This window comes from Pseudorca crassidens, chromosome 3 (assembly GCF_039906515.1).
Source record: "Pseudorca crassidens isolate mPseCra1 chromosome 3, mPseCra1.hap1, whole genome shotgun sequence".
NCBI lineage: Eukaryota > Metazoa > Chordata > Mammalia > Artiodactyla > Delphinidae > Pseudorca > Pseudorca crassidens.
The window spans coordinates 141357625-141429713 of record NC_090298.1 but is presented as its reverse complement, the minus strand read 5'-3'; the positions used below and the strand labels follow the sequence as shown (position 1 = coordinate 141429713).

The following is a 72089-nucleotide window of genomic DNA, read 5'->3' as shown; positions in this document are numbered from 1 at the left end:
TTTATCACATTTCAAAAGAACTGGGATATATGGAAACTAGCTCTAACTTATTCCAATACACCTGTTAGAACTTGTGTTGCTCCTCCATATACACTTTTGTGTGGTTCTATTAACATTGGTAATTCTTCCAAAGGAGGATATAATATTAGCTGTGTTAATTGTACTTTTAGCAGTTGTATGTTCCCTTCTGCAGGAACGCAATCTGTGCTTATACTAAAGCAACCCATATATGTTATGGTGCCTGTACATCTGAGAGAACCTTGGTATGAAGATACTGGAGTACAGGCATGGGTGGAACTCTCTAAAGCCTTGCAGAGAAGGAGACGCTTTCTTGGGTGGCTAATAGTAAGTTTACTTGCCTCGGCTGCTCTGTCTGCTACCGTGGCTACTGCCGGTCTTGTTCTTTCACGGAGTATTCATCATGCTCACTTTGCTAATCAGTTATCTCAACATACCAGTCTTGCTTTATCTTTACAAAGTCACATAGATTTACAGATTAATAACAAGTTAGATGAATTTAAAAATGCAATTTTGGGGATGGGAGATCAGACGGCAGCATTAAAATTGAGGATGCGTTTAGCTTGTCATGCAAAGTATACATGGATGTGTGTTACTCCTTAAAAGTACAATGACTTTATTTGGGAATGGGAAAAAGTAAAAATGCATCTGCTGAGTGTTTGGTCAGATAAATATTAGTCTTGATCTTAAGAAATTAAATGCTGAAATTCAGGATATACAAAATGCACATCTTGATGATAGTTCGCCAGAAGATGTAATTCAGACTTCACTGGATCATTTAAAGTGGTTAAACCCTCAGTCTTGGATTACCGGAAGGTTGTCAGGATTTATTACCCTGGCCATAATTTGCCTATTATTGATATTAATCTTCTCATGTCTGTTTCGTATCCTCATGCAACAGTACACTACTCTCGGCACTAAACTTCATGGAATTATTTTGCAGCAAAAGTTAAAAAATAAAAAAGGGGGACCTGTGGGAAGCAGTCAGCCTTGAGAGCAGGCTACAGACATGCCAGCCATGCCGCCACTGCTCGAAAGGACTGTCCCTACTTGTTCCCCTCCTTGTTCCATTCCATGGGAGATAAATCACCAGGGCCCAGAGATCAGAAAGAATGTAAAATGAGACAAGCAAAGCTGTCTCCCCCCTGCACATGCAGGTTATTTTTGATGCTTCTGGGTTTATGGGTTTCCTCCCAGGGAAGTTAACCTTGAGCCGAGACAGTCTGTAGATAATGTAAACCACCATCTGGCAACCTTCCGATTTCTAGTCTATATAATCTGCAACTGTAGCGCAATAAAATTTGCCTTGCAACCATCAGTTGTCTTGGTCCTTCTGACCCCATTCGTCGGTGCTACTTTCAGTTCCTTACCCCTTCCCTTGTGACCCTGGGCGGTGAAATCCTCTTTCTCCGGCTGGTCCCCAGCACACATGAATATATGTTTTTGTCTTGCTGTACTGCACCTGTGCTGTCTAGTAACAGATATTTTGTCTGCTAGTAGTGTTCTAGATTATGTCTTTCCAAAGCGCTGAGGCAGTGCACTTATTCTGTAGTTGCAGCTGATGCCTGAATGTATCCTAGCTGACAAATTATTGATTAATAAGAACTTGAATTTCTCAAAGATTTGTACTGTTAACCAAAATCTGAGCAAGGAGTCTCAAATGTAATTCTTAGCCAGAATTACATGTTAATGAACCATTTAACAGTGTAAATCAAGGAACATCAGTGTAAGGATTTCTTTTAATTTATTTTTTACCTGCTTGAGATATCAGTTAAAGTTTGCCAGCTTGGTTGCAGATGAACGGACGTTGGAAGTTCACCAAACTACTTAATGTGGGATAGGATAATAGACTTCCAGCGCCCTCAAGGCTGTGACCTTGCAGCCATTTTACATAGCACATCCTCCTCCTATAGGGATGAACCTTTCCCTGGCCTGAAAAGTAGCAGCTCTGTTGAAGCTTTGCTTATTGTAACAGGCTTCTGTTTCCAGGTTATATGTCTGTGGAAGACTTAATTCTGAATAGAGATATAGATATTACTGGAAACTAATTGTTTTTTCTATTATACTCTGCTTTATCAAAAAAGTAAAACATTTAAATTGTGCTACAGAAATTCAGATGTTGTCTTGCAATCTTTAAACAATAAATGAATGAATTGCCCTTAAAAAAAAAAAAGAAAAGAATTAAGCAGTTAAGCTGTTGGTCCCACATCAGACAAATTATCCTTATACCTCCTGTCAATATTGTTAACAGAGACTGTTATTTTATTAATCCTTATGATCCCGTGAATCTTCCTTTCATGTGTCAGGGCACAGCAGGTGAGAGAGTGGATTTGTTAAGCTGGGTGGGTTTATCCTTCTTTTATACGTTCATTCAATTTTATGTTCATTTACTTATTGTACACACATGGCAATAGAAGCTGCTAAAGCAATCATTGCTATTCTGCAAAACAACAAGGCACAGAAGCAGATGTCTTATTTCTGAGATTTCTCCCCCCAGGATTGTTATGATTAAAGATCCTTTCCCCCCACTCCCTGGAGAGGACAAGGGGCTACTCTCTGGAGGTTTTTTAATGACTTGGGGAAAGGCTCAAATATCCCCCCACTATGGTAATCCACCCCAGGGGCAAACCACACAAGAATATAGAAAAATGCAAACACATGTCTAAGGATAGAAAGCATATCAGTGAAGGGGTGGAATGTGTGGATAAAAAGGGGCTTTATGAATGAGGCATAAAAACACTTGCAAGTGATGGATATGTTCCTTTTCTTGATTGTGTTGGCAGTTCCATGGGTATATGCATATTTCAGAACTTAAATTGTCTTTAAGTTTGTGCAGTGTACTGTGTCCATTCTATTTAACAGAGCCATTAAAAAAAGGCTAAGAACAGACGTGTGTCTCAACAAATAAATGTAGCAAAGAACAGAAAAGTCAAGTACAGTATGATCTCTGTCAGTTGAATTTTCCTATATTTTATTTCCCTCAAAAAATATATCCCAGTTCTTAAAAGAGATGGGACTCTTAATAAAAGGTTAAAAAAAAAAAGGATTCACTGGTATTTCAGCAATAGTTTTTGATATCCCTCTAGCAACATGTTGTAGGAAAGGAGAAAATAAAACTTACCTTACATCTACCCAGAACCTCTATGGCTTCATTGTGCTTGAGGATCCCAGCCCCACTGTAACCCATCAGAGGCTCTAGTACATGTCTCTGGTTGCACTGATACCCAATGGCAACAGTGGTATCTGGTGATAAGTGGTTTGCCTGTGGCTGCTGTTGACTCTGGTGAGATACCTTCTCAACGCTTCATGCACAGTGAGACTGTGCAAACATAGCAAGAGCAGGAGGGAAAGAAAATTGGAAGTTCTCTGTGGAGATTGAAAGATTTTGTTGGTGTCACTATGGTAAACATGACATATACAGAAATCATCTTTTTTCAAAGATAAATGCAGTTCTAATGATTGTAGCATCTCTTAAATGCTTAAAAGACCCCTAAACTATTGCTACCAAATTTCTTGGGCTTAGGAAACCTCTCTGGATTGAATAAAGAAGAATTGTTAACCATTGGCAGAAGGTCATCATTTATATAATATGATCTCATATCCCAAGGGAGATTCTCTTAATTTATTATGTTTAATTGATATTTCCAGTGATTCCAAAAAGAGAGATACATAAAAGTGCCCTCATTCTCAAGTAATTAGGAGATTAGGCAACTATACTAGTAATCCTAAACCTCATATTTGAAATGCTTCCAGATTTAAGCCTTTTGAAGTGCTGTGTTTTCTCTACTTTAAAAAAAAATCAGTATTTAATTTTCTTTGAATCACAACTGTCCTACAGGGGATGAATATGCTAGAACAGATAAGTATCTATTTTCAAAGGGCTTTCTACTTCAAGTTTAATCGTCTCCCAAAGTTTATATAAGAGAGTCCCAAGCTGTTGCAAAGGTTTGACAAGCACGTTTCTCCACAGTTCTGGGATTTATGTTAGGTAGCTTTTCGTTCAGATAAAGAAAATTTACTGAGTTCCTAAATAACCAGTGATTCAGGTTCTTATTAATATTCTTAGTGGTAGTAAACACTCTTTCTTGCTGTTCTGCCTTAGAATTCTTCATTCATTTTCTTCTTCAGGGACTACTTGGCCATTTTAAAGGCACATCAAGTTCGTTCTTTATCATTTGAATTTGTATTATCACTTTTCTCGTTTTTTGTCTCCTCTATACCGCCTGATTCACTTTGGCATATTTACAGTTTGTTCATTTGGTAACATCAGGCTGCATCTGAAGGAAGGGCATGTAAATAAACCAAAGATAATTGTGTGTGCAGTAAGCTCAGGCTGTTTGCACACTTGTATCCAGCCATTTTATGTATTTTTATTGGTCACGCTTCAAAGATTTGCTAACATGGTTGAACTTTTACTGAGTAGAAACCTCTGGCTGCCTAAATCATTCACCTGATACTCCTGATTCTCAGAGGTAGAGAGAAGGTTTTTACAGGTCCAGCACCAGGTTGACCTCCCTCACCCCACCCCTCCACCCCCCCCTCCCCCGCAGGGCCTCTGAGCTCTACTGCATGAAGCCAGTGCTGAGCAGGCACCTAGAAATGGACAGTCTCCCAGCAGGGAGAGTTATGGCTGGAAAGTACCCCCTTCCTCATGACTGACATCAATTATCCTGACCCTCCACACTACATTATTCCTCATTCATGTGCTTACTATGAAGTGATTTTCCTGTGTATGGGCCCCAAATACTCCAGAACTCTGCTTCCATAAAATAGTCATAGGTTGCAGTGCTCCTCTCATAAAAAATAGTATTTTAGATGGGAACAGCCAAAGAGTTCACATAATCTCTGCAGCTAAGGCTATAAAACACAGGCAAGCAGGATACATCTTTAGGGATTATGTTTTTAAACAGTTTCAAGACATCTGGCCTTTACTTCTCCAAATATGAATTATTTTCAGGCAAATTTCAAATTGTATGACATCTTATGGATTCCATTTTGTAATTACCTACACTTTACCCCATGGATTGACACATTTTACTGAAACCCAGAATTCTTGTTTAGTTTCTAATAAACCTCATGCAACAATAGCTACCTTCAAACTCCTCCTGCCAGGAGAGTTCTGGGGATGTGTTGTTCTTGGTTTCTTTTTCGATTATTAGTGTTGTTACTTTATGTCTCACCAGTCCATGAGGAGGAGCCTAGACCTGTACTTAGAGACCCTGATTCTTGGGCTTCTTAGTTGGGTGAATTGCTTTAATATCTCTGGAATTTAGTTTCCTCATCTACAAAATGGGAATCAGAACACCAGGCCTGCCTAACATATAGGATTATTTTGAAGGTCAAGGGAAACAATGCACTTACAGAGGTTTTGAAGATGGTCGTGTGCCGTAGGAGCACACACTATCATTACTACTACTTTATTATATTATTCTTCCTCCTGTTTCTACCACACTGCTAATAATAACACTGGGTGAGGTGCTGTCCGGAAAATATGCTCATCATCTTGAGTGAGTCTGACCTGCTTTGCACAAGATGATATGACATTTTATATGTCTTCGTTTTTGTTGAGGAATTAGTTTCCACTTGAATTTTTATGTATCAATACCTATAAATGACTGTGGAATGAAGCCTGATTAGAGAACAAAAAGGAAAATGGTATTTAAATTCAAGGAGCAAAGAGAATCAAAATCAAGAAATGTATAAAGTGTTCAAACCTGCTAGAAGAATTCTATATTTTTATTGTCTATTTATATCAGACAATGGTCCTAGATGAGATTAGTCATCTGATATATTTATTGTGATTTCAACACTCAAAGGGATCCACTCAGCCTCTGTTTATCAGTGGAAGAGAAAGTGCACACTGGGCGGAACCCTTTGTGAGGCTCCATCCGTGAAAATCATAACATTGCTCAAACACCATGTACACTCCAAATCTTCGTAACACCTTTTGTTCGATGTAAACAGTTTCCTGGCAATGCTTGCCTGAAATTTATGAGCAGCTTGACACTCCAGTTTAGCCCTGGAGGACATCATTAATCACTCTATTATAAAAAAAAAAAGCAGAGATAATATGTGTGTCTATACAGTATGCATGCTGTGTAATAACCAAGGGCACAGGGTAGTTTACAGGCTGGTGATGGGGAAGCTCTGCTTGCACACAGCTCCGCATCAGCCCCACATGTGGGCTCTTTGATGACCTGCCACCACAACATCATATATGTGGCCTCACACGGGAAACTCTGCCTTCACATTTAGCACCTGTTTCCCCAGCCACAGATTATGAAAGAGAGAGCTAAGCCTCAGCGGGTGGGTTTCATCGAGACAGACACGAAGCTGATGATCAAATAAGTCTGCAACACCTGAGCTTAACAGGACAGGTTACCTGAGGAGCAGGCAGTGGGAAGAGGTAACCAGCTCAGGGTTAACCTGCTGTCGGGGGCTCGAGACAAGTGAGACCACAGGGAGGCCTGATGGAAGCCGCTGCTCAGCCATGACAAGGAATGAGGACCTTCCTTTAAGAACTGATTAGTGGTTTGTCCCTGTGAGGACCTGTAAGTGATTCGGAGCTCTGGCCACAATTGTTCACCTGGGATCGGTGACCAGTGTAGTGTATGCAACTCCATGGACCATTTCCTTTCCCATTGTTGGGCAATAACATGACCTGAGGAGGATCTGTTGTTTTTCTCGCAGAATTTAAAAAAATATTTCATAAAAAGGATTTGGCTTTACAAAAAGTGAAGGAAGTATTGCTTACTCTATATCGTGACTTGCTTGAGAATCGAGGAATAAGAATGTTTGCCGTATGAGAAGCTGACATCTGCAAACAGCCTCCCCACTTCCACCCCCCTCCCCAAATCTACCAGCTTCTGGCCAGTCCAGAATTCCACTGGTGCTCTCGTACAGGCCCTTTTTCATTGCCGAATCCCAGACACCCGTTCAATTATTAAAGAATGGCCTGTTATATTTAGTACAGAGGTGGCTGATATTGCTGCCAGTTGTCGAATTTCGGTTTCCTGTGGTTGATTTTCATGCATGAGGAACACACAGATGCTGGGCAGGTGCCAGGGCTCCATCAATCTCCCCAGGCTGCCTCGACCTCAGGATATGTAAGAGTAGCAGATAAATTGGAAGATCAATGACTTGTCCCTCCTGCCTCACGAGCTGCTATTGAGAAATTAATATGAGGATCACTATAAATAAAAGATAAAAGATGATACGGCTTACCATGTAAAATATTAAGGCTGGACACAATGTGCCAGAGGAATCTAAACCAAAAGCAAAGTAAATTAGCCCAGTAAGGGCCTTCCACCGCCTTGCTGGAAATCCAGTCTGAGAAAGAGAGATGGTGCTGGAGTGTGGCAAGGATCTCTTACTAGAGAAAGACTTAACAAAATAGTTTTCCTTCTCTTTTCTGTGTCAGAGTGTCTCAGGGCTAGAAGAAATGGCAGAAATTATTCATCCCTAGACACCTTATTTTACATGAGGAAACTGAGGACCAGAGAGTTAAGTGGTTTGCTCAAATATTTGCAGCTAGCCAGTGACGGAGCTGCTAATGGACCCGAGTTCCAATGCTCAATCCTTTTTATCAAGCTATCTCCTATCACAAAGTCTCTTCATAAAGCTATCATTTTTGTGCTCTCTAGGCCTTCCCTTAGAAGAGCACTAATTTGTAATCATGCCAGAAACAGTGAAAGATGAGGGTATTTCTTAATATGCACTCAAGACCAAAGATCTACGTGCAGCGTGATAATAACTTTAGACAGATATTTGCAGAGCACCTTTGATTCTGAAGCATAACAGAGGTCATTACCCACCTTTCTCCTGGGGAAGAGGAAACGGAACAGATGATCAGACTCAAAAAGATATGTGGAGCCCAAGAAGGACTTTGGGAAAGAAAAGAAAAATGCCACTTGTATTAGGAGAACACTGGCTGAGGAGAAAATAAGGCCTTAAGGGGAGCAACTTGACCTCGAAATGGGAGCTGAAGTTGAAGAGTCATGGCTTAATTTCGTTTGAATCTAAAAGCCTAAATTCAACTGCTGGCTCTGGTGCACGATGGGTGTGCATTAATCTGCATGGCTCAACCCCAAAGTGACTGAGTCCTGGGATGTCCAGCTGTAAATTGGACTCCACCCCTACTGACAGCGTGAGATAGGGGACACGGGGCTGCTGTGGTGGCCGCACCGCACAGCTGAGTTACGTCTCCACCTTGACTTGCGGTTCCTTCTGGCTGCTTCTCAGGACAACTAGATGGGATTTAGAGTCCTTAAAATGCAATTATGCATCTATTGGCCTTGACTCTAGGTTCTACCCACGAACTCATTTGTCATTGGAAAAGAGCATTTCTCATCTCCTACGTCATTTAAGCCTCTCTTTAGATCCGTCCTCATTCTCACCTGTTAATAGTCAGAAGTCAGCTACATGAAACATTCAAGTCAGGCTCCATCTCTTGAAGACAAATGCACTTAAAAAAATAGTGGGATGCAGATTTTATTTAAAGCCAAGTCACCTACTGGGTGACAAAGGCTGATTGTCTCTTCAGGAGGTTAAAAAGAAATCAGCAATCTCAAACTCTTGCTTTTCCTTAAAAAAAAACAAAAAACAAACTTCTATCAGAGCTATTTCTTAAGACCCAAAAAGTATACATTACAACGAGAGAGAAAAAAAAAGATTAGAGATCAATGCAAGCTCACCCTGAAATGCGTGCCTCAGTTGAGAAATGAATATGAAGATCACTATAAATAAAAGATGCTATGCCTTTTGGAGTAAAATATGAGGGCAGTCACAATGTGATGGATCAAGTTTAACCCAATTAACCCCCTGGGATAAACAGGGGCTTGGAGTTTGCTGCATTTGAAAACTGAACTGATATTAAAAAACAAACTTCTATATGAAAAGAGTCATCCAGAGGCTCAAACAGGAGAATTCAGTTTCTTTCCTTTTAGGTAGTCTCTCTCAGACACCTGCACAAGATTTAGAAAATGCTTTCCCCTGGACAACAGAAAGCAGCATTCTGTGAAGGTGCACCAACTTATCTTATTGGTTGATGCGCCAGCTGGAAGCTCTGTTTAGGGGATGGATTCTTTTTTGGCTATTCCAGTCCACAAGCTTTGCTCAGAAAATATGCTTTCCATTAGGATGAACACAATTCACTTTTGTAACATACCATTCATTAGATTGTTAGTATTAGAGCTTTGTAGAGCACATATGTGTCATGGGCATCTTTCCAGAAATGCATTATGTAACACATGGATTTCCAGTTCATAATTGCAAAGGTTTCAAAACCTGAGCTTCAGAGGAGACTTTAGAAACAGGCTAGCTGCAATGAATTGTTCACTCCCTTGCCTAACTAGTCTTCCCAAATTGTGTGCCTTTTCCAGGAAATGAGATCAAAATAAAAATGAAATCTTGGTACAGTCGAAGTGATTATTTTAATCTGTTGAGAGTTTTTCAGAGTTTTTCTCTATGTCTGTTGCATGTCGACTCCTTTTTCTTCATGTTTTGACCTCTCTAACCCTGAAAGAATATAGATGGGTTGGGTGACTCACAGTCACTTCTGGAGTAGTGAGCTGAATTATTTAGCATGGGCAATGGGGGAAAGTGGAGGAGTAAGCAGGGAGAAATCTTTAGCTGGAGGAAAATTGGCCTACTCACATAAGAGTAAATATGGCATATGCCATGATTCAAATACTCAAAGATGTCTGTTTTAGCAATAAACACCAGATATGGACACAGTCCCTGGCAGAGTCAAACATACACCTGCACGTTCACTTATCATAAGAATCACAGAAGTGTGTTGACATACTGTTGGAAGTGTGTTCAGTGAGAGATATACAACTCCAGATGAAGGGACAGGAACTCAGGTCTTTAAATGCTGGACTGCTGGCAAAGCTGTCAGCAGGGTGAGCTCCAGCCAATTTTCAATTTCGAGACACTAGATGCACTGTGCAGACATGCTAGGATGTTTGTGCTTCCTGCACAATATTTTAGAACGGATATTAAACACCCCCATTAAATGCCTGCAAGTGATGGCCAGAGTGAAGCTGTGGAGAATGATGGCTGTGACCTTTAAGATGGTGGTGCCGTTGTCAAGAGTCTCACTCAGAATTTCCAGGGTAATTTTCGAGTGAACTTTTTTTGTTTTTTGGATGATATATACATCTAACTCACCTCAAGAATATATCCACGTAGTCTTGAAGTTAGGGACCAGCTGGTGTAAATTTGTGTGGTTATCTCCTGACCTAACCTTTTAGCTTCTTTTTGTTCCTTGATTGTAGTTAAGCTTCATCTTGCCTCAGAGCCTTTGTATTGGCTGTTCCCATGTTTTGAAAATATTATTTCCAGAAAAGTTTTCCGTAAATGATTCCTTTCTATTCTTTGGCACTCATCTCTTAAAGATATTTTTTCCTTGATTGTCCTACTAGCCTAACTTAGTCCCAATTTATCAGATTACCTTACTTCTTTCACAGGGTAATAATAAAAACAAATATTATCTTTTGTGTCTATTTGTATTTAGATGAAATTCTTCCCAAAGAACTCAAGCCCCACAGTGACAGAGGTTGTTACCTTTCTTATCCCTTATTCTGTGTCTTAGAACTGTGTCTGACATGTAGTAATCACTCGAGGTCTGTTGACCGTGTAAAGAATATGTGAGTAGATGAACAGATTTGGAGTTATCTGAGGTCGCGCTTAATGACGGCTGGTGTTGGTGATTAAAATTGTAGGTTTTAGAGTTGGAAGTGATCTTGCTGAGTCTCACAGCTATGGCAAAACTCTCCCTACTGTAGCATCCCTGACAGATGATCAAGTCTGAGCTTAAATAACTGTATATGGAAGACCCTAACCAGGGCACCCTCCTAGCTCTCTTCAAGCAGATCACAACCTTCCATGGGAGTTTGCTCCCAATTATTCAGCTGTAATTAGGAGAAAACGGTTTGATTTACCCACAATCATCTTCCCTCAGTCTCCTTGTTCTAGTTCCTAGAGAATAGACAGGACAGAGTTTCCTCTAAATTACATTCTTTGAATTTGCATTCCTGCTTGTACCAAAATAAACACCCTGCTATGGCAAAATTCCCCTTGATTGCCACTTATTGCTACATTGTTTGTTAGTGTTTAGAAATAATTTGTCTTAATGTTCCACATTATAACTTATGGAGTACAGAAGTAAAAGAGATCCAGGGGTTATGTCAGAAGCAATCATACAGATATTTTAACTTACTCTTTTAATGTATTTAATGCTGACGCTGTATAGAATTGAGCAATATAGTCACCGCATTATTGCCATTGATGAAAAAATGTATTTATGGTGAAATTTATGGTAACTTTGAAAGCTTTACCTCATGCAGAAATTGTCAGCTACATCTTAGAGCTCTGGGCATTTCTCAAAAAGCTGTGATACGAAACACCTCTGCCTTTTCTTGTATTTCTGTTATGTTCAACTACTTCACAAAAAGCATTCTTCATATTCCTGAAATAATGATGGGCTTAGTTGAGATTCTTTTGGGTCCTAAGGGACCAACATGTGTGCATAATAGTGTAGAGTTACACAGAACCTGGATGTTTGGCTCCAGACTGAAAGCCCCATGGAGTCGCTTTTTCACATCTGTTCACCAATGTGTATGAATGGGAGAAAACCAAAGTTCTGGTTCGTTTAATCAAGGTGAGCCAAACTCCTTTTACTTTTGCTGTGACAAACAGGTAAAGAGGTGTAAAATATCTGAAACCAGCCTCTTAGGGTTTGGTAGAAAGCTTAAGTGGGATGTAGAGAATATACAACAAAAAGAAAAGCAAGTGAGTACTGCTGGCAAACGTTTGCAAGGACAGCTAACGAAATAATAATAGTAACAACAATAATAAGGTTGATTTTCAAAGACTTAAGTGTGGCATAGATTCCTAACCACTCTACATGTATTAACTCCATGCCACAGCTTTGTAAAATGGGTGAGGTTATTAACCCCTTGGTTTTTAAAAGGGAAGTGAAACACAAAGAAGAAACACTCCTGAAGTCCCACCACTAATAAGTGGTAGAGCTGGGGAAAAAAGATCCAGGCAAATTAATTTCAGAGTTAGTGCTCTTAACCAGTAGGTTATGTCCCACAGGTAATATTTGCACGTTTTGAAATCACTTTACAAATACTATTTCTACACCTAAAGTACACAGAGAATACCCAGGGAAATTGGCATTATAATTATTGTTATTTCTTTGCCAATAATCTGTTAACTTCTGGCAGTTCAATATCCTTCCCCAACTTCTTAAAAATTCAGCCTACAATCCAAAAAAATAAGGGCTAGTGAAAATAAATGTCTTCTAAATCCAGTTCAAGAGAGCAACTACAAACTGAGGCCCCCAAGGATGTAAAAGAGAAAGCAAAAGAAAAGAAGAGACAAGAAGCCCAAACCCTATGATTAAGCTCCACGTTGTTAGGTAAAGGGGCACTTAATTAATGCTTCTTTAATACCTTGTGCACAGAGGCATGGATCTACAGAAGCCAAGGAGTCTCCCTTTCATCACTGATTCATGGTATGCTTCTGGCAGGGTCACTTCCTTCTTTGAGCCTCAAAGGTTTTCATCAATACAATGAGGGAATTGGAACAAGGTTAGCTCTCACAACCCAGGTCTCACGTTCTCTCATGGTACCTGTGAGTCTAGGTAAGTGCTGAATGTCATTAACATGACAGGTTATATTTTTCTTAACCATTTATCTTCTCCTGATTTTTATGTAATTTCTAATACATAGTAGAGTACTAGAAAAGAAAAAATACCAAACTGAAAAGTAAATGATACACTAACTTTCCATTCTCATTTCACTGCCAATTCAGCCAAACGCCTTCTGTAGAATTCTGATGCAGACCATGAAAACACACTGTAAGTGTTCCAAAGTCTTTGCCATATTTGGTAGTCCTGTGATTTCCATTGGCAGAACTATCTTGGACTGTCATCTGCAAATCTATCAAAAAGAAATTAAGTAACAGGAATTCATATCAATGGTATTGGAGAAAGAAATCCTTGAACTTATTATCCTTGTGTGAACATTCATCCATGTACAAAATCGACAAGAAAGGTTAAGCTTTAAAGGCAACATATTCCCATGAATAGAAGGGAGAACATAACACAAGCAATATATAATGCTGAAATTATGTACATACACATATATACAAGTGGTCTTGAAATATATTCCAGGATATTAATTGGATTAAAGTTAGGGGCACTAAAGCATTTTTTCTCATAGAGAACATTATTCTTTAAGACACATACAGACACACATATCTGGCCTGCTGGCCTCTCACAGTTTCAGTTGATTCCAATCATTTCCCCATATATTTATTCTCAGATTAGTGATTTTTGAACAGGTGTTCATCTCTTTAGAAATACCTGTGCCATGACCGCAGAGTACTCAGATTTTTTTTTTTTTTTGGCATTTGGTGGCATATGATGGGGAAACTGACGAGTTGTCAGACAGGAGAGGTACAAGGTGAACCTTAGAGTAAGTAAGACTTTATGCATAGTTCTTAATCCCAAAAGGAAAAGAGAAGGATAGCAGCAAAAGTCATTGGAATAAAGGACCTCTCAGATGAATCAGCATTAGGATAATTCATTGGTTACTGGCTGTCCAGTCGGTTTAGGTTATAAAGTATTCCTGAGTGACTGCATCACTTTATGAAAGGATCTACCTAACTATAGCTTTGTCTTGCTGGAATTAGTTTATATGGCAATAATATGCATAGAGAATGGCAATTCTGAATTCATGTCTTCCCAAAATTGAAGACACTCGTTAAGGTACAAGTTTACCCAAGACCGAAAATGATTTATCCATACTATACTAACTGAGACTGTGTCTTACCATTCTTGTTTGTTAAAGAAGATAACAAGGCTAACTTTGAGTAGAGTAATAGCAGGATACTTAGAAAATGCTTTCAGGTTAAGTTTTGTAAACAAAGTTCAGTGTTCACCCACCAAAACCAAATCAGCTCATTTAGTATTGCAGGAAATGCCTTCATACTTTTTCACTGCCACTAAAGGAATTTAAAACACCTGTTGGATATATTCCCTCCTAGAATGCCATTTGTACACTTATTCCTAATAGGACCTGTTATTTTAAAAACAAACTCCTATTATACGGTGCAGAATAGATACTCAGTATTTTTAGTGATCACATGGTTTAGGGTTCTCAGATTTGGGCTCAGACTTGGATTTCAAGCATTGCAATCTGGGCTTGTTAAATGATCTCCTTGCAACCAGGAAAAATTGTTTATCTGAATCTAAAGGCCAATTAAGTAAATGTGATAGTGGTGATAGTGGTTGATGAAGCAGACTAGCATAGCAGCTAGGGCAATTATGGACAAGTTACATTCAACCTCTCTGTGCCTCAGTGTCTTCCTCTGAAACTGAGTTTCTTCATCAATGGGGATAAATACTGGTACCAATCTGACAGTTATTGTAAGAAATGAAGGAGTTCACAAATTTCCTAAAGGCTAATGTTTGGCTTGTCGTTACTAAATGCTGGTAATTATTAGTAAAACAATATCCCTCTATTATTTATTATATCAAAATAATAATGATAAGAGCCTGTTATTTTAGTAGTTCGATTTTTTGGTCATATAGTTTAGACTAACTCATATTGTTTAAATGTGAAACCAAGAAGAAAAACAGTTTTGTTTTGTTTTTTTTAACCTGGTCAAGGATCCCAAATCACCTAATTCAGAAATGTTTCTAACTTGGCATCTGCTTTGAATCTGTCACAACCAGAGAAAGTTTATTGTCTCAGAAAGTGACAGCCTTGTATTTGTGTAGCATAAAAAAGAAGATACATGCTAGATAAGATACATACCCCTTATCATAGTCATGCCACATATAGTGCGGCACTATTCCTGCTGGGTTCAAACATTGTGATCCAGAGCCTGCCATTGCCTATTATCAGGAGTAGGAAAGCGTAAAAACCGTATGTGTTTGCCCTTAAGTTGGTCTACAACACAGAGACTGTCAATCAGCCTCTGATAGTACCCTCCCCGTGGACAACCTTCTGTGCTTTTTTTTTTTTGCAGTACGCAGGCCTCTCACTGTTGTGGCCTCTCCCGTTGCAGAGCACAGGCTCCGGACGCGCAGGCTCAGCGGCCATGGCTCACGGGCGCAGCCGCTCCGCGGCATGTGGGATCTTCCCGGACCGGGATACGAACCCATGTCCCCTGCATCGACAGGCGGACTCTCAACCACGGCGCCACCAGGGAAGCCCTTCTGTGTTCTTTTGAGCATGCTTAGATGGAGTCTACCATCAGTGTGGTGGGACTTCACTTAGCTTCAAGTGTGTCCAAGTTGAAGGGTGAAATTAACAAACACTAAGCAAATTTGTGGCTGTCCAAACTAGGAAAATAATTAAAGAATCAGGACATGAAGAATCAGGCAAATACTCATTTGGCATCAACCCAATAAAAAAGCTTCTTGGTGAGAAAAAAGTTGCCAAAGATGAAAGCCCAGAAGAGTGCTACTTTAGCCTAACCACAGTGTCAAAGCAAATGACACACATACACACAAACGCAAAAGGAGGCCCTCTTCACACTGATGCCCCAAAGTCCTTTATGGGTCTTCAAATTTAGCAGGTTAGGTAGGTTGATGGTTGTCCTTTACGGACTGGATCCACCTAACAAGACTGGTTACTAACAGAATACCTCTGTTTTGTCATTTAATCGACATCCCAAACTTAATATACCTTGCAATCAAATACACACATAGTCACTCATGCTTTTCCTGTAGACTCTCCAAAACAGAAAAGCGCAGCTCCATTCTTCCTGGTGCTCAGTTACAGAATGTGATTCATCTTTGACGTTTTTCTTTCTCTCTCCTTTCACATCCAATACACAAGCAAAATGTGTCAGCCCTATCTTTGAGATAGAACCAGAATTTGACAGTTTCTCGATTTTTCCACTGTTACCACTCAGGATTAAGATTTCGTTGTCTGTCATCTTAATTATTATCCCTCTGAACTGTGTCCTTAACACAGTGGCCGGAGAACCCTTTGAGAATCTAAGTCAGAAGAATTATGTGATTTCAGTGTCTTCCCCTTCATTATAGTTGAAGCTGAAGTTCTTAAAATGCTGGAAAGTTGCTACATGATTACCCTCCACATTACATATTTGATCTCATCTCCTCCACCTCTACTCCTTGCTCACTCTTTTCCAAACACCTTATACTCTTCAGTCCTTGATGTTCAACAAGTATAGTAGGAAGACATTTTCACTGGCTGTTCCCTTTACCTGAATTGCTGTTGTCTTTACTATCTACAGTACTCATCCACTCACTTTTTTAGGTCTTTTCTCAAATATCACCATCTCCATTATGAGACCTTGCTTGGATTCCCTGTAATAACCTGCAGCCCCACTAATACACCCTACCTCCTTAGAAGCCTCCCTTCTGCTGTACAATCTGTTGAATGAATGAATGGAGTTATGTCTAATTTCCAAAAAAATAAACATCAACTGTAAATAATTGTTGAGAGACAGGTTCAGGGTATAAAGAATAAAAGAAGTGTAAATTCAGGCCTTACCACTCACCATCCATTCCCTCAGGGTTCTGCTATGGTGTATCTTTGAATAAAAAGCACAATTTGATAAGACTAATTAATAGCTTAAATTCATTAGAATCCCAAACATTTTATAGTAGAAATGTGATAAAAAGTGTGTCAGAGATTCTCAACAAAATGTTAGCAAATTGAAGCCAAAAAAGTATAAAAACAATTATATACCATGACCAAACGGGATTTGTGTCAGGTATGTAAGGCTGGTTCAACATTTGAAAATTAATTAATATAATCCAACCAAGACAAAAAAAAGGAAAAAAACGTATAAATACATGCAGAATAAGCATTTGACAAAATCCAGCATGCACTCATGAGAAAATCTCTCAGTAAACTAGGAATAGAGAGGGACTTTCTTAACTTGATAAATACAATCTACAAAAAAACCAGTAGCTAACATCATACTTACTGGAGAGAAACTCAATGCTTTCCCACTAAGATTAAGCACAAGGCAAGGATGTCCTCTTTTATTATAACTTTTCAATATTGTGCTGCAAGTCCTTGCTAATGCAATAAGGCAAGGAAAGGTAATAAAAGGTGTACAGATTGAGAACGAAGACATAAACCTGTCTTTGTCCACAGGTGACATGATCATCTATGTAGAAAATCTTAAAGAGTTGACCCAAAACTCCTGTAACTAATAAGTGATTATAGCAAGGTTGCAGGATCCAAGGTTAATATACAAAAGGAAATTGCTTTCCTATATACCAAAAATGAACAAGTGGAATAGGTTTAAAAAAAACCGACACTATTTACATTAGCATTGCCCAAAATGTAATACTTCTGTATAGCTCTAATAAAATATGTACAACCTCTATAGGAGGAAAACTACAAAACCATGATGAATGGAGTCAAAGAATAACTAAATAAATGGAGGGATATCGCATGTTCATGAATAGGAAGACTCGGTATTATCAAAATGTCAGTTCTTTCCATCTTAATCTATAGAAATTCAGTGCAATCCCAATCAAAATCCCAGCAAGTTATTTTATGGATATTGGCAAACTGATTCTAAAGTCCATATGAAGAGGCAAGAGACCCAGAATAGCTATCACCTCATTGAAGGACAAAGTTGAAGGAATGACACTACCCAGCTTGAAGACTTATTATGAAGGTGCAGTAATCAAGACAGGGTGATACTGGTGAAAGAACAACTAGATCAATGGAACAGAATAAAGAGCCCCAAAATAGACCCACATAAGTACAATCAACTGATCTTTGGCAGAAGAACAAAGACAATACAATGGAGGAAAGATAGTCTTTTCATCAAATACTGCTGAAACAACTGGATGTCCCCAGTAAAAAAAAAAAAAAAAATCGAGACACACACTTTATATCCTTCATAAAAATTAACTCAAAATGAACCACAAACCTAAATGTAAAACACAAAACTGTAAAACTCCCAGAAGATAACATAGGAGAAAACCTAGATGACCTTGGGTATGGCAATGACTTTTAAAATATAACACCAAGGGCACGCTCCATGAAAGAAAGAATTGATAAGCTAGACTTCATTAAAATAGAAAATGTCTGCTCTGTGAAAATCACTATCAATATAATGAAAAGACAAGCCACAGAGTGGGAGAAAACATTTGTAAAAGACGCATCTTGCTAGGGTAAAGTGGCAACTTGCAAGCTTCTTACATGTGCAACTGGTGTAATTTATTTTGGTATTAGTGTGAGGTACAGACTTTAGTTTTAAATGGGTGTGTAGTTTTCTAGGCATCAATTTTAAAGATTATACCTTGACTTTGTCACAATCAAACTTCCCAGACATACTTAGAACTATTTGTGGATATTCTTTTCTGTTTAATTTGTATATGTGCTCATTCATGTAGTAATGCTACAATGTTTGAATTGTAGTGGCTTTACAGTTAAGTTATATAGCTGCCTGCTAATTAACAGATACTCAACTTCTAATAAAGTTTATTACTTGTACCTGAATGCCTCCAGATTATGTTCTTCATTCAGACTCTTTACTATTCACTCAATATAAATTCAGAGCTGATATACATTACAACCTGAACTGAAGTGGCTAACATTTTTTAGTTTTCATCTGTATTCCTAGATTCAAAATATGAGAAAGTAATACAATGCAACTTTTTTTTTTTTTTTTTTTTTTTTTTTGCGGTATACGGGCCTCTCACTGTTGTGGCCTCTCCCGTTGCGGAACACAGGCTCCAGACGCGCAGGCTCAGCGGCCATGGCTCATGGGCCCAGCCACTACGCGGCACTTGGGATCTTCCCAGACCGGGGCACGAACCCGCGTCCTTTGCATCGGCAGGCGGACTCTCAACCACTGCGCCACCAGGGAAGCCCACAATACCACATTTTTTAAAACCTCTAATGACTCACATTTTCTATCTCTAATTAAAACAGAACACCCTGTGGAATATCTTTGCATCATTTACCCGGTTGCATTAATTCTGGCTGCTGCAGTTAATTTAAATTCACTCTGGTAAAATGAGAGCTCAGTATAAGCTTTTATCATACTCAGTGAGACTTACAAATAGTCATCTGCTAGGTGGTAAACAGTAAACAGTCTTGTTTATTGCAAATAATCTTAGGCAATAAATGTTATTTATGCTCCATTTAAGAATAAAGATGTTAATCTGAGATCACAGAACGATCTTTTTGTTAAAGCTAAAAGCAATGCTGCTTTGATTAGTTTCACGTGCAAATATTACCCAACTTCTTTCTCCTTCTTTGATAGTTGTATAGAAATAAAACTAAATATAAGAATGTAAGCCAAACCCACTACAAATGAAACTGCACTACAGACCCACTATCTTCAGTGATTTCTACATGATTTCTATGCTCAAGCCTTCATTCTATCCTCTCTTCCTAAACAGAATTGTTTTGTTTTGTTTTTTTGGTTTTCAGTAACTTTTATTACACAAGAGATTCATATTCTTTATAGAGAAATCATGTAATCAAATAATCCAAAAATAGATTAAAAAGCAGCCATAATTCCACCTCTCAGATATATTATCACTGTATCTGTTTTATAATATAGCTTTCATATATATTGTTTTAACATCTTTATTGGAGTATAATTGCATTACAATGTTGTGTTAGTCTCTGCTGTATAACAGTGCATCAGCTATACGTATGTATATATCCCCATATCCCCTCCTTTTTGTGTCTCCTTCCCACCCTCCCTATCCCAGCCCTCTAGGTGGTCACAAAGCCCCGAGCTGATCTCCCTGTGCTATTTGACTGCTTCCCACTAGCTAGCTATTTTACATTTGGTAGTGTATATATGTCCATGCCACTCTCTCACTTCGTCCCAGCTTACCCTTCCCCCTCCCCATGTCCCTAAACAGAATTTTAAGTAGTTCGCCAAGATAAAATGAGAAACTGATTTAGACTTAGGTCCCAAATTTACAGTTTCAATGATTTAGGAAAATCCCTTGACAGCTATACTGAGCCTCAGTTTTCACATTTGTAAAAGGGTGAGGATTAAAAAAACTGACACTTCTGGAAATGCCTGTCATTCTGATTGGATATTTTTAAAATGTTAACTGAAATTTAAATGTATAAATTATAAAAAGAAGATGACAGAAAGGCCTATTATCATTTTATTACCCAGATAAACCATGGTGGCCCACTGATAGGAGAAGGGTCTTCTCTAAGCAGTTTTCTTCATCCTGATTTCTGGACACTCCCTTCTTTAATCTGCTTTTGGAGGCAGCGGGTGACATTTTGGCAAGTTTTATTCAATTTCTTTATGCCTTGATTTTAGGAAAGAAGGATAGTAGCTGTGCTGAGCTCTGCCAGGTCAGATAGAATTTTGGAGTATTCTCTTTCTCTCTCTTGTAGACAGCCACTGTCATTTGGTAAGCCATAAGCCTTCCTTTGCTTTGACTGTGGTGAGTGTGTTTGCTGGATTTCTAAAATATATTTTTAGTGTTTACCTATTTAAATTGAAAAGATTGGGCTATATTTTTAAAAGTTTATCCCTCCATTTTGGAAGGCCTTTTAAGTTGTGATATTACATGCAAGAGAGCTAACGGAATTCTGGACTCCATATTTTCGTTTTTACCTTTTTTTTTTTTTTTTTCTCAGACTTTGAACAAACAATGGCTAAGAATGAAAGGAACTCAGACCCGAATATTTTTTCCCTTGTCAAGCACAGAGAATATGGGAAAAAATGAAATTGGGAAATTGTTTTGCTCGTCTTCCTTTCCTCCTTTTTGGTCAGTTACCTTAGTCGTCCACCTCACTTTGTATTTCTAGCCTGGCTTCAGAAAGACCTGAATTTGATTAACTACACACTGTTGGAGTAGTAGATTGCTAGAAGGAACCAAGATCCAGATGACCTTAAATGGCAGCTTCATGGAATTATATTCAAGAAGGATGGTCCAGCCAATTTCCTCACTTCCATTGTGAAAGGAGTTCCCCATTCCTAAGAAAATGGACCTATGTCCGACTGACACAGAAGATGGAGATTTATCCCAGTGCATTTGTATATGTATAGATATTAAAATTATGTACATCTATATGTTTATATATACATAATGCCTAATGGAAATATCTCAGATGTTCTATTTTGTGTTTTTTCTTTAATTTTACTTATAAAAATTGTGACCATTTTTTAACTCAAAAGAGGAGAACCTTAAAAATTAATTAAAAACACATTCTCAGTAGTCTAAGGTTCAGAGTGACTTGGCAGAGAAAATTGCTGAATGAAAAAAAAAATTGCTGAATGGTTAGATAACAGTGCTGGTAGGCTTGGCTATTGTAACACTTTACATTTTTACATTTGAGTTTCTCTTCCTTGAAATTACAAGAACTATATGACTCAAGAGAAAGATTGATAATTAGGAATATTCTGCTTGCTTTTTATATAGCCCATTGCAGAACATTTTGATTAATTATTTGGAGGTCATAGGAAGGAACCTTCATGATCTAACTTTTGAACAAGTAGTGTTGCAACACAAAGCTATGACTTAAAAAGGAAATTTGAAATGACCTATTTCTTTTGGCATCTCAAGCCAGATACCTGTCAGTAAAATGAGTCACTTTTCAGTCAAATGGGTGGTCAGCAATATAAATTTTTTTGGGAAGCTGAAAGACACCATTGCCAAACAGAGCATCTGCAGTGTTCACATCTATATTTGAGCATCTTTCGTTTTCCCAAGTGGTGCAGATGAGAAGAAGGAAGGCAGAGAGAGACATGCACCATACAGCTTTTCAAGACGGATAGAACAGAGAGCATTCCCAGAGGCAGGTCAAGTTCAACCCAAGAACAACTCTCTCAGTGCTTTCACAACTAGTTAAAATACAAGACCAGTAGTAACTCAGCTCTCAAATCAGTGCTGAAATCAAGCAGAAGTTTGTTAATATTGATACGGTTAACATACATCAAATAGGATTACTGAATTTTCTGAATCTAAAAGTTCTCCACAGTGTTGACATTTCCTTACTGCATTTCTTTTTTTTTTTTTTTTTCCCGGTATGCGGGCCTCTCACTGTCGCGGCCTGTCCCATTGCGGAGCACAGGCTCCGGACGCACAGGCTCAGCAGCCATGGCTCACGGGCCCAGCCACTCCGCGGCATGTGGGATCTTCCCAGACCGGGGCACAAACCCGTGTCCCCTGCATCGGCAGGCGGACTCTCAACCACTGCACCACCAGGGAAGCCCGACATTTCCTTACTGAACTCCCAGGATTGTTTGGTTTCAAAGGCTGTTGGGCTCAAGACGCATTTGGTTTTAAATAATCCTTCATAAAAAGTTCAGCTTTCAGTCTAATATGATTGAAACCCAGCTTGAGTGTGTTTTATAATGCACTGAACTGGAAAGACTATGGGCATTGAATTATTCAAAACATGGTAGGCGAAGGAGTGATATGTGGGGAGGAGGTGATCAAAGAAATCAGTGAGACTTGATATGTCTTGTTATCTCATTTTATTTACCTTTTAGAACTCTTCCAAATATTAGAGGAAAGAAATCAATATCAATTTTCACCTGTCACGTTCCACACTTCAATTATTAATGAATGTCAAATGTGACCACAGTTTTCTGTACTACCTGCTCTGCAATAATATTTCTGAGCCTTTATTAAAAATGTATAATTGTCATTGAATTTCCAAATATGATTCTCCAGTGGCTAATTCAGCTTGTTTTATTAATAAGCAAGTTCTGATGAGTAATACTAATTTAATATGCCAGCATGTAAGGTTAAAGTGTAAATTATTCCTTCCGAAGGTGATGAGATATGACTGCGATGTGGTGGTAGGGCACTCACCTTCCTGAACGAACCCTGCGAGGACACAGTTCTTGTGAGAAAGCAGAATTTCATACAGTAGCAAATCTGATATTATTTTGCATGTCTCCTGTAGCAGTGGAATGCACACACACACACAAACATCATGGGTGAAAAAAACACACATGCGCATCTTAGATGCTTACATTAATTTCTGAATATAGTTCTCCAGAAAGAAAAAGCTTTAGTATGATTTGTATTTTTATAGTTTATTATTTTATCCATACTAAAACACTTCATGAAATCACTTACTGTTTTGTTGTTCATGGAATCCTTTCAATTTTGAGATGCTAAATATAAATGGAAATAATGGTTATAGTCCTTGGCCATGAAAGACTAAGTTACAGAGAACCCGGTGACTGGAGGTCAGAGCTGCCACGGAATTATTCTCTGCTCCAGAGACCATTAGAATATCACTGTGTACCCACTTAAGGATAGAATGCTGCTATTGAGAAACTAGCTCTCTTTCATTTCTACTAAAAGGAGAGAACAGTAGGGGACCTTGGCTGCTTGAGTGTATGATTCTTTCTCTGTTTTGTACAATAAGCCAAAAACAATACATGAAATAGCCTCGGGTCTTTTGTACCCAGCTCCTTCCTGTATTGCTCCTGATCAATTACACTTAAATCAACAAGAGTTGCTTGAACATTTTGACAGTTATGTTCCCCATACCCTGAAGCATTTTTAAAGGGTTACTGAGATAAAGCTATTTCAAAAAATACTCCCTCCAAATTTGTTCAGGGAGGCATCAATGAAAGTAACTTAGAGGAAAAATACTCCACCTTGAGTTCGTGGCCTATCACTCTAAGGCCAGGCAAGCATAAACCTTCATAGCAAAACCTAAGTTTGCTCCCAGTTGAGAATTTGGTTTCCATGGTCTTATATAAAAAGTAAATGGAGAATTTAATTCCCTATAAGCCCTTTCCAAAGAGTGAATACAGTTCATCATTCATAAGAGATGATGAAAATTACAATTTTGTTGAATAGGTGGAATATATATTACATATAATATATATATTTATTTTTAATATATATATAAAATATATAAAGGTACTATTCAGAGTCCTAAAACATGGATTTTTCTTACTTACCAAGAATGAACAGTAACTTGATCTCTAAACAATAAAGCACCTGGTCATAACAGAATCATAAAAAATATTTGATATCAGAATGAATTCACTGTTCAGGTGTAAAGAGGGAGTAGCTTCAGTTTTCCTCTTTCTTGCACCCCATTATTGCATCCTGGACACAGGGGATTTTCTTGATTTTAATCTAAAGGAGAAATGTTCACTTTTGTTGAGGTGGAAATTGACAACCTCAGTAGGCAGAGGCACTGTTTTTATTTGGCTGAATTTATGTTTCTAGTGATAATTCAAGGTGTAATAGGGTTTTCTCTGCCACTCCAAAATCTGAAAATGATAAACATCTCACCAGAGTTTCAGGATGGCCCATTACCTATTCTGTGGAAAGGATATTCAAAATACCATGCTTCATCAATGTCTTCTTTGACTTATTAATGAATGGACAACTACTGAGTTAAGACAGTGTCTTATCCTTGCTTCAAAAAAATAAAAACAAAAAAACCCCACAAACACAAAAAAAACTGTTAACAATGAAAACTTATTATGCCAGGCCTTAGTATGGCCTGACTTGGAAATTTACTTTCAGAGGCTTCTGTGAATATACCAAGGAAAGAGGACCTAGGTGTATCTTATTCCCACAGGCCGCCAAAAAATATTTGCTTAACAGAGAAAAAATTAATATATAGTATAGGAGAGAACCTGGCAGATGCTTAACATTATTGAGTGATAGCAATGCCCAAACTCATCTGTGATCAAACACTATGAAAGTATCCTCCTAAGGATAAACTTATTACAAATAAGAAGTGAAATTTCAATTATGGAGATACTTTCCGTTTCAGCTCTGATATGCAAAAAGCTTGGAAGTTGTCACTGTATCTTGTCCTTACAAGATAATGGGGTACAAAATGAAAATCAATGACTTTTCTCAGAAGTGATTAATAAAACATGTAACTATGAAAGAATTTTAAAACTGTAATTATGTATGTGTATATATATGTCTCTGAAAATCTGTGTCAAAGAAAACTGAGGCTATCAGTATAAACTCATTTAACTTCTATCTCTTCTTACCTTTATTTCCTCCCAAACTTACCAGTATCCATCCAACTCGAAGGATACAAGTGATTTTTATATACTGTGTAAGGTTTTTTCTTATTCATATGTCCATGTTTCCCCAATTCTCTAAATTATTATCTACATCTTCAGGATCTCCTTTATCGGTTCCTTCAATTCAACATATAAAATATAAGTCCTTCTCATTCTAAAAAATTCTTTTTTGCTAATTATTTTCTCTTTTCATCCAAACTCCTTCAGAGTAGCCTATTCCCACTGTCTTCACTAGCCCCGCCTGGCCCCCACAGGCAGCCCTACACTCTCAATTTATTGCCATCTGGCTTTTTGTCCACCACTTCACTGAACTGCTCTAAGGTCACTGGGGACCTAACTGCCCAAATCCAATGGACACTCACATTCTCTAAAGGATGACACTGTCATCTACTTCCTCCTTCTTGAAACTCTATCACCTCTCTCCTTCCCAGAATTCTTTCTCTGCTTATTACTTAAACGTTGTCAGTACTCACAATTCTCTGAAATCTCATCCATGTTCATGATTTTAATGACTGCTGATATGTGCTGATGACATTCAAATTTTTATCTTACCATGTCTTCACGTGCACGTCCAGTTATCTACCAGTTTTTCTCCTGAATTCTACAGGTGCTTTAAAATTCTACATGTCCAGAACGCAAGTCTTTTCCCCAATTCAGTTCTTTATCCCCTATTTCCAAACTCAATGATACCACCACCCAAACTTAGTCACACAGATGGGGGTCCAGCCTCCGCCTCCTACTTCTTCCTTACTTCCCAAGATCAAGGCTTGCTTGTAATTTCCCAAATACAATTAGAACTTATTTCCTCCTTTCATCTATACCTTATTTCAGACCCCTTTCTTCTTGCTATTACCTGGTCTAGAAGTTACCAAATTGCTGTTTGGTGGAACCAGTTGTTAGACACTTCTATTAAAGAGGACGCTAGAGTCAAATAGCTTTGAGGATGGCTGTGTACCATGCGCCTGCTGTGATGATCCAGAATGAACACTAGCCTACAGCAGCCCCGAGGAGCTGTACAGTAAAGAAACCTGATTAACTTTACTTAAGCCAGGTCTCCCTTCTGCCGGCCTATAAAGCTTTCAGTAGGGACAGGAGAGGAGGTGGCAGCGTGAAAGTCCCTCTTGAAAATAAAAAGCGCTGCTCTTCAGAAGAGTGGGGCATAATTGTCTCCAGGCTTCTTCAGATTCCTCATCCATGCTGACGTCAGTGGTCTAAAATGCCACCTGAACTTGTCCTTTCCATTCTTAGCTGTTTTCTGAGGAAACCAGCTCCACGCACATGGGTAGTTAAGACCCGCTCTCCTCCTCCTCGCGGCCTCCTTTAGGGGCACTTGCCACTGCCTGGGGACACTGCACTGATCCTCCAGAGCCTGTGCCTGTGGCTCCATAACACACCCCTCGCACACTCACGGCTCTGGACTTCCGCTGTCCACTCTGCCTTGAGTATCCTTGCCTTTCACTGCTGACTCACCAGTTTCTCAGGAGTCCTTTAAGATTTAGCTTAGGGATTGCCTCTTTAGATGACTTTTCTATGCCTCACAGCTCCCCCTCTTCTTCCACAAACACTGACCAAACGCCCTGAATATGCCCGTCACAGCATGTCACGTGCAGGATGAGACATCTGCTGTGCGTCTTCCCTCTCACTCCACTTCTAAAGGGTCAACGCTACATCTTGCTCGTTGTTTCACTCCTCTAACACCCAATCCATGACTAATGAACTAACTAGTACTGTAGTAGCCCTATTAGTAACAATCAGGCAGGACCTTTTAGAAGAAATCTGACACTCCAGCTTTTCTCTGATCTCATCTTTCAGTCTGATTGAACTAAAGACTTATCTGTGCATGTTTTACCAGGGAGACATAATTGAATCCAGAGATGTGTCATCACATACTCTTACATACTCTGCCGTTTAAAAATTCTGCTCAGATGGGGGAAGGAGACAGGTGTGCTTTCTGACAGCCCCACTCCTTTGCATCTCTAGTGCTCACTGGCTTCTCTCTTAAACCCTTCCTTAAACCCTTCTTCTCTTAACAAGGAAACAGGATAACAAAGTAATTAAGAGCCTGGGTTCTGCCTGTCTGTGAACAGAAACATAACCAAGGACATAGAGAATAGACTGGTGGTTGCCAAGGGGGAGGGGGTGGGAGAGGGTTGGATTGGGAGTTTGGGATTAGCAGATGCAAACTGGTGTATATACAGGATGGAAAAACAAAAAGGCCCTACATGGGACTTCCCTGGTGGCGCAGTGGTTAAGAATACACCTGCCAATGCAGGGGACACGGGTTCGAGCCCTGGTCCGGGAAGACCCCACATGCCAGAGAGCAACTAAGCCCGATGCCACAACTACTTAAGTCCATGCACCTAGAGCCCATGCTCTGCAACAAGAAAAGCCACCACAATGAGAAGCCCGCACACCGCAACTAGAGAAAGCCTGTGTGCATCAACAAAGGCCCAACGCAGCCAAAAATAAAAAAATAAATAAATACATTTATTAAAAAAAAAGTGGATGTATTTAAAAAAAACCAAAAAGGTCCTACTGTAGAGCACAGGGAACTATATATCCTGTGATAAACCGTAATGGAAAAGAATATGAAAAAGAATGTATATAAATGTGTAACTGAGTCACTTTCCTGTACAGCAGTAATTAACACAACACTGTAATTCAACTATACGTCAATAAAAAATAAAATTTAAAAAAATTGCCATAAAAATAGTCACATAAGGGGGACTTCCCTAGTGGTCCGGTGGTTAAGACTTCGCCTTCCAATGGAGGGGGTGAGGGTTCGATCCCTGGTGGGGGAGCTAAGATCCCACATGCCTTGTGGCCAAAAATCCAAAACATAAAACAGAAGCAATACTGTAACAAATGCAATAAACACTTTAAAAATGGTCGACGTCAGAAAAAATCTTTAAAGAAAAAATTCACATAAATGAAACATAATAAAGTCCATACATTAAAAAAAAAAATAGAGCATGGGTTCGGGTCACATCGCAGCTTCCCACTTACTTACAGCTGTGTAATTCTGGGCAACTCACATAATGTCTCCTCAGACTCCTCCATCTGTAACCGGAGATGGTAACAGTTCCCTACCTCAGAGCGTTGCTGTAGTCCATAAACACGGTTAGGTGCCTTGGTAAATGTTTGAGGCTCTCTGGTTATTGTGAATTAAAACACCTCAATGGCTTCTGGCCATGTGATTTATAATAGTTTGATGTTTAACCAAATGGTAAAACTATTCCATTTATTATTCCCATCTCTTTTTACCCCTTACCCTGTTTTGTTGTCTATGTTTTCTCCCACCACAGAGTGCTAGTTCCAGGAGAGTAAAGGCTTTATTTTGTTCACTGCTGAAAGCAATAGCACCCAGAAAAGTACTGTACATATAAAGCCCTCAGTAAACACTAGCTGAATGAATGGTGCAAAGTGTCACAAGGAAAAGTACACCAAAACTTTCATTATAATAAAAAAGTATAGATAAATCTTTCTCTAATGGCTTCCAGTCAAGTAACTGAAACCACCATATGCTATAATAAAAACATAAGTAATTTATTAAAATTTGAAGGCAAAAACATAATTTTAAAAGATTTAGACCTATGTTAGGTGTGATAGAGTATGGATGCTTTCTTGAAATTCACAATCAGATCCAGGAGTATCACTTTCAGAATGTTCTAGTAGATTGAGTTTACTTTTTAGTTGTCTTTGATGAAAGTCACTATTCTACTCTCTTTCTTAACAGAAATGTGTTTTTTCGAAGACTCACTTTTAATTGGTTTATTAACCAAAGAATTATTTTGCCCAATTCCTTTGCTTTTCTGCTTTACAGGTGAGTCAGAACAGGAATGCAGGTCCTTCCCAGGTTGTTTCTTAGCAGAGTAGTTTTTCGTATATTCACCTGCTTTGCTCATTTTCTCTGAAGAAGACCTGCTATTTCTAGATAATTCCTCTTCTTTTCTTTCACTTCCAGTTCCAGAAATGACGTCTGCTGAAGGAGAACATGTTCTAGCAATGAAATCTTCAAAAGACTCCTGCCGCTGCTCTGTGACTGCGACCCCCAGGTTGTCTTTGGAAGTTTCTAAGGCCTCCTGAGTAGAGACTGGGACATGGAAGGAGTCGAGAGGCAAAGGAATCCTAGCATCACCTGCAATTTTCTGAAACCAGGGGAAAAAACAAAAGACAAGACAAAAATTCAGTGATGAACAAAGCCAACCATTAAAAAGTAGAGTTCAAAATTTCAATGTTACTCTGTGATCTTATTATTAACACAGTCAATTGATTCTTCAGAAGATTTCAGAGCCAGTTTTTCTCTAATTATATCCTGCCAAGTGATTCTCAGCTTAACCTAGCTATATCCAAGGCTATGTCCACTACATTTTCAGACTTTGGTGACAGGGGTAGTTATTACCCATTACCTTTCCCTCACTAAAAATAAAACCCTATTCTGTAAGATAATTAATTTCTTTTCTATCCTCCAGACACATGTAAACAGTATATAATATAGTTTGTGACCAGACTGTGTTCTCAAGCTGTCAGTTCCCAAGACCAGTCTGAGATTGGCTGATGGGGGCTCCAAGCAAGGCTAGAGGAAAAGCTGACAGGTTTTCCCCTCCCATTCCCATAACCAGGTGATTCACTGTCATATGTTACCTATTAGCTATGTCTGGATTACTTATTTTAAAAATTATATCAGTATGTGTACCTTCATTAGTGTTCCTTCATTGTAAGCTGACTGCATACAAATAGAAACCTAGATAAAATATGAATAGAATAGACATTTATACAATTTAAAATCTGGAATATTTTCTCTAATGTTTTCTTTCTTCATTAAGGAGAGTTTGCTTTAACTCATAAATTCTCTAAAGAACTTCCAGTCTCCTTATTTACAACAATACAGTGTCATGAAATGGGCACACATTTACTAATCTCAGATTTGGAAAGGACTCCAGAATCTTCTAGCTCCTGAGCATGTGAACTACTAGAGACTGATCATTATTGTTTTCTCCCTGACTTGGTCATTTCCTTTTTGCTAATCACTCTTAGAATTATTAAGTGCTGTTCTGTCCACTTACTTGGATATTTTGCATTTGTCCTGGGGCATCCTGTTTTGATTCTGATTTTTCTTCTTCAAGTGGCTTCTTTTCTTCTTTACGTGGACTACTAACAGTAGAATTCATCTGGGGACGACCTAGTAAATGAAAATCTGACTCATCTATGCTAGCCATTGTGGCCAGCTGCCCAAGCTTTGACCAGAGGAGGAAAGGAGAAAAGACAAAGGTTATTATAATCACATAAGAGCAGTTTAGATTTCCCCAGACCTACAATCATGAAGTACTTCTAAAATCTTAAAAGCCAACATCCTACTCCAGACTACAAGCCTCTCTCTCCCCCAAATTCTCAGCCCTTTCCAGATTCATCCTCTAGGACACATCCCATCTCCTTACCTATTACCGCTCCATTTTGAACACTGTCTGACTAGCAGCTTCAACAGCTACCACGCACCTCGTCCATTACCTCTCACACCTCTATTCCCACACTTCTTTACGACCTTTCCTCCAGTTTCCAAGAATGTGTTTGTTCCTTCCTTCCCAACACCAACACCAATTCATTCACTGACAAAACACCACTCCATCAACTATCAATCTCCACTTCTGTCTTCCAGCAAAATTGCTCTCCGTTGAGAACCACTGACCTGTATCTCCCCTGCAGATTAATAATAATTTTTATGTCTAAGGCAAAAATAACTTTAATTCAAACTTATCAAACAAGCAAAGTAAATGAAAGATAGGAAAATTCTTATCCATTCCCGAATATTTGCAGTGAAAACTGCCTTCAATTTAGTCTTTACAAAAAACTACACCTACTAATTACTCTATCTACAGGTTACTCTTTTATAATGAGCTCCCCACTCTACCAAAGCAGGCTTCCCTATTTGCATTTCTTAAAAAATTTAATTCCTCATTTTAAAAAGTCAACTATATTACCTATAATTACACTAAATATGGTCACGAAAGTGATGAAAATTGCTCCAGCTCCTCAGCAAACTACCATTATAGTCGCAAAGAGAAGAACGCCATGAAGAGAAATGAACTAACCCAGGATCTTTAAGGAGATCCAAGAAAGCATGGAAATTCTGAAAAGAATTCCCAATGCTGCCCAAAACACCTTCATCATCCAGGATCATGCTTGTCAATGAGTGGGCATGAAGGGCTTCAGACAAACAGAAATTTATATTTCTTAACTGGGCATTTTCACGTTCCAGCTATAAAAGAAGACGGAAAATGTCTGACATGATTTTTTCTCATTGTCATCAAAAGTAGTCTTGCCTAGTTTCAAGGAACAAAACTAAAACACTCAAGATGTAATTAATCTGTAATTAACCTAACTCTCCACCAGTAAAGACAGAGACCATATCACATAGTAACCAAAACCCACAGGCACCCAACAAAGTTTCCTATATAACGCTCAGGTGGTATATAAATAAACCAAAGTTACCGTTTTATTAATGATCTTTCACAAAAGATCACATTTCTAACTGGTTCAATTCATAACGGAGCCTCATTCCACATCAGAAAATTACCTGCTTTAAGTTTCTCTTAAATTGGAAAGTGAATTATAGAATCTGATCTGAACAAAACATATTACAACTCTGCTGGATGTTAAGAATTAACTTTAGTGAGCAAAATATCTAATGCTTACGTTTAAAAGTCCTAAATCATACCCAACCCAATTTATTAAATGTACGATCACCAATATTTTCTTTGGCTTCTTGAAAATATTCACCCCCGTGAACTCTTCCCCTTCCGCTCATCATCTATGCACTTAAAAGCCCCTATAAGCTCAACTCTAGTATTTCTCAGAAAGGCCGTTAATGTTCATGATGCCCCTTTTGCCTTACATGAGCAGGTGCTCAACATTTATTGAATGAGTGTCCGCCAATCCAATGGATGCACTTTCAAAAATTCCTCCCTACACTCACCCTGTGATAAATTATATTTAGATAGAACTTTTTAGATTATGCCCTGCTTTCATGCACATTACCTAATGTAATTCTCATAGTATATATTTTTATCTTTCATTGCATTCTTAGAAGTTTTCCAATATCTTAAATTTATTTAAAGGATTCACTTTCCTAATTCATTGCCAGAAGAGTCTCATCGTGTCTTTTATGTTACTGTATATACAGTATATGCACAAAAAGTGCCTTCTTGAATCAAAGAATCATGAACAGGAAATAAGCTAATGTCATATAAAAGCGCGCGCACACACACACACACACACAAAACCAGATTTTCACATTTTTAAAAACATGCTTTCTGGAATATAGATCATATGATCACTAAATACCAGTAAATGCAAAAGTCCATATGATACAACCAATTTGCAACATATTACAGTTTTAAAGCTTACAAATTATGTGTATATGGATTAAAATCAAATCAAAATAAAACCAAAACACTCTCTAAAGCAGAAGAAGAAACTTGTTTACCTCACTGACTCGTTTATCAGCCTTCAGTCTTATTACTTACTTATTACTTACTTATTACTCTTTCCTCCTTTAACTGCTTTAGGCACTCCTCCAGGTTTTCCTAAACAAACAGAGTCAATATTATAACTAATTCATAGTGTAATATCCAAAAGCCTTTCCAGCTATTGGTCTCATCAGGATTTAGGGGCAGAGCCAGAAGTGAACTCAGATTTTAGTCTGCTACTGGTAATATCATACCATGCTAGTGAAATGAATTATCAAAATCTATCAAATTAGCATAGGTAAGATTTATTTAAATTCCACTCTTTCCAACATAAATTTGTGGCAGCCCACCATAAAAGGCATATGCGTATAACATAGTAAGTCAGAAATAAGAAGTTAAGACCAAGAAAAAAAAAATTCTATTTTTATTTGTGGGTCTCTTTATAGCAGGAAGTCCTATTAATGAACATGCTTAACATACCTGAATTGCCTAACTGCAGATTCAAAAGCATGTTTTTAAAAAGTAATCATTTTTAAAGCAATTTACAGTCAAGCACTGTTCCTGGAGTTCCCTGGGTATGAAATAATCTAATCATCAAAACCCTAAAAGGGGGCTTCCCTGATGGCACAGTGGTTAAGAATCCGCCTGCCAGTGCAGGGGACATGGGTTCGAGCCCCAGTCCGGGAAGAACCGACATGCCGCGGAGCAACTAAGCCCGTGTGCCACGACTACTGAGCCTACGCTCTAGAACCCACGTGCCACAACTACTGAAGCCTGCGCGCCTAGAGCCTGTGCTCCGCAATAAGAGAAGCCACCGCACTGCAACGAAGAGTAGGCCCACGCTCGACGCAACTGGAGAAAGCCCGCGAGCAGCAACGTAGAACCAACGCAGCCAAAAATAAATAAATAAAATAAATGTATAAAACAAAAAACCCTACGAGGAAAGATCACTAACTCCATGTTTTTGTTTTTGTTTTTGTTTTTTTTGCGTTACACGGGCCTCTCACTGTCGTGGCCTCTCCCATTGCAGAGCACAGGCTCCGGACATGCAGGCTCAGCGGCCATGGCTCACGGGCCCAGCCGCTCCACGGCATGTGGGATCTTCCCGGACCGGGGCACGAACCCGTGTCCCCTACATCGGCAGGCGGACTCTCAACCACTGCACCACCAGGGAAGCCCTAGTTTACAGATGAGGGAAACAGAGGCAGAGAAGTAGAGTAAGTAGAGCAGCACAGCCAAGGTCACACCACTAAGTAGCAGAGCCACACCGTGGACTCAGGAAGCTGGGTGCCATTCCTGCTCACAGAGGTGGTAGTCTTCCCATTCACCAAGGTCACTGAAATAAAATGAACACTGATAAACTCTCTTAGGAGTTTTAGGAACTAAGACACTTCGGTCCTTGAAGTGGGGACACTGCTAGCAATAGGCAGAATTCTAACAGAGCCCCCAAGATTCCTACTTACTGAAGTACACAAACCTTCCACTTATCCAATCAAACTCTAAATCTAGGTGCTGTAGTGAGGGGATTTTGCAGATGGAATTAAGGTTCAAAATCAGTTGATTTTTTTAAGATAGGGAGATTATTCTAGGTGGATATGGCCTACTCAGGCACCCCATGAAAAGGACCTGAACTCTTCCTGAATTGAAGTACAAAAGGGACAAGAGGGAGACGCTCCATTGCTGGCTCTGAAGAAGTCAAATGCTGCAGCAGGGAAGGCAAGCGAGAGGCCTCTAGGAGCTGAGACTGTCCCCTGACTGACAGCCAGCAAGGAAATGGGGACCTCTGTCCTGCAACTGCAGAATCTGAATTATGCCAACAAGCCGAAGAAGCCTGGAGGCATTCTTTCCCAGAGCCTCTAGATGCTAACACAGCCTGACTGACATCTTGATTTCAGCTCTGTGACCCACACAAACTATGGTGAACATCCAACGTTTGGGGCTCAATGTCTTACATTTCACGTGCTTTAACACTCTCGGGAGGGAACCCACATGTTCCAGTGTGTATCTGAGCAGGAAACCTAGTCACGCTCTGCCTGGACTTCTGACCTACAGAACTGTGAGCTGGTCAAATAGGTATTGTTTTCAGTCAGTAAGAGTGTACTAAAAGAATTAATATTCTACTCAACCTCCAGGTTCATGAACAAAATAAATGACTGTCATTGTTTTAGGCCACTGTTTCGGGGTGGTTTCTTATGCAGCGATAAACAGAATACCTACACTTATGAAAACAGTACGGTATATTTATACATTTTAGCTGCTTTGAACAATCACTTAAAGAATGAGGAACTCTATTATGTGCCATCATTGGGAGAGGAGCTGGTATCACTTTCAGGAGGGTAGCTCTTGGTACCTAACAACAATCCTACATCAGGAGTTTACCCTAAGGAAATCAAAGATGTGGGCAAAGACTTATCTACCAACATGATGTCATAAGATTGTTTATAACCAAACCCTAGAAGAAAGCTAAGAGCCTCCAAATTGGGACTGGGTTAAACAAAAACAGCTCACCGTCTGAAGGAATGCGCTATGAAGCCACTAAGAAAAGAATGACAACAGGTGTCAACCAGAGTTAATGAATGGGCTTCAGGAGTTCTACATTCATAATGTATCTGTGCGTTTTTCCTGGGAGACGGTGCATAAGCTTAATCAAATTCTCTGATGTAGAAGAGTATTTAGTGATAAGACAAAATATTTTTCATACTTTTTTCAGACAAAAGAGCAGATTAGGTGTGTGTACATGCAGAGGTGGCTTTTATTTCCTTCAATGAGTTGTTCATTGTTTTCAAAAATTTACTCAATGAACATATATTTTTATATTCAGATCATGTTTAAAAAACTGACAGTCTAAGAACTTCAAATTCTTCAATGTTTCATTACTAAAGCCAGCCAAGTTTTCAATGGGGAAAAGGGGGAAAAATTGCAAAATTCCTCTACTTTCAATATAATGGTTTAATAAATCATCTAAAACCGATTTCAAAGAATTTCTAAACAAATAATCAAACAAACAAAAAAACCCTCACCACAGTCAGAGGAAAGTAGAGTAAAACTTCCTGACTGGTTCTAAATAGCACATCAAAGTGAAATTACATGAAATAGTTTCTCCCTCTAGTGGAGGGAATTAGAACACAGTGTTAAATTTTTGTGAAAAAGTGTACCCTCCTCCCACAAAGTATTAATAATTCATGTCCCTTACATGGAAATATGGAACCAAAAAAGTTAGAAAGTAAAATTGCTTGATATTCTATTAAATAAGTAAGACTAATGATAAGGCCTTGTTATAATTTTCCTTCCTGTCATCTGCTCTCCTTCCTCCCTTCTGTACACCGGCTAGGGTGATTTTTCTGGGACAAAGCTCCCATCATATTGGATATCAAATTTTATGTTCACCTTTTCTCCATTTAACATTAAAATCCATCATTTCTCATATAATCAGGGGATTCATAACCTTGATTTTTTTGTGTGGGCTACAAAATATTCCACTGAGTGGGTTTACTGGTTAACCATTTTACACATTTAAATTCTTTCCAACTTTTCAATATTATAAGACAAAATAACCGTTTTTATGCATGAAGGTTTTTTTCCATATTGAGAATAACGTTCTTGCAATAAATCCATAAAAATGAGTTTGAAGTCAAAGCAAATGAACATTTTTAAGGCTTGAGGTATCTATCTCCAAACTTCTTTCCAAAAGATTTCTGAGATTTTATACTGCCATCAGCAATGTATCACTTGGTATATAACCTCTACTATAACTGTTGGCTTATTTCCTCACGTAGGGTGCAAGTTATTTGAAGATTGGGGGTGTATTTTATTAAGTGTTTATTCCCAGCACCTGTGCCTAGCACAACGTAGACGGTCAATAAATAATTGCTTAATAAGGAAAATCCCTGCCAATACAAGATGTACGTGTGTGAAAGACAGACTGTGTGTTTTTCTCTAACTGGATAGATGAAAACTTGTCATCTTCTTTAATGTGCAATTTTTTTCTTATAATTAGCAATTAAGTTTCTCTTTTAGATTGTATTGTAAAAATTCAGATTCTCTGAGGCAAATGGGCCTGGCACTACCCATTAGCTATATAACCTTGGACAAGTTCTATAACTCTAGGCCTCAACTTCCTCATCTATAAAATGGAGATAAGCTCCCATACCACAGAGCTCTTGTGAGGATTACATGAGTTAAAACACATATAAAATAAGAAGAGTGCTTGGTACACAGAATATGTTCAACTAATGCTGAATGAATGAACATGCGAATGCAAACAGTAGTGAAGGGCTTAAAATGAAATAGTCTCATCCCACTCCCACATCCAGCAGTCAAGAAGAGACCGATTCTTTACTCAGGTTTTTAATTGTAAAATACGATATGTGTACTGAGAAGTGCAGAGAACAAAACTGTCAATGTGACAATTAAAAAGAGAATACTTACATAACCAGTACTCGAATCTGAAAGTATTGATACTTGTCAGCATTTCAAAACCCCCCCCATATCCTTTTCCCATCACAATCTCCTTTCCTCTTCCAGGTTAAACACCATCCTCATTTCTTGACAATCCTTTCCTTTAACCTGCATGCATCCCTAACAAAAGAGTTTAGTTTTGTCAACATCTACCTTTATGTAGAGGATCATAGTATATGAAGTCTTTTCTATCTTATTTCTTTCTCTCAACATTGGTTTAAAAAATTCATCCACATTGCAGCCTGTAGCTCTAGTTCATTCAATTTTATTGCTGGATAGTTTTCCCACTGTACGAATACACAAAATTTATTTAATTTTTGACTCTTAATAGACATTTGGTTTGTTTTCAGTTTGTGCTAATGCAAATCATGGACAGGAATCCTGCTGTACCGGTTATTCCGGTGCATTTACACAGGGCGGGGGTGAGGGCTGCTGGCTCACAGGCTATTTATATACCTTCAGTTGATGGAGAGTGCTAAATGCTTTCCAAAGTAGTTGTGTCGATTTGTACTCCAGTATAAGCAGGGTAGAAGATTCCCATAGTACTCCAGGTCTACAATACCTGATACTACCACACTCATTTATGTATTTGTCAAACTGATTGGCATGTAGTTTCATTGGTTTTGACTCACTTTTCTCATATTACTTAATGAAGTCGTACACTTTTCTCTGTTTACTGGCTGTTTGGATTTCCTTTTTTATGAGGTTTACGTCAACTATTGTTATTTTTTTATTATTATTATTTATTTATTTTTGGCTGAGTTGGGTCTTCGTTGCTGCGTGCTGGCTTTCTCTAGTTGCGGTGAGCGGGGGCTACTCTTCATTGCAGTGGCTTCTCTTGTCGTGGAGCACAGGATCTAGGCGGGCGGGCTTCAGTAGTTGTGGCACGTGGGCTCACTAGTTGTGGCTCGCAGGCTCTAGAGCGCAGGCTCCGTAGTTGTGGCGCACAGGCTTCATTGCTCCGCGGCATGTGGGATCTTCCCGGACCAGGGCTCGAACCCGTGTCCCCTGCCTTGGCAGGAAGATTATTAACCACTGCGATACCAGGGAGGTCCAACTATTTGTTATTTTGAATTCTTCCCCATTTCCAAGTAACACTCTTACATGACCATTTTCTGACTAAATTGGAGGCATTATCTGTTCACTTTCTATTTTACTAAGGGTTTAGTTCCTTTACACTCTTCCTATGTCTACACTGCTCAGTAAAGTTTTGTCATCATTAGTTATTCCACTGCTCATGATCTCTTTGACTTGTAGTGATATACTTAAAAATCTACACTGTTGATCAACTATAAACTCTCTCAACATCACACTGTAAAGTGAGGACATTCATACCATCTTCCCTTTTTTCTACCTCCTGTCTACCTTCCAAACCTAGCTTTTACATTGTCAAAGTTGAAATTTATATTCTGTTCTATGTGCAGTTAAGTCTTCTGTTATTTGAGAGTCAGTAGGCAGTAAGGTTTAAGACAATAGGCAGAGAGCCTAAACTCAAAGCCTCGATCCAACCCTAAATTAGGTACAGCCTGGGCAAGTTCCTACCCTGTCTTAGCTTCCTTTTCACAAAAGTGGGAATGATATTAACACCAACCTCATAAGGCTATTCAGAGGATTAAATGAGTTAATATATGCAAAAGCACTTAGAGCCTAATATATACTAAGTACATACTAGTACATTTCAGTACATACCAAGTTAATGCAAATACATACTAAGTATAGTTTAGGTTAGTTATTTGTTATTACATGCAAGTTGACAATAAAAGCTGCAAACCAAGACAGTATTGCCATTGTTACAATGAAATTGATATTGCCCACTGCAGATGTACTGTGTCTCTGTGTATAGACTACACCTCGTTCCATACTGTGTCAGTGTCACTGCCCTTGTGCAGGGTGACCACATACGCCAAGCCGCCTTGGGCTGTTCCAGTTTATACCTGTTGTCCTGATGTTACAGCATTAGAGCACCTCCTTACATTATTGAAGTGTTCTGGTGTGGACAACAAATTAGATAGGTGGTCATTACCCCTGTGTGTCACTGAAAAGGGGGACATCTATAGTGTCAAGTTTAAGTGATTAAAAATCAACCATAGCTTAGTTTGCTTCAGGTTTATGTCCCTATAGCCTTTTCTCCTCTGGAGTTCAAGTTCCTTCTCTTCCTCTCCCTCCTCCCTTCCAACAGTGCCTAATACCTAGTAAGTACAATATGCCTCAAGGTGTTTCTAAGCTCTCAATCACACAATCAATAGAAGCCTCTCACTCTAGACTATAGACTTCAGACTATACTACAAAGCTACAGTAATCAAGACAATATGGTAGTGGCACAAAAACAGAAATATAGATCAATGGTACAGGACAGAAAGCCCAGAGATAAACCCACACACCTATGGTCACCTAATCTATGACAAAGGAGGCAAGAATAAACATGGAGAAGAGACAGTCTCTTCAATAAGTGGTGCTGGGAAAACTGGACAGCTACATGTAAAAGAGTGAAATTAGAACACTCCCTACACCATACACAAAAATAAACTCAAAATAGATTAAAAACCTAAATGTAAGGCCGGACATTATAAAACTCTTAGAGGAAAACACAGGCAGAACACTCTGACATAATATGAAGCAAGATCCTTTTTGACCCACCTCCTAGAGTAATGGAAATAAAAACAAAAATAAACAAATGGGACCTAATGAAACTTAAAAGCTTTTGCACAGCAAAGGAAACCATAAACAAGATGAAAAGACAACCCTCAGAATGGGAGAAAATATTTGCAAACGAATCAACGGACAAAGGATTAATCTCCAAAATATATAAACAGCCCATGCAGCTCAATATTAAAAAAAAAAACAACCCTATCCAAAAATGGGCAGAAGACCTAAATAGACACTTCTCCAAAGAAGACATACAGATGGCCAAGAGGCACATGAAAAGCTGCTCAACATCACTAATTACTGGAGAAATGCAAATCAAAACTACAATGAGGTATCACCTCACACCAGTTAGAATGGGCATCATCTGAAAATCTACAAACAACAAATGCTGGAGAGGGTGTGGAGAAAAGGGAAGCATCTTGAACTGTTGGTGGGAATGTAAATTGATACAGCCACTATGGAGAACAATATGGAGGTTCCTTAAAAAACTAAAAATAGAACTACCATACAACCCAGTAATCCCACTCCTGGGCATATACCCAGAGAAAACCATAATTCAAAAAGACACATGCACCCCAATGTTCATTGCAGCACTATTTACAATAGCCAGGACATGGAAGCAACCTAAATGCCCATCGACAAGACGAATGGATAAAGAAGATGTGGTACATATATACAATGGAATATTACTCAGCCATAAAAAGGAATGAAATTGGGTTATTTGTAGAGATGTGGATGGATCTAGAGACTGTCATACAGAGTGAAGTAAGTCAGAAAGAGAAAAACAAATATTGTATATTAACACATATATGTGGAACCTAGAAAAATGGTACAGATGAACTGGTTTGCAGGGCAGAAATTGAGACAAAGATGTAGAGAACAAACGTATGGACACCAAGGGGGGAAAGTGGCGGGGGGTGGTCGTCTTGTGATGAATTGGGAGATTGGGATTGACATGTATACACTAATATGTATAATATGGATAACAAAAAAATAAATAAAAATTAAATTAATAAAAAAATAAATAAATAAAATAAAATTTAAAAAAATAAGAAAATAATAATGATAATGTTACCATAATTTTTAAAGTCCTAGAAGTCCCATAATTAAAAAGTCAGTTTTATTAAATGCTCAATTCTCAACAGTAAATGTATTTTTTATTATAAAAAATCTCCATCCCCGTCTCACCCTTCCTCACCCACCCCTTCAAACTAGGTGGCAAGCAGAAGCAAGCCCAACAAAGTCCACCATATCCCCAAAAGCAGAAAGACAGGACAAGGTATGCTGGTGTCATCACTGCAGAGCCCTCCTGCAGGGGGCAAGGAATGGGAACAGCTACCATAACAAATACGAAGGAGACTGGAATGGGCAGCCTGATAAAAGACTTGTATAATTTATACCAATTTATAAATACTTTAGGTGCCCACCAACTCCAAGAGAACAGACCAAACTAACTATACAATGGAAGCCTGCCTCTGCCTGGGCCTTCTCCATACATCAGGTCCCCCTATCAGGAATCATTAGGAAGCCCAAAAAGTTTCACAGTTCCAGCTTCCCGACTGCTGTCATATTTGCCATCTTTGTCATCACAGGCAAATGCCAGTAGAGGCCTTTTGGGGTGCCAAGCCACGGTGAAGGTGGGGGACTCACACTGTACCTCCCACAGCTTGTCTCCTATAAAAATCAATATAGAGAAACCAATCAATACATTAATAATAAGAGACCATACTCATTAAGCACTTACCTACATTAAATCATTTAATCTGCTTAATAACCCTATAGGATAAGTACAATTACTACCCCATTTTGCAGAGAACACTGAGGCGCAGAGGGGTCACGAGGCAGTGGGTGGCAGAGCAGGATGTGAACGCAGGCCAGTTAACTTAAGAGCCTGTGCTCTGAACCCGATTCTACCCTTCCTGAAAAAACAGCAACAGCAGCTGTTTGTTGAGCACCCCTTATGAATCAGATGGATTATACTTTACCTTAATAAAGTATAATGACAATCCAGCAAGGCAAGTAATGATTTTAAACCCCATTTTATAAAGAAACAGGTGATTGAACAGTTAAGTCACACCTCAAAGAAGCAGCAGGGGAAATAAAAAGGGAAACAGCAGAGTCAGCACATGAAGTCAGCCTGTTTCCAAAGCCACAGATCTTTCTACTAAACCACAATGACTTGCAAATAGATTTCTTTTTCCAAAAATTTTTCTTCCTACTTGTGGAAATTAAACATAATTTTTCCAAAGCCATTTTTTTTAGTCCTGCTTAACATTTTTTCAACCTTAGAGTTAAGATTAATGTAGTAAAATGTTCACAGTGTGGTGCTGATTTAAAAATGCATGATACACTGAATTATACACTTCAAACTGGTCAACTATATGGTATGTGAATTGTATTTGAATAAAGCTGTTTATATATATACACACACACACACATATGCATATATATATGTGTGTGTATGTGTATAAAGAAGATTTTTTTATTGAAGTATAGTTGATTTACAATACTGTGTTAGTTTCAGGTGTAGAGCATATACAGCAAAGTGATTTAGTTTTGATTTGTTTTTTTTCTTTTTTTTTCAGATCACTTTCCATTACAGGTTATTACAAGATATTGAATATAGTTCCCTGCAGTATACAGTGAATCCTTGTTGCTTATTTAGAGTAGTTTGTATCTGTTAATCCCATACTCCTAATTTATCCCTCCCCCCACTCCCTTTCCCCTTTAGTAAACCATAAGTTTGTTTTCTATGTCTGTGAGTCTGTTTCTGCTTTGTATATAGTTGTTTTTTTTTTAAGTAATCTATTTCAGGGACAGTTAACCACTCTTCATAATGCTAGGATCTGGCAATCTATAGCCACATGTCTGAGCAAATTTCTGTGTTACACAGACATAAAAAATGGTGTCGGAGGCTGCTACTCCCCTTCCATTTCCCTTTTGGCCTTTAATTCCATGCATGCGTTGCTGCTGCGAGTAAACACTGCAATAACTCTTCTGTAAGGAAGTTTGGTCCCTGACAAGATGTGAGCAGTTTGGACTCAGCAATCCCAATTTTACCCAAAAGGATTACTACATAAGTAAAATGATACTCATCAAAGAATCATTTATAATGGTGTAAAGACCAGAAGCCATCTAAGAGTGGGGCAGCTTAGGTATATACTGGTATAGCCAACGGAATTCTAAACCCCATTAAAAACAGCAGTAGAGCTCAACAGCCATCGCCATGTAAGAAGCTGTAAGATCCTGCAGGTGAGGAGGGAGGGCCCCGGAGCAGCAGGAGAGCATGCCTGCATCACATGAACACGAGGGGACATGAAGGCGCTGCATGTCTGGATGGCTGGACAATGCTCACCAAAATGCTATCAAGAGTGGCACTCTTTAAATCGTGGAATGTCAAGCTTTTTACTTTCTTTGAAGTTTTCTATAGTTTGAATTCTTTTAATAAAGTATCATGTATTTCCAAAAACAATAAAGCTACATTAAAAAATAAATCTGGAGAAATTCTTTCGTAAAATGAATACTCACCTCTCATTTTTCTATTTTCAAGTTCTGTTTTGTTGCTTTTTAAAACAAATCACATCTATTTTAATAATTTCTTAAATTATAAAATGTATATATGTATTTTTTAAGTCCACATACAGGCAAAAGATAGAAATATCCCACAATGCTAAAAGAGGTTGTATTTAAATGGTGGGATCATTCACTCATTCATCCATCCATCCATTTATTCATTCATTCTTCTCCCTTTCTGTATTTTAAAAATTTTGTTACAATGGAAGAATTAAAACTGAATAAAAGGTAAAATATTTTCTTTAATCACTCTCTTTCAGACCTGCCCCTTTCTTTCCTAACTCTTTGCTCCCTCCATTACCTGACTACAATAGTCATAATAAACAAACTTGCCTTAAGGAGTTTGTGCTAATGCTGGCATTTATGCTAATACCCATTTATACTAATGCTGGCCAAGTAGTAATGAGCAGAGATGAAAACACATGACAGGAGAAGGCCTGATGGCCAGAAATGAAAGACAGAGGAGTCTCATTATAGTTACCTGTCTCTACTTCAGCAATGTCGATGAAATGATCTTCCGATGCCGATGCCAGCATTTTCCCATCATGGCTAAAACTGAGGGTCCTCACAGGCCAATCCAGCCTATAACAGAGCAGACAGAGGAGACATTAAAATAACCCAGTGAGAGGAGGGCCCAGTTTCACCCAACATGACATAAAACAAATTTATCCAACAAGGAAAGTGCTGGCAGAGTTGCTTACCTGGAAAAGCACCGAACACACACTAACTCGTCTACATCCCAGAGGCTGACCAAAGCATCTGCGCTTCCTGTGGCAAAATACTTCCCCATGGGGTCAAACTTGATACAGATGCAGTTGGATGGATGGGCGTTGATAGACTGCACAGGCTTCAGCTCTGGGTAGCTGAGAAACAAGACAAACAGCAATCAAACTGGGGGAAGAGGACCATGGTACTAAGACGGTAAGAGGAGACACTAAGAAGAAAATGGAAGTAAGACAACAGAACAAATATCAAAGACTGGAATTTCAAAACAACTTTCCTGAAATAAAAAGATGTCAAGGGCTTCCCTGGTGGCGCAGTGGTTGAGAATCTGCCTGCCAATGCAGGGGACACGGGTTCGAGCCCTGGTCTGGGAAGATCCCACATGCCACGGAGCAACTAACCCCGTGCACCACAGCTACTGAGCCTGCGCGTCCGGAGCCTGTGCTCTGCAACAAGAGAAGGCCGCGACAGTGAGAGGCCCGCGCACCGCAATGAAGAGTGGCTCCCGCTCGCCGCAACTAGAGAAAGCCCTTGCACAGAAACGAAGACCCAACACAGCCACAAATAAATAAATAAATTTATTAAAAAAAAAAAAAAAAAAGATGTCAAACAATACACTGAAACACCACATACCTGAGAATATGAACCCAGACTAACCAACAAGAAGACGTATAGTAGTAAAATTACGGGACTTTAAATTAGATTGTCATCAGACTTTTTGACAGTAACACTTTATGCGAAAAGAAAATGGAGTAACATACTTAAGATACACCAGCAAGAATATATGAATTGAAATGTTTATATCTAGCAAAACTATTAATTATAAAAAGTTCAAATAATAAGCACAATATAATAAAGTATCTTTTTATTTTCTTTGCGGTACGCGGGCCTCTCACTGTTGTGGCCTCTCCCATTGAGGAGCACAGGCTCCGGACGCACAGGCTCAGCGGCCATGGCTCACGGGCCCAGCCGCTCCGCGGCATGAGGGTTCTTCCCGGACAGGGGCACAAACCCGTGTCCCCTGCATGGGCAGGCAGACTCTCAACCACTGCACCACCAGGGAAGCCCCATAAAGTATCTTAAAATTTTAGAAGTATATAAGCTATAATAAGTATGAACTCAGGGAATCTTGTTCCCCTGAGCTCTTCCTGAGGAATCAAAACTGGAAAGTGAGTTTTGACAATCAGTGACTAGAGATGTACGAGACTTACCAGGCTGGTAATGAGCATTAAATACGTAGTTTCTTGTGGAAATTATATATGTTTAAGGTATAATATGTAATAGCTGTATAATCTGACAATATATAGTATTGACTATTTTTTTTAATGGAGGAAGAATGAGGAAAGCATATTCAAAAAGCAAAATTTACTATTTTAAGCAATCATATTGGTGGCGGTGGTGGTAGTATTGCTACTCTGAAATATCTGTATATGTAACAAGGGATGAAGGTAATAAGCAACCATGGGATATTCAAATTCTATAATCCCCTGCATCTCTGAGAACCAGAACACTCAGTTTGGAAGGAAAGAGATTTTAACTGGAAGTTATCAGTATGAATTCACAAAGTATCTTATCTTTAAGGTATATACAATACATATACTTCTTAGCTCTGTCCACTGGAAAGGTCTATAAACAGTCAACCCAACAATATGGACATTCCTAGCTCCAATATTATTTTCTAGTAGAAGAATCCAGGAATTCTCAGAATTTTCTGATTAAAGATTTGAGGCAGGAAAAACACAAGATGAACCTGGCATATCTTGTCATACCAGAGAGCAAGAAACTGAAGACTAATAGGATTATGTCAAAAAAAAAAAAAAAAAGAAAAAACGACTCAGGAACCAACTTGAAGAGGATCCCATTTGCCAAAAATAAGATAATTTGAGCTTCAATAAGGATAATGATTACGATAGACTGAAACACTTCTACCATGCTTAAATCCATGAGTCCATAATGATTCTTTTTTATTTAAAAAACCCTAGGTGATCATCTTTGGAGGTGATAGAGAACTAACTCATTACCTAATGACAAAGGGAAAGAATCAACCATTTATCCTGCTTTCTCTAAATGAACTATATTCCTGGGTAACCAAACAGATTAGAGGAAATGTCTCTTAAATTCCAACAAATAAGCAAGCATTTGGAATCAGCAAAATCCAGACTGGGACAAGCTCCACAGGTTAACAGCCTGCTTTTTCAACAGCTAAGTTCTAAGTAAAAGAAAGGGATGGAGGGGGACTCCGTAGTTTAGCTGACTTAAAAGGCATATCAAACTTTTTTAAGTGGGCAAAATTAGAGTATCTAGAGATGCACACTTGGTAGCTAAAACTACAAAGAAATATAAAAATCAAGACTGTTTCTGGGGGAGGGAGTTTTGATTAGGAAGGACAAAGCCCATGGCAAGACTTCTGAGGTGGCCAGTAAAGTACTATTTCTTGACCTGGTGGAGTTACACAGGTGTTAAGCATATAATAGTTCATTAAGCTACACATTTATATTTCGTGGTTTTCTGTATCTGTTTTATTTTCTAATAAAAAAGCTTAAAAAAAACAACAGCAAAAAACACTGCCTACAGAATAAAGTTCAAATTGCTATGCATAGAATTCCAGACCCAAATAACCTGGTCTCAAATTATACTTCAGCTTTATCTTCCCGTTTCAGGACGTCTCTCTTCAGACACCTTATCTGCCACCACTCCCAGCAACCCTGATCTACCAACTACTCTCTAAATAAATCATGCTAATTATCACTTGTTTTGTCCATTGTGCAGTTCCCTTTTGCTGATTCTTAAAATTCAACTAATCTTTCAAGGTCAAGCTCAGAAGCTGCCTCCTTCAACCCCCAACTGCCACAATCAATATAAGTTTCTTTCCTTGGGATTCTACAGCAAACTCCCAGCCTCTCACACAGAGCCTATTTCACTCTGCCTTGCATTGCTCACCCAAGATAACAGAAAGAACAGAATCAGACAGATCTCAATTTCAATTCCACAGTTTCATTCATTTAGAGAATATTCACTGAGATCCTAATTTTGTGTAGCAGATACTGGGCTAGGCACTAGGGATTTAACAGTAAACAAGTTAAATACAGTCCCTACCTTCATGGAGTTTACAGTCTAATGGAAGATACAGAGAAATAAACATGCAATTATAATGTAGAATGAGAAATGCTTCCAACAGGAAGTACACAAAATAAGTTTCTAACCTTGGGGGTGAAGATGGCTTCCCTGGAGGGGAAGTGATATTTAAGTGGAGACTTTAAGGGTACGAATTAGCTATAATTCCAAGTGCATCCAGTTCTAGTGCTCACCAGCTGACTAGTGACTCTGAGTCCCTGATCCTCATCTGTGAAATGGGAAGCACACCATCGACTCCCTAGGAGTTCTCTGAGGACTCAGTAAAATATAAGGGGCCTAGTTCAAAGGTGCTCAAGAGAGATTAGAATTCTTTATTACTACAGTTGAACCTTGAACAAGAAGGTTAGGGGTGCCAATTCTCTGCACAGTCAAAAATCTACACATAACTTAGTTGGTCCTCTGTATCCACGGTTCCTCTGTATCCGAGGTTCCACATCCCAGATTCAACCAACCCCGGATCAGGTAGGACTGTAATATTTGCTCTCGAAAAAATCCACATATAAGTGGACCTGAGCAGTTCAAATCCGTGTTGTTCAAAGGTCAACTGTATTAGTCCTTTTGGGTCCTTCAGAATAGACTCACATCTAATTCACCTTGGTATCCACCACAGCACCCAGTGCAAAGATATGACAGTCCCTTCAGCTAGAACCCCTCACCTGAGTATGTTGATACAACCATTGCCATTTGTCAGGAAGAACATGTTATTGTCATTGTTCCAGGAGATTTCATTGACCTCAAACTTGAACTGCTCCTCCGCTTTGGAACGGTGTGTCTTGGCATCAATGAACGTCACCACATCATCCTTGTTGCCTACAGCAATGGTCTGTCCATCGGGACTCCAGCAGATATTGATGTTTTCCCCTGGGAACCCAAATACAATCAGCAAGATAATGTTAGTCCATAATCCTCCAGAAGTTTATTTTGTTATCATAGAAAAACTAGAGCTATCACCAGCGCTCATTCACTAAGGTCCTCGTCAACAGAAGGGAACTACCATTTACAGATCAACTGGGAGTCCAGCACATTCATCTACAAATGTCCCCCTTTAGTTCTCACGTTTCTTTAAGGGACACTTTTTACCCCCATTTTACAGAAGAAAAAATGGAAGAGAAATGAGCCAAAGTGTCAAAGCTGTGAAGTAACAGAGCCAAGATCTAAACCCAGACTTGACACCAAAGCCTCTAACTCTCTTACACCAGCACTTCCCAAACTCCAGTCATTCACATGCCATTTTCACAATTTTTGTACTATCCATGTAACAGCTATACTTTTCTTCACTCAAGATTTTTATTAAAATTGACCCCCCAAATTTTTACTTAAATAGCTTTACTTTAGCAATAAATTCTATGGGCTAGTTCTTTTTTTCTAGTAGGCATTAAAATATATACACAATCAGTTTCTAATGTTCATCCATATACCACCTAAATCACTCACATATCACCAGTTGTCTAGTTGGGGAAACCACATCATTCCACCTCCAGGTACAAGTCTTGCCAACAAAGTCCAGTAGCCCACATTGAATACATCAATCAAAAATTTCATCAACTTTACTGATTCTAAGATGCATATTTTTTCACACTTTATTACCTATAATGTATCTTAGAATGCATCAGGATACATCTCAAAACTTTCAGTGTATCATGACTATATGATAAATAAAACTTTATTTTCTTTCCTAATGGTCCATAAAATACTGATGCATCTTATAATCAATAACATCTTAGTCAATAAAATTTAATAAAGGGTCTCAATGTTTATAAGGTAATACGTGGTGAAAAGCAGTCTGCAAATGTACTGCACAACTTCCAGGTCATTTTCTCCCAGACCATCAAAGCCATTTATTCCAAGATCAGCCATTCTAGCCTATCAGCAGTTTCCCAAATTCTCCATTCCTTTGCACATGCTCTTCCCTGCTAGAGCTGCTCACCCAATGTACCCTGACCACTAAATCTATATGGCTACCCTAAGAGTTTGCTCAAATTCTGTGAGGCCCTCCCTATCTCCCTCAGGCAGACTTAAGCATTTCCATTCTGGGTATCCACTTTGTAGACTTCTCCGTTACAGGATGACCACGTCATATTACGTTAGTGTTTTTTTTATACATATGTCTCTCTCCTTGCACTAAACCCTAATATCCTTGGAGCTGGAAACTGTCTTATTCAGCTCAGGATGTCCTATACCTACAGGGTCATGCACAGAGAAGATACTTGCAAAATGCTTGTTGAATAACTATAAGTAGCTTATCTTCCTACTGCCCACTCTCTGAATAGTCACCTTTAGTGTTCACAGTGGCGATGCATTTTGTAGTCCTCACATCCCAGATGCGAATGGTTTTGTCTCCAGATGCAGTGACAAAGAGATCAGGATTACTTGGATGCCAACAGAGCTGGTCCACACTATCCCCATGTCCCCGATAATTGTTTTCTTTGACCTGAAAGAACAGAATACAGATGTCACTTCACCCATATGTACCTGCCTCCCCATGTAACTTCTCAACCTTATTTAAACAGAGCTATCTTGTGACCAATAAAAGTTTGGGTAATTAGAGAGTCGAATCCTTCCAAGCCTCTTCCCCCAAACTCCTTCCAATATCCTCCCTCCCTTCCTCCCCAGTCTGAACTGTTCTGAGGATGGGTTCCACATCAATGCCCTTACTCTTTTGCTCTCCCTGGCCTTCCTCCTTCTTTCTGGTTTTCTACCCTTACTCTGCCACCAAGGGGTCCCAACCCACCTGCTCATTGCCATGGAGGCCCTATCATTTTCAGAGAGGCCCTCCTTACCACCACAGTGAGCCCACCACCACTGCCCCTAGCCACCCCTCACCACCACACAATTCCCCCCACCACTCTCCCACACCCCCGCCATCCTCCTCACCGCCCATCCATCCATCCTCCTCACCCCCGGTCTTCACTATCCCCGCACCGCGACTCCCCGCTCATCTTCGCACCTCCTTACTACTACACTCCCTACACACGGCCACCTTCCCTAACCACCAGTTCTCCTCTCCAGCATCCCCATCTTCACCCCCTACCACCCGGCCCGTTCACCCCCTCCTCACCCTCATACTCCTCGCATCACACACGCCCCTCGTCTCCACACCCCTTCACCTTCCTCCCCTTTCCTCACCTCCACACTCCTCACCCCCGTTCTCTCCTTGCCACCACACCTCGCTTTACCACAGTCCTTCTCCCTAGCCTGGGCCGGGTCCTAGCGGCTCACCAACCGGTCCTTCTCCAGCAGGAAGACGCTGGCCGTCTTGTCGAAGGACCCCGAGGCCAGGCGACGCCCGTCGCAGCTCCAGGCCACCGAGTGCACCTTGGCGCTATGGGCCGGGAACTCGCGCGTCTTGCTGTGGCCGCGGAACAGCTCTTGCATCCCGAGCACGTAGCGCGTCGGGCCGCTGTTCACTGAGCACCAGGGAGCCATCGAGCCAGGACCGCTCTGGCCCAGCGCCGAGGGCCCCATGGACGCCGCGGGGATCGCCATGCCGAGCTGCCTGACACCGGCTGGGTTGACTCTGCGGGACTGCAGTTAGCCCTGCCGCCGCCGCCGCACGCATGCGCACGGGAGAGCGCCCACTCTTCCGCGCAGCCGCACTGTGGACCATCCAGAAGGGACTACAAGTCCCAGCCTGCAGCACGCGCCCGCTTTTGCCTTTTCAAATAGTCATGGTTCCACTTTAAGTTTTCCTTACAAATAACGGTTAGGAGGTTTTTAGGGTCTTTATTTTACCCTTACCTACTACTTGGTATATATATTTGTATCCCTGTTTAATCGAAGAAATAAACCAACGCAATTCTCCTAAACCTCCGTTCGCCGTCAGTCAGAAACACCTTTTTTCTAGGGTTGCTCCCCACCTGTCAGCCACATCTCTGAGCTGAAGGCTCTCAATTTCTTGCTGGAGAAGGACGAGTTGGTGAACTTGTCCCGGGTAAAGGGCTAGGAGTTTGCAGGGGCGGGAGGAAGAAGGAGGAGGGGAGGAGGTAGGGGGGAAGAGGAGGTGGGGGAGGGGAGGGGGAGGGGGAGGGGAGGGGGAGGGGGAGGGGAGGGGAGGAAAGAGGTGGAGGTGTTGGGGAGGGGTTTGGGGATGTTTTTAAATATACAAATTCTTTGTTTTTAGAAGGGGCTATATTCACATGATTATATATGCAAAAATATATAAGATACAGAGTGAAAAGTAAATGTCTGCCTGTGTCATGCCCTTTAGACTATTCCCCACACTTCACACCCATACGTTCCAAAAAATATTGTTAAATTTCTTTTGTGGCCTTCCAGAGATAGTTTAAGTGTAAATAAGCACCTTGGGAGAGGTAGATAGGTATGTGTGTATCCTACCCCACCCCTCAAAATGGTAGCATTCCTTACATAACTTGTTTTCTATGGTAAACACCTGTAAGAAATCATTTCATATCAGTATATGCATATGTCTCATTCTTTTCATGGATGCAGTCTTTAATGATATAGATGCATAATAGTTTATTTGACTGATCCCTTTGGTGGACATTTTGTGTCCATGATTTGCTTTTAGGACAATACTGCAGTGAACATCCCTATACAAACTTCATTGTGCACATATGCACTTTTTTATTTGAATAAATATTGCCAAAACACCTGAAGAAGTTCTAACAATCTACATTTCCACCAGCTGCATGGGAGAGTGTCATAAGGTCCTAAATACTAAGTGAGTCCACATATAAAGCACAAGGTTCTGAGAGGGGCCTTAGGAAATGAGGCCCTTTTCTTTCCCCAATTCACTTCCCTACCCCTTTAAAACTAGAAATTCTTGGAGACTTCAAAGCTTTTTAGACTCCAAAGAATATTGATGACATCACTAAGATCTTGGGGTGGGAGATTATTTGGTATCTAGTTTTCCCTCCTTAGCTTTCATTTTCAGGAATCTTCTTCATATGCTCGCATGTTTTTTTTCCTACATACGCTGAGAATTTATGTCTCTTGGTCCCAGATAAGGACACTGAAGAAAGAAGAGGTAAAATGTCCTGCTCCAGGTCACATGGCTGGTATTAGAGGTACTGACTTCAAATTCTACACTCTGATTCTTAGTATCTGAAACCTCTAGGTTATAAATGTAATTCTTTGAATTTCTGTATTAATTCTGTATTTTTGTATGTTATGTGTTTTTAATTTCATTTTCCCTGAGTTCTTTTTCTATATTCTGTAAACACAAATGTTAGAACCTCAGTTGTGATAAGTGTATCCCACTGCTCTTCACTGAGACAGTTGTAATAGCACATTTCTGGGGACTATGAGACTGAAGTCAGAGAGTCTCAAAGAGATAAAATTCAGGGGAACAGAGGCATGGGCCACTTTTTAAAAAACTTTTTGTTTGGAAAAACTAACAAATTTACAGAAAAGTTGCAAGAGTAGTAAGAGCGCTGTTATTCCCATGGCCCAGGTTCACCTGGTTTTAGCATTTGTTCCATTTGCTGTGTCTATACATACACGTATTACTCTTTTGCCTAAATGTTTGAGTAAGTTGCATACATCATTATTCTTTACACCTAAAGATTTCAATGAGTATTTCCGAAGAATAAGGATATTCTGTTTCCTATCCCTAGCATAGTTATAAACTTTGGTAATTTGAACAGTAACATAGAATTTAATCTACTGTCTGTATTTCAGTTGTGTCCGTTTACCCACTAATATCCTTAGAGCATTTTTCTTCCTCCAGTACAAGATCTAGTCTAGGATTTTATACTGTATCATGTCTCCTTAGTCTCCTTGAATCTATATAAAAATTCCCCAGCATTTCCATGCTATTATGATCTTCACATTTTTTGAAAAATATAGTCGATGGACCATTGTTATAGTCCCTTCTGCAACCCAGAAATTCTCTTTGGGAGCTGATCTTTGCTCAGACTCTGCAGGATGTTTTTATATATGGGTGTCATAGGAACTTGAGTCATTCAGGGCAGAATCAGATCAAAAATAATAATTCCAGGGGCTTCCCTGGTGGCACAGTGGTTGAGAATCTGCCTGCTAATGCAGGGGACACGGGTTCGAGCCCTGGTCTGGGAGCATCCCACATGCCGTGGAGCAACTAGGCCCGAGAGCCACAACTACTGAGCCTGCGCGTCTGGAGCCTGTGCTACTCAACAAGAGAGGCCGCAACAGTGAGAGGCCTGTGCACCGCGATGAAGAGTGGCCCCTGCTTGCCACAACTGGAGATAGCCCTCACACAGAAACGAAGACCCAACACAGCAAAAATAAATTAATTAATTAATAAACTCCTACCCCCAACATCTAAAAAAATAAAATAATAATGATAATAATTCCACAAATGCCAGGATGTGTAGAGGGAATTTTCAGGGGCCATGGGAGACATCCTACAGTGAAGGAACAGTAGATAAGGAAGGAGGGGGGCTTGAAGTATAAGTCCTTTGTTGGTGGGGGACTTTGGAGAAGCTGCTGTTGCAAAAGAAAACAGGAAGGAGCATGTCACTTCTGGCAAATCTTCAAGTATAGGTGTGTATCAGTTTAACCAGAGAAGCAAACTAGTGAAAGATATGTATTACAGAGATTTATTGCAAGAAATTATTTTATACCACTGTGGGGGTTAGGTAGGCAAGTCTGAAATCCATAGAGCAGGCCATCAGAATGGACAGGCTGGAACTCTCAGGCACTGGCTGAAGGTACTTTCCACAGGTGGGATTTGTTCCGTCAGGGAAGTCTGAGTGCTGCCTTAAAGGCCTTTCGACTGATTGACTCAGGCCCACCCAGATTATATAAAATAATCTCTTTTATTTAAAGTCAACTGATTATGGATCACATCTATAAAATACTTTCATGGAAATATCTAAATTAGCGTTTGATTGACTAACTCAGGACTGTAGCCTAGCCAAGCTGACACATCAAAAAGACCATTATGGGGTGGGAGAGGTTTGGGTCTCCTGGGCAAGGTAGACTCATTACAAAGGTCAGAGAAGTGAGGAAATCAAACTAAGGAAAGGATACAGAGCTTGATTTTAGCAGCTTAGAATTTTAATTATAAAGGTATTACATTTCTATCATATTACCTAGGTAATATTGGAAACTAAAGCAGATCCCCCCACCCAAAAAAATGACCTCATTACTTATTGTATGAACTGTTTAGGGAGGATTCTGAGAAGATGGCAGAGTAGAAAGAATCACGAATCTGCCTCCCCACATAGACAACAGTTGCACTAGAAGAATCTGTCTGATGTAACTGTTTTGGAACTCTGAGTAACAGGGGGAAAAAAAGATTGAAGAAAAATGAACAGAGCCTGAGGAACCTGTGGGACACTATCAAGTGTACCAACATATGTGTTGTTGGGGGGGGGGGTTCCCAGAGGGAGAAGAAAGAGATAAAGGGGCAGAGAAAGTATTTGAATAAATAATGACTGGAAATTTCCCAAATTCGATGAAAGATAAATATCCAAGAAGCTCAACAAATTCCAAGTAAGATGAACTCCAAGAGACCCACACTGAGATAGATTATAATCAAACTTTCAAATGCCAGGATGGATAAAACAAATGGTGGGGGAGGGATAAATTACGAATTTGGGATTAACAGATACACACTACCATATATAAAATAGATAAACAACAAGGACCTACTGTATAGTACAGGGAACTACATTCAATATCTTGTAATAACCTAAATGGAAACAATCTTAAAAAGAGTACATATATAGGGGCTTCCCTGGTGGCACAGTGGTTAAGAATCCGCCTGCCAGTGCAGGGGACACAGGTTCGAGCCCTGGTCCAGGAAGATCCCACATGCCATGGAACAGCTAAGTCCATGCACCACAACTACAGAGTCTGCGCTCTAGAGCCCACGAGCCACAGCTGCTGAGCCCGTGTGCCACAACTACTGAAGCCCGATCACCTACAGCCCATGCTCCACAACAAAAGAAGCAACCGCAATGAGAAGCCCGCACACCACAGTGAAGGGTAGCCCCCGCTCGCCGCAACTAGAGAAAGCCTGCACACAGCAGCAAAGACCCAATGCAGCCAAAAATAAATAAATAAGTTTATTTTTTAAAAAAGAGTACATATATATATGAAACAGATTCACTTTGCTGTACACGGAACACTGTAAATCAACTATACTTAAATTAAAAAAATCTTTAAGAGAATCATTGAAAGCTTCAAGAGAAAAGCAACTCATCACATAAAAGGGATTGCCAATAAGATTATAAGCAGGTTTCTCATCAGAAATTTATAGGCCAGAAGACAAAGGGCCAATATGTTTAAAGTGCTACAACAAACAAAAACTGTCAACAGAGAATCCTACATCTAGTAAAACTGTCCTTGAAAGTGGTGGAGAAATTAAGACATTCCTAGATAAGCAAAAGCTGAAAGAATTTGTTACCACTAGACCTTCCCTGCAAGAAATTTTCAGGAAAATCCTACAGGATGAAAGGAAAGAACAATAGAAAATAACACAAAACCATATGAAGAAATAAAGATCTCAATAAAGGTCAATACATGGGCAACTATAAAAGCTATTATTGTAACAGTTTGCAACTCCATATTTTGTTTTCTACATGATTTAAGACTAGTACATTTTGAAAAATTATAAGTCTAAAAGCTAATATTGTAATGTTTGTAACTCCACGTAGAGTTTTCTACATAATTTAAGAGACTAATGCACTTAAAAGAAGTATTAGTTTATGTTTTGGGGCATATGATGTATAAAGATATAATTTTGTAACATCAACAACTAAAAGGGATGAGAACAAAGCTGATAAAGGAGAAAGTTTTTGTATGTTATTGAGGATAAACTGGTATAAATTCAAATTAGTGTGTTATAACTTTAGGATTTTAAATGTAATCCCCACAGTACCCACAAAGAAAATAGCTAGAGGATATGCCAAAACAATAAAAAAGAAAGAAAGAAAATCAAAACTGCCTGGAGCTCACACGTGGAGAGAACATGCAGACGCTCCCCAAAGCTGGAGGAGGCTGCAGGGATGGGGTGAGGGGCCAGAAAGGGCATGAGAGGCAGCAGCACACTGTTGCCATTCCAGGCTTGTGTGGGAGAAGACTGCTGTGTGCCTGTGTCTGTCTGCACAGACGACTCCAGCCCTTGGTTAATAAAAGATGTTAATTCCAAGATCCTCCCCAGTAAACATCCCACATGCTGGTCTTTGCATCATTCTGCTTCCCTGGGAACTCAACCTGCCAATGTGAGCTTAGAAGTCTTTAAGTAAGAGAATAAAAGCCGTGTGGCTGACAGGGTCTTGGTGCTCCGACCTGGTGTAAGGCCTGAGCCTCTGAGGTGGGAGAGCCGAGTTCAGGACATTGGACTGCCAGAGACCTCCTAGCCCCATGTAATATCTATCTGTGAGCACTCTCCCAGGGATCTCCATCTCAACGCTAAGACCCAGCTCCACCCAATGGCCAGCAAGCTCCATTGCTGGATGCCCCATGCCAAACAACTAGCAAAACAGGAACACAACCCCACCAACTAGCAGAGAGGCTGCCTAAAATCATACTAAGTTCACAGACACCCCAAAACACACCTCCAGACATGGCCTTGCCCACAAGAAAGACTAGATCCAGCCCCACCCTCCAAAACATAGGCACCAGTCCCCTTCACCAAGAAGGGGACTGCACAACCCACAGAACCAACCTCACCCACTGGGAGCAGACACCAAAAACAAGGGGAACTACGAACCTGTAGCCTGCGAAAAGGAGACCCCAAACACAGTAAGTTAAACAAAATGAGAAGACAGAGAAATATGCAGCAGATGAAGGAGCAAGGTAAAAACCCACCAGACCAAACAAATGAAGAGGAAATAGGCAGTCTACCTGAAAAAGAATTGAGAGTAATGATAGTAAAGATTATCCAAAATCTTGGAAATAGAATGGAGAAAATACAAGAAACTTTAACAAGGACCTAGAAGAACTAAAGAGAAAACAAACAATGATGAACAACACAATAAGTGAAATTAAAAATTCTCTAGAAGGAATCAATAGCAGAATAACTGAGGCAGAAGAATGGATAAGTGACCTGGAAGATAAAAGAGTGGAAATAAGTACCACAGGGCAGAATAAAGAAAAAAGAATGAAAAGAAATGAGGACAGTCTCAGGGACCTCTGGGACAACATTAAACACACCAACATTCAATTATAGGGATCCCAGAAGAAAAAGACAAAAAAAAAGGGGGTCTGAGAAAATATTTGAAGAGATTAGAGTTGAAAACTTCCCTAACATGAAAAAGGAAATAGTAAATCAAGTCCAGGAAGTGCAGAGAGTCCCATAAATCCAAAGAGAAACATGCCAAGAAATATATTAATAAAACTATCAAAAATTAAATACAAAGAAAAATATTAAAAGAAGCAAGGCAAAAGCAACAAATAACATACAAGGGAATCCCCATAAGGTTAACAGCTGATCTTTCAGCAAAAACGCTGCAAGCCAGAAAGGAGTGGCAGGACATATTTACAGTGATGAAAGGGGAAAACCTACAACCAAGATTACTCTACCCAGCAAGGATCTCATTCAGATTTGACGGAGAAATTAAAACCTTTACAGACAAGCAAAAGCTAAGAGAATTCAGCACAACCAAACCAGCTCTACAACAAATGCTAAAGGAACTTCTCTAGGAAGGAAACACAAGAGAAGGAAAAGACCTACAAAAACAAACCCAAAACAATTAAGAAAATAGTAATAGGAACATACATATCAATAATTACCTTAAATGTAAATGGATTAAATGCTCCAACCAAAAGACACAGACTGGCTGAATGCATACAAAAACAAGACCTGTATATATACTGTCTACAAGAGACCCACTTCAGACCTAGGGACACATACAGACTGAAAGTGAGGGGATGTAAAAAGATATTCCATGTAAATGAAAATCAGAAGAAAGCTGGAGTAGCAATTCTCATATCAGACAAAATAGACTTTAAAATAAAGACTATTAAAAAAAATAAAAAAAATAAAGACTATTACAAGAGTCTTTAAAATAGAGACTATTACACTGCATAATGATTAAGGGATCAATCCAAGAAGAAGATATAACAATTGTAAATATTTATGAACCCAACATAGGAGCACCTCAATACATAAGGCAAATGCTAACAGTCATAAAAGAGGAAATCGACAGTAACACAATAATAGTAGGGGACTTTAACACCCCACTTTCACCAATAGACAGATCATCCAAAATGAAAATAAATAAGGAAATACAAGCTTTAAATGACACATTAGACGAGAGGGACTTAATTGATAGTTATAGGGCATTCCACCCAAAAACAACAGAATACACTTTCTTCTCAAGTGCTCATGGAACATTCTCCAGAATAGATCATATCCCAGGTCACAAATCAAGCCTCGGTAAATTTAAGAAAATTGAAATCGTATCAAGTGTCTTTTCTGACTGCAATGCTATGAGACTATATATCAATTACAGGAAAAAAAAAAACTGTAAAAATTACAAACACATGGAGGCTAAACAATACACTATTAAATAACCAAGAGATCACTGAAGAAATCAAAGAGGAAATCAAAAAATACCTAGAAGCAAATGACAATAAAAACACGATGACACAAAACCTATGAGATGTAGCAAAAGCAGTCCTAAGAGGGAAGTTTATAGCAATACAGTCCTACCTCAAAAAACAAGAAAAATCTCAAACAAACAACCTAACCTTACATCTAAAGCAATTAGAAAAAGAAGAACAAATAAAAACCCCAAAGTTAGCAGAAGGAAAGAAATCATAAAGATGAGATCAGAAATAAATGAAAAAGAAATGAAGGAAACAGTAGCAAAGATCAATAAAACTAAAAGGTGGTTCTTTGAGAAGATAAACAAAATTGATAAACCATTAGCCAGACTCATCAACAAAAAAAGGGGAAGACTCAAATCAACAGAATTAGAAATGAAAAAGGAGAAGTAACTGACACTGCAGAAATACAAAGGATCATGAGAGATTACTACAAGCAACTCTATGTCAATAAAATGGACAACCTGGAAGAAATGAACAAATTCTTAGAAAAGGACAACCTTCCAAGACTGAACCAGGAAGAAACAGAAAATATAAACAGAACAGTCACAAGCACTGAAATTGAGACTGTGACTAAAAATCGTCCAACAAACAAAAGTCCAGGATCAGATGGTTTCACAGGTGAATTCCATCAAACATTTAGAGTAGAGATAACACTTATCCTTCTCAAACTCATCCAAAATATAGCAGAGGGAGGAACACTCCCAAACCCATTCTACAAGGCCACCATCACCCTGTTACCAAAACCAGAAAAACATGTCACAAAAAAAGAAAACTACCAGATAATATCACTGATGAATATAGATGCAAAAATCCTCAACAAAAATACTAGCAAACAGAATCCAACCGCATATTAAAAGGAACATACACCATGATCAATTGGGGTTTATCCCAGGAATGCAAGGATTCTTCAGTATACGCAAATCAGTCAATGTGATAAACCACATTAACAAATTGAAGGATAAAAACCACATGATCATCTCAATAGATGCAGAAAAAGCTTTCGACAGAATTCAACACCCAGTTATGATAAAAACTCTCCAGAAAGTAGGCATAGAGGGAACCTACCTCAACATAATAAAGGCCATATATGACAAACCCACAGCCAATATCGTTCTCAATGGTGAAAAATTGAAACCATTTCATCTAAGATCAGGAACAAGACAAGTTTGCCCACTCTAACCACTATTATTCAACATAGCTTTGGAAGTTTTAGCCATAGCAATCAGAGGAGAAAAAGAAATAAAAGGTATCCAAATCAGAAAAGAAGTAAAACTGCCACTGTTTGCAGATGACATAATACTATACATAGGGAATCCTAAAAATGCTACCACAAAACTACTAGAGCTAATCAATGAATTTGGTAAAGTAGCAGGATACAAAATTAATGCACAGAAATCTCTTGCATTCCTATACACTAACAACAAAAAATCTGATAGAGAAATTAAGGAAACAATCACATTTACCACTGCAACAAAAAGAATAAAATACCTAGGAATAAACCTACCTAAAGAGACAAAAGACCTGTATGCAGAAAACTATAAGACACTGTTGAAAGAAATTAAAGATGATACAGACAGATGGAGAGATATACCATGTTCTTGGATTGGAAGAATCAACATTGTGAAAATGCCTCTACTACCCAAAGCAATCTACAAGTTCAATACAATCCCTATCAAACTACCAATGGCATTTTTTACAGAACTAGAACAAAAAGTTTCACAATTTGTATGGAAACACAAAAGACCCCGAATAGCCAAAGCAATCTTGAGAAAGAAAAATGAAGCTGGAGGAATCAGGCTCCCTGACCCCAGACTATACTACAAAGCTACAGTAATCAAGAAAGTATGGTACTGGCACAAAAACAGAAATATAGATCAATGGAACAGGATAGAAAGCCTAGAGACAAACCCACGCACATATTGTCACCTTATCTTTGATAAAGGAGGCAAGAATATACAATGGAGAAACGACAGCCTCTTCGATTTGTGGTGCTGGGAAAACTGGACAGCTACATGTAAAAGTATGAGATTAGATCACTCCCTAACACCATACACAAAAATAAGCTCAAAATGGATTAAAGACCTAAATGTAAGGCCAGAAACTATCAAACTCTTAGAGGAAAACATAGGCAGAACACTCTATGACATAAATCACAACAAGGTCCTTTTTTGACCCACCTCCTAGAGAAATGGAAATAAAAACAAAAATAAACAAATGGGACCTAATGAAACTTCAAAGCTTTTGCACAGCAAAGGAAACCATAAACAAGACGAAAAGACAACCCTCAGAATGGGAGAAAATATTTGCAAATGAAGCAACTGACAAAGGATTAATCTCCAAAATTTATAAGCAGCTCATGCAGCTTAATAACAAAAAAACAAACAACCCAATCCAAAAATGGGCAGAAGATCTAAATAGACATTTCTCCGTAGAAGATATACAGACTGCCAACAAACACATGAAACAATGCTCAACATTAGAGAAATGCAGATCAAATGCAAATCATTAGAGAAATGCAAATCAAAACTACAATGAGATATCATCTCACACCAGTCAGAATGGCCATCATCAAAAAATCTAGAAACAATAAATGCTGGAGAGGGTGTGGAGAAAAGGGAACACTCTTGCACTGTTGGTGGGAATGTAAATTCATAAAGCCACTGTGGAGAACAGTATGGACGTTCCTTAAAAAACTACAAATAGAACTACCATATGACCCAGCAATCCTACTACTGGGCATATACCCTGAGAAAACCAAAATTCAAAAAGAGTCATGTACCAAAATGTTCATTGCAGCTCTATTTACAATAGCCCAGAGATGGAAACAACCTAAGTGCCCATCATCGGATGAATGGATAAAGAAGATGTGGCACATATATACAATGGAATATTACTCAGCCATAAAAAGAAACGAAATTGAGCTATTTGTAATGAGGTGGATAGACCTAGAGTCTGTCATACAGAGTGAAGTAAGTCAGAAAGAGAGAGACAAATACCGTATGCTAACACATATATATGGAATTTAAGAAAAAAAATGTCATGAAGAACCTAGGGGTTAGACAGGAATAAAGACACAGACCTACTAGAGAATGGACTTGAGGATATGGGGAGGGCGAAGGGTAAGCTGTGACAAAGCGAGAGAGAGGCATGGACATATATACACTACCAAACGTAAGGTAGATAGCTAGTGGGAAGCAGCCGCTTAGCACAGGGAGATCAGCTCGGTGCTTTCTGATCGCCTGGAGGGGTGGGATAGGGATGGTGGGAGGGAGGGAGATGCAAGAGGGAAGAGATATGGGAACATATGTATATATAAAACTGATTCATTTTGTTGTAAAGCAGAAACTAACACACCATTGTAAAGCAATTATACTCCAATAAATGTTTAAAAAAAAAAAGAACACTTCCTAACACCATACATAAAATTAAACTCAAAATGGATTGAAGACCTAAATGTAAGGCCAGAAACTATAAAACTCTTAGAAGAAAACACAGACAGAACACTCTATGACATAAATCACAGGAAGATCCTTTTTGACCCACCTCCTAGAGAAATGGAAATAAAAACAAAAATAAACAAATGGGACCTAATGAAACTTCAAAGCTTTTGCACAGCAAAGGAACTGTAAACAAGACGAAAAGACAAACCTCAGAATGGGAGAAAATATTTGCAAACACAGCAACTGACAAAGGATTAACTGACAAAATATACAAGCAGCTCATGCAGCTCAATATCAAAAAAACGAACAACCCAATCCAAAAATGGGCGGAAGATCTAAATAGACATTTCTCCAAAGAAGACATACAGATGGCCAACAAACACATGAAAGGATGCTCAACATCACTAATCATTAGAGAAAAGCAAATCAAAACTACAATGAGGTATCACCTCATGCTGGTCAGAATGGCCATCATCAAAAAATCTACAAACAATAAATGCTGGAGAGGGTGTGGAGAAAAGGGAACCCTCTTGCACTGTCGGTGGGAATGTAAATTGATACAGCCACTATGGAGAACAGTATGGAGTTTCTTCAAAAACTAAAAATAGAACTACCATGTGACCCAGCAATCCCACTACTGGGCATATACCCGGAGAAAACGATAATTCCAAATTATACCTGCACCCCAATGTTCATTGCAGCACTATTTACAATAGCCAGGACATGGAAGCAACCTAAATGTTCATCAACAGAGGAATGGATAAAGAAGATGTGGTACATATATACAATGGAATATTACTCAGCCATAAAAAGAAATGAAATTGAGTTATTTGTAGTGAGGTGAATGGACCTAGAGTCTGTCATACAGAGTGAAGTAAGTCAGAAAGTGAAAAACAAATACCATAGGCTAACACATATATATGGAATCTAAAAAAAAAAAAAAAGTGGTTCTGATGAACCTAGGTGCAGGAGAGTAATAAAGACACAGACGTAGAGAATGGACTTGAGGACATGGGGAGGGGGAAGGGTAATCTGGGATGAAGTGAGAGAGTGGCATGGACGTATATACACTACCAAATATAAAATAGATAGCTAGTGGGAAGCAGCTGCGTAGCACAGGAAGATCAGCTCGATGCTTTGTGAGCACCTAGAGGGGTGGGATAGGGAGGGTGGGAGGGAGACGCAAGAGGGAGGGGATATGGGGATATATGTGTACATATAGCTGATTCACTTTGTTATACAGCAGAAACTAACACAACATTGTAAAGCAATGCTCCAACAAAGATGTTAAAAAAATGTAAATAAACAAAAATGTTTCCAGGGTCCATCCCAGAACAACTGATTTAAAATCTCAGAGAGGGGGACTTAGAATATTTAAAACTCCCTCAGGAAATCTAATGTACCACCTAGATTGAGGACCACTGCCCCAGCTGTGCAGACAACTTCCTGCTTAGCTTTGAAGGTCTTTCCTTGGAAGGATAGGCAAAGCTGGAGGCAGCCCACTATATGGGGAAGGTGCCAGATCAGGTGTTAGAGGATCTATGTTAGTTCCAGCTCTGATGCCACTTAGCCAGGTGAACTTGGCCTTTTGGGGCATCAGTTTCAGGACCAGAACAAGGGTGAGGCAAGTGAGATGACTAGGACACAAAATTTAAGGAGGCATGCTCAGGGCTGAGTGTACTTACCCCATCTTGAGAATAGTGCCTCAAGTTTTGCACCCCCAGAGTCTCCTTCAGATGAGGTGGGCTTGACTGCTTACTGACTTTCCCAGTGCCAACATTTCACATCCCAAACCTAAAACTTAGGCCAATATAGGACTAGTCAAAGGAAGACTTGTTTAATTATCCAGTTGAGTTTTGTCAATAGCCAAGCTGAATAATTCAGACCAAAAATACTCTCTTTTAAAACAAATATCATATATTAACGCATATATGTGGAATCTGGAAAAATTGGTATAGACAATCTTATTTACAAAGCAGAAATAGAGACACAGACATAGAAAACAAATGTATGGATACCAAGGGGGAAAGGGCAGTGGATGGGATGAATTGGGAGACTGGGATTGACATATATACACTACTATGTATATACACTATGATACACTACTGATACTATGTATAAAATAGATAACTAATGAGAACCTACTGCATAGCACAGGGAACTCTACTCAGTGCTCTGTGGTGACCTAAATGAGAAGGAAATCCAAAAAAGAGGGGATATATGTATACATATAACTGATTCACTTTGCTGTTCATTATAAACTAACACAATATTGTAAAGCAACTATACTCCAATAAAAATTTTTTTAAAACCAAAAAAAGGAAGAAAATTAGAAAGGAATTTAAAATTTTCATTGCAAAAATCATCTAACACAAAAGAAGACAGGAATGCAGGAAATGAGAGATTAAAAAGGCATAAGGCATATAGAAAATAAATAGCACAATGACAGAAGTAATCCCTCCTTCTAAGTAATTGCTTTAAATACAAATGGATTAAACCCTCCAATCAAAAGAAAAAGATTGGCAAAATGGATAAAAATACATGAGCTAACTGTATGCTGTCTATAAGATACTTTAGATCCAAACACAAAAATAGATTGAAAATGAAAGGATGTAAAAAGATAGTCCATGCAAATAATAACCAGAAGAAAGCAAGGGTGGTTATATTAATATCAGACAAAATAGACTTTAAATTTTTTTAAAAAGGTTATAAGAGACAAAGAAGGACATTATATTAATAAAAGACAGATAGCTAGAATACAGCTAGAAGATATAACAATTAAACATTTATGCATCTAATGACAGACCATCAAAATATATAAAGAAAAAAACTGAAGTGAGAAATGGACAGCTTTCCATGAATAGTTGGAGACTTCAATACCACACTCTCAATAATGAAATGAACAACCAGACAAAAGATAAGGAAACAGAAGACTTAAACAACACAACTGACCAACTAAATCTACCAGACATACACAGAACACTACTCAACAAGAACACCGTTCACTTTCTTCTCAAGTACACATGGGACATCTTCCAGGACAGACCATATATTAGACCACAAATTAAGTCACAATTGATTTTTTGGTTTTTTTCTCGGTACACGGGCCTCTCACTGTTGTGGCCTCTCCCGTTGCGGAGCACAGACTCTGGACGCGCAGGCTCAGCGGCCATGGCTCACGGGCCCAGCCACTCCGCGGCATGTGGGATCTTCCCGGACCGGGGCACGAACCCGCATCCCCTGCATCGGTAGGCGGACTCTCAACCACTGCGCCACCAGGGAAGCCCCCTACAATTGATTTTTAAAGATAGATGTCATACAAAGTGACTCCTCTAACCACAATGGGATGAAGTTAGAAATCAATAACAAAAGTAAAACTGGAGGGACTTCACTGGTGGTTCAGTGGTTAAGAATCTGCCTGCCAACGCAGGGGACACAGATTTGAGCCCTGGTCCAGGAAGATCCCACATGCTGCAGAGCGACTAAGCCCATGCGCCGCAACTACTGAGCCTGCGCTCTGGAGTGCATGAGCCACAACTACTGAGCCCACGAGCCACAACTACTGAAGCCTGCGCACCTAGAGCCTGTGCGCCACCACAAGAGAAGCCACCGCAATGAGAAGCCCGCACACTGCAACAAAGAGTAGCCTCTGCTGGCCGCAAGTAGAGAAAGCCCACACACAGTAACAAAGACCCAACACAGCCAGAAACAAATAAAACTTAAAAAAAAATTTTTTTAATTAAAAAAAAATAGTAAAACTGGAGAATTCACAAATTTGTGGAAATTACCAGCACACTCTTAGACAACCAATGGGTCAAAGAAATCACAGGGACATTTAAAAATACATAGAGACCAATGAAAACAAAAATACAACATACCAAAACTTACAGATGCAGCAAAAGCAGTGCTACAGGAGAAATGATAACTATAAACACTTACATTAAAAAACAAGATCTCGGGCTTCCCTGGTGGCGCCCTGGTTGAGAGTCTGCCTGCCAATGCAGGGGACGCGGGATCGTGCCCCGGTCCGGGAGGATCCCACATGCCGCGGAGTGGCTGGGCCCGTGAGCCATGGCCGCTGGGCCTGCGTGTCCGGAGCCTGTGCTCCACGGCGGGAGAGGCCACAGTGGTGAGGGGCCCACGTACCGCAAAAAAAAACCACACAAGATCTCAAGTCCAAAACCTAACTTTACAATTTAAGGAACTGGAAAAAGAAGAAGAAACAACCCAAAGCTAATAGAATGAATTAAGTAATAAATATTAGTGCAGGGATAAATGAAATAGAGAATAGAAAAATAATAGAGAAAACCAGTGAAAGCAAAAGTTGGTTCTTTGGGGCTTCCCTGGTGGCGCAGTGGTTGAGAGTCCGCCTGCCGATGCAGGGGACATGGGTTCGTGCCCGGGTCCGGGAAGATCCCACATGCCGCAGAGCGGCTGGGCCCGTGAGCCATGGCTGCTGAGCCTGCGCGTCTGGAGCCTGTGCTCTGCAACGGGAGAGGCCACAACAGTGAGAGGCCTGCGTACCGAAAAAAAAAAAAAAAAGAAAAGTTGGTTCTTTGAAAAGATCCACAAAATTAACAAACTATCAGCTAGATTAATTAAGAGAAAGGAAAGAAGACTCAAATTATTAAATCAGAAATGAAAGTAGGCATATTACTACCACTTTTATGGAAATAAAAAAGATTATAAAAGAGTACTATGAGCAACTGTACACCAACAAATTGAATAACCTAGATGAAATGGACAAATTCCTAGAAACACAAAACCTACCAAAACTAAATTGCAAAGTTATAGAAAATCTGAATAGACCTATAACTAATAAGGAGATTAAATCCATAATCAAAAATCTCCCAAAAACAACAACAAAAAAAGCCCTGGACCTGGTGACTTCACTAAAATAAATTCTACCAATTATATAAAGAATAATATCAATCTTCACAAAATTTTTCCAAAAACTGAAGAGGAGTGAACACTTCCTAACTCATTCTATGAGGCCAATATTACTCTGCTACCAAACCAGAAGAAGATACTACAGGAAAAGAAAACTATAGACAAACATCCTATGAACACTGACAAAAAGTCTTCAACAAAATACTAGCAAACCAAATTCCACAACACACTAACAGGCTTATATACCATGATGAAGTGGGACATATTCATTTCAACATATGAAAAGCAATCGAGTAGTACACCAGATTAACAGGATGAAAGACAAGAATCATCTCAGTTGATGCAGAAAAAACATTCCACAAAATGTAACACCTCTTAAAAATGCTCAACAATTAAGAATAAAAGGAAACTACCTCAAAATAATAAAATCCACCTATGAAAAACCCACAGCAAACATCATATTCAATGGTGAAAGACTGAAAGCTTCCAAGACAAGGATGCCCACCTTTACCATTTCTATTCAAGATATAGTACTGGAAGTTCTAGCCAGAGCACTTAGGCAAGGGAAGGAAATAAAAGGCATCCAAATTGGAAAGAAAGTAAAATTATCTCTGTTCGCAGATGACATAATCTTATATGTAGAAGACCCTCAAGGTTACACATGCACACACACACACTCACACACACAAACACACAAGCTGTTAGAATTAATAAGTGAACTCAGCAAAGTTTCAGGATACAAAACCAACACACAAAAATCAGATGCATTTTTATGTGCTAACAATGAACAATCTGAAATGGAACTTACCAAAAAAAATTCCATTTACAATAGCTTCATAAAGATTAAATGCTGAGGAATTAACCAAGGCAAAAGACTTGTACAATGAAAACTACAAATCATTGTTGAAAGAAATTAAAGAAGACATAAATAAATGGAAACATCCCATGCTCATGGAATAAAAAGATTTGATATTTTTAAGATGTCAGTACTACCCAAAGTGATCTACAAATTCAGTGAAATCCCTATCAAAATCCTAATGTTTTTTGCAGAAATGGAAAATCCCATCCTAAAATTCATATGGAATATGAATAGCCAAAACAATCTTGAAAAAGGAAGAATAAAACTGCAGAGCTCACACTTCCTGATTTTGAAACTTACTACAAGGCTACAGAAATCAAAACATTGTAGTATTGGCATAAAGACAGACTTGTAGGCCAATGGAATAGACTAGAGGGGCCAGAAATAAACCCTCACATGTATGGTCAAATGATTTTTTTTTTTTTTGCGGTACGCGGGCCTCTCACTGTTGTGGCCTCTCCCATTGCGGAGCACAGGCTCCAGACGCGGAGGCTCAGCGGCCATGGTTCACGGGCCTAGCTGCTCCGCGGCATGTGGGATCTTCCCAGACCGGGGCACAAGCCCATGTCCCCTGCATTGGCAGGCAGACTCTCAACCATTGCGCCACCAGGGAAGCCCTGGTCAAATGATTTTTGATAAGGGTGCCAAGGCCATTCAGTAGGGAAAGGACAGTTGTTTCAACAAATGGTGCTGGGAAAACTGGATATTTCCATGCAAAAGAATGAGGTTGTACACTTACCTAACACCATATACAAAAATTAATTCAAAATAGATCAAGGGCCTATATGTAAGACGTAAAACTATAACTCTGAAGAAAATATAGGACAAAGTCTTCATAACATTAAACTTCGAAATGATTTCTTAGATATGACACCAAAGGCACCAGTAAAAAAAGAAAAGACAGACAAATTGGACCTCATGAAAATTTTTAAATTTTGTGCCTCAAAAGAAACATTATCAACAGAGTAAAAAGGCAACACACAGAATGGGAGAAATTTTGCACACTGTATATCTTATGAAGGATTAATATTCAGAACATAAGGAGAACACCTAAAACTCAACAACAACAAAATAAACAACCAAATTCAAAAATGAGCAAAGGACTTGAATAGATATTTCTCCAAAGAAGATTTACAAATGGCCAAAACACTCAACATCACTAATCATTAGAGCAATGCAAATCAAACCTACAATGAGATACCACCTCACACTCATTAGGATGGCTACTACCACGAAAAACAGAAAACAATTCTTGAGGATATAGAGAAATTGGAACCCTTGTGCATTGTTGGTAGGAATGTAAAATGGTACAACCACTGTGAAAAACAGTATGGCATTTCTTCAAAAAGTTAAAAATAGAACTACCATATTATCCAGCAATTCTACTTCTGGGCATATACCCAAAAGAATTGAAAGCAGGGTCTCAAAGATATATTTGTACTCCTATGTTCACAGTAGCATTATTCACAGTAGCCGAAAAGTGGAAGCAACCCAGTGTCCATCAAAGGATAAATGGCTAAACAGAATGTGGTATATACATACAAAGGAATATTATTCTGCCTTAAAAAGGAAATTCTACATGCTACAACCTGCATTAACACTGAAGACATATACTAAGTGAAAATAAGCCAGTCACATAAAGACAAATATTGTATGATTCTACTGATACAAAGTTCCTAGAGTCGTGAAATTCATACAGACAGACATAGAATGGCAGTTGCCAGGGGCTGAAGGAAGGGGAGAATTGGGATGTTATTGTTTAATGGATGCAGAGTTTCAGCTGTGCAAGATGAAAAGAGTTTTAGAGATGGGTGTTGGTGATGCGTGCACAACAATGTGACTAAAGGCCACTTAAGTGAACACTTACAAATGGGTAAGATGGTAAATATATATTTTACCACAATTTTTTAAATTAAAAAATATTTTTTGCCATGGCACCACACTCCCTTTTTGCCACCCATGAATTATCTTTAGTAGAGACTACATTGCTTACTTAAGCTTTCCTGTGAGAGTCTATGTTTTGGGGGAAGTCTGAAGGAGGAAACTGAGTTCCATGGCTTTATGCAAAGCAAAACCAGAGCCAGAGTTGAAAATAGAAGAGATTCTGAGATTGTAAATCCCTGAGAATTAACAAAAAACTTCTGGCAAAACTCCAGACTTTTGAGGCTATGGAAATGGTAAGATCAAAGCTGAACCTAGCTTTGGTGATGTGGGGAATAAATGGAGAATTGTACTAAGGTAATTATTGTTATTATACGCAGAAAGGTTGGAAGTGGAAAACAACAAAGCCCAGAGGAGGGTGAGGGGATGCAGTTGGTCCAGGATGTGTGGTGGGGTCTGCTAGACTCGAGTGTGAGGAGAGGTACTAAGGGTTCTTCCGCTTCTTGTGCTCCCACCCCCAGCCTCAAGAACCCATTGTGACTGTCCCATACAGAGCTCTGTGATGCAGGTATGGAACTCTACTAATAAGAATGCTCAGTGCCCAGTTGCCTGAGGCAGAGTGTGCTTCAGATGATAAAGACATCTCTCTTTTTTTTCTGAGGAAATTTAGTGCCCCAGGATTGAGCTCAAGATTAACTTTTGAGACATTTTTCTAGATCATCTATGATGTGGGATCCTCTTTCTGTTTCTCCACTCTCTCCAGAGGAATCCATTTTCATCATTATTTGTGAAAAATAGAGAAATGTATCAGGTTATGGATTCCTAGACCTAGCCTCCAGAACAGACTGATCTTGTTTTGCCTGTTCTTACCCATATTATTAGATCATTTACAGAGACATATACCTCAGGTGGAAATTCTCCAGAAATATTAGATCATCATTCTTCTAGGGGAAGAGGATAGATTGGCCAGGGGGTAGAGTGGCAATTAGGGTTTCTATTCAAAGCCCACAGTCATATCTAGAGGGCTGTATAGAGAGCTCCAGAGAAAAACCTGGATAATTAAAGTTCAGGATACCTGCAGCAGAGCAGAGCCCTACAATACTTGTTTTTCAGTTACCTTCCCACATGGATTCTTGGTCACTGAGCCAAGCCTTTGGGTTGGGGCAAATCTGCAAAGCCATGCCGATCCTATAAAAGTCTCTGAGAAGATGCCAAAAACTCAGCTCTGGCCTCAGGGATAAGAATCCTACCTGATGGAGCAAACTGCATATTTAGGACTAAAATAAGCACCTTTATTTTATTTTATTATTTTTTTTATTTTCAATGTATTTTCATATTTTATTAGTTCTCCTTAATAAATGACAATCTTTAGAGAATTGGTAGCTAGGCTGCTGTCTTGTAAATTTCTTTTCCTGTCAGTCATCTGATCATTTCTCTGTGTTTTTTTTTTTTGTAACATCTTTATTGGAGTATAATTGCTTTACAATGGTGTGTTAGTTTCTGCTTTATAACAAAGTGAATCAGTTATACATATGTTCCCATATCTCTTCCCTCTTGCATCTCCCTCCCTCCCACCCTCCCTATCTCCCCCATCTAGGTGGTCACAAAGCACTGAGCTGATCTCCCTGTGCTATGTGGCTGCTTCCCATTAGCTATCTATTTTACGTTTGGTAGTGTATATGTGTCCATGCCTCTCTCTCGCTTTGTCACAGCTTACCCTTCCCCCTCCCCATATCCTCAAGTCCATTCTCTAGTAGGTCTGTGTCTTTATTCCTGTCTTACCCCTAGGTTCTTCATGACTGCTTTTTGTTTGTTTGTTTGTTTTCTTAGATTCCATATATATGTGTTAGCATACAGTATTTGTTTTTCTCTTTCTGACTTACTTCACTCTGTATGACAGACTCTAGGTCCATCCACCTCACTACAAATAACTCAGTTTCGTTTCTTTTTATGGCTGAGTAATATTCCATTGTATATATTGCCACATCTTTATCCATTCATCCGATGATGGACACTTAGGTTGCTTCCATGTCCTGGCTATTGTAAATAGAGCTGAAATGAACATTTTGGTACATGACTCTTTTTGAATTATGGTTTTCTCAGGGTATATGCCCAGTAGTGGGATTGCCGGGTCATATAGTAGTTCTATTTGTAGTTTTTTAAGGAACCTCCATACTGTTCTCCATAGTGACTGTACCAATTTACATTCCCACCAGCAGTGCAAGAGTGTTCCCTTTTCTCCACACCCTCTCCAGCATTTATTGTTTGTAGATTTTTTGATGATGGCCATTCTGACTGGTGTGAGATGATATCTCATTGTAGTTTTGATTTGCATTTCTCTAATGATTAATGATGTTGAGCATTCTTTCATGTGTTTGTTGGCAGTCTGTATATCTTCTTTGGAGAAATGTCTATTTAGGTCTTCTGCCCATTTTTGGATTGGGTTGTTTTTTTTTTTGTTATTGAGCTGCA

General features: G+C 39.2%; 1 protein-coding gene and 1 pseudogene across 1 annotated transcript; both read right to left on the bottom strand.

Annotated features, from left to right (window-relative positions):
- Nucleotides 1–28566: 28566 nt before the first annotated feature.
- On the bottom strand, nucleotides 28567–30263 carry LOC137221042 (centrosomal protein of 78 kDa-like; annotated as a pseudogene).
- Nucleotides 30264–40714: 10451 nt separating this feature from the next.
- On the bottom strand, nucleotides 40715–50602 carry THOC3 (THO complex subunit 3). Its single transcript, XM_067732794.1, has 6 exons — nucleotides 50265–50602; nucleotides 49320–49476; nucleotides 47702–47906; nucleotides 43889–44050; nucleotides 43669–43769; nucleotides 40715–41288 (listed from the first exon to the last, which is right to left on the bottom strand). Exons 1-6 carry the CDS (start codon nucleotides 50529–50531, stop codon nucleotides 41125–41127), a joined length of 1056 nt encoding a protein of 351 aa, XP_067588895.1. The 5' UTR covers nucleotides 50532–50602; the 3' UTR covers nucleotides 40715–41124.
- Between the last annotated feature and the right edge of the window lie 21487 nt (nucleotides 50603–72089).

Coding starts and splice junctions, on each gene's coding strand:
- THOC3 (XM_067732794.1), bottom strand. CDS start 50,531: ATGGCGATCCCCGCGGCGTCCATGGGGCCCTCGGCGCTGGGCCAGAGC. Junction 49,477..50,264: donor TGCTGGAGAAGGACCGGTTG/GTGAGCCGCTAG, acceptor CTGTTCTTTCAG/GTCAAAGAAAACAATTATCG. Junction 47,907..49,319: donor CGCCACTGTGAACACTAAAG/GTGACTATTCAG, acceptor TTGGGTTCCCAG/GGGAAAACATCAATATCTGC.